Consider the following 72089-nt stretch of genomic DNA (forward strand, 5'->3'; position numbering starts at 1 on the left):
CAATCACACAGTATGTGAAGTTTTTATGTTTTGCTTGCTTAACAAAATACATTTTAAAGAAAGTATAACCAGTTAACAAGAACTTAAAGAGGTTATGATGTTCCCTCTCCTAACAGCAAATTTGGAACATGAATCATTTAGTATCTGTATTAGAGGGAGGCACAAGCTTAGTGCTAAGCCTTGCTCTTATTCATGCTCTGCAAGAGAAAACATTGCCTCTGGTATTTAGATGTGGCAATGGCAGTTATACATGCACTAATCAAAAATTTGTGATGTATGGAAAGGGGCAGAGCAGGCAATCCTATAATCTAGTCCTGGACTTGCCCCTGAGTTCAAGACAAGCCATTCAGTAATTTTATATCTTTGATGAGCCATGAAAGAACACAGCCTACACATAGTGAAGTGCAACAGGTCTGGAGGGATGTGAGAACACAGAGACACTTCTCAGATTTCAGGACACTCCATGTGACCAGGACAATACTGGCTCTTCCTCTGAGGCACAAGGAAAGGTCAGCCTTGGGGCATGGTCCTTCTTTCCTGCTCCAATCCAAGTGCTGCTGTGAAAAATGTGCCAAAAATTGAGTGGGTTGACTTTATTTCACCAGCTGATCCCTTTGCTTTGGAATAATCTCATAAGAAGGTGCTTTCATTCCAGGAGAGATGCCAGGCCTGAATTCAGTCCTTTGTATCTAATACTGTGTACATTTCAGATCGCATCAAGGTTGCCATAGGAACAAAAAGATTTGTATTGAATGGCAAAAACATTAAAAATATGATATATGAATCCTGCATAATTTGTTGACAGTAAGTATTCATTGCCTGAGGCCTATATCCCTTTAAAATTACACATTTTTGCTAAGAAAGAAATTGAAACATTGATAAAGCAATTAAATTTTACAGAATATTCACATTTTTTTCTACTAGCTGCTTTTGGAAATACCTTTTTTTAGATTGTACATGTACATATACATACACCATCTCCAGTCAGGGAATTCTCCCTGGTTCTGCTGATGGAGATTTCAAAAAGAGGAAGAAACCTGTCAATTATGCAAAAAAAAAAACCCTACCAAACCCCCAAAACACTACCTTCTACATTCCCACTGTCCCTTTATATTTGCCTTTCCAACCCAGTCCAGTCTCTCATTTTAAGAACTTCTGCAATATTATCTCCAAATACATTTGAACATTTTTTACATTAAGTAGCTAAACTTGCATTGTATTTCCTTTTGTTGCAGGTACTTTCATCTCTGCAACCCCAATGTTCCAACCTCAAAGCCTTTTCTTGCAAACCAAACCCGTATCAATAATTCTCTCCCCCAGACTTTATTTGATATAGTAACAGATGGATCCCAAACTGCAGAAAGACACCCACTGACTTCAAACCTGGAAAGATTTAAAGTGCATCTGTAATGTGCCAATTCCTACTGATTCCCACATTCCTATGGAAAACTGCAGAGGAGATGATAAAAGCATCCTGAGAAAGCCCACAGCTCCACACATGGAAATTTCTGTGATTGCACCTGCCTGGTTTGGGGGAAATAAATCCTTCTCTGGTTTCTTTCACTAAGAAATAACAAAACCCAAACAAATTTTTTCATAGGGAAGAGGCAGCATTTTTTTTTTTTCACCATTAGCCTTGAAGGTCACAAAATTGCAGAGATTCACAAGCAATACCATAAAGAGATTTTGGACATTGAACTCCTGTTCTGGCTGCAAAGGAGAGAAGGAATTACCCCTCAAAAATTTATTATCAGATGTCTCCCTGAGAACTGCATCACTTTATAAAATCATTCCTCTTATCCTTGCACTGGATAATTAAATGGAGAGAAAAAACAATATTACAAAACCAATCCTTACCAAGCAGCATCTGCAGCACTGACTTTACAGCAAACCCTTTCCACAACCCATGGAATTAGAGGAAAATACACTGCAAAGTTTGTGGAGTAAATTATAATACTCAATTAAATAATTTTGATCTTTTTGTGGACATTCTAGAAATGGAGAATAATTTATTCCCTAAAGTCCTTGAAAGATGAATATTTGGATTTATTTCAAAAGGAATCAAAAGAGTCAGAGTGTGTGAATGTAATGAATTTTGCTGCTAATACTGGGCAGAAGTGCAAATGGATCTATCTTCTTTCTGCCCATTAATGCTAATGCATGTGCATTGAAAAGAGCATATAATCCATAATATATGCAAAAAATCTGCATTATTGTTGGTAGAAGAGTTACACTTGTCCTTGGGCTTTAGTAATATTCTCTGCTGGTGTTCTTTTGTTTAATAAAAGCATCATTATTTTTCCTTTTAATTGAATAGTTACACTTCAGAGCAGCATTAGTAAGACCATTTTCAACTGAATTTTTGCTATAACTCCACCATCCTCCTCTTTATATCTCTCTAGGGACAAGTGAATCTGACTCCAAAACTTGATAGGAGCCAAATATGATTGTCTTTGAAGGTAAAAAAAGTGTTTAAAAACTTTCCTTGTGAAATAATTTTCTAGTTTCTTCCCTTTTTAAGCCTTGTGTAAAAGATACAAATATGTCTTAAAAAAACCAAAATCAACCCAAATCACCAAAGCAAAAATCCCCCAAATGCTATCATTACACCAACAAACACAATAAACAAAAATCCCAAGTAGAATTAAAACTTAAAAGCTGAGAATATCAGGTGGAATAAAAAGGGAGATGGAACAAAAGAAATATGAAGTGTTACTATACACTTCAAGATTGTCACAAACATAATATGATTTATTAATTAGAGTTTAATTTCCTTTGCAATTCCATGACTCCAAGAAATGGAGCATTAAAAACTGCTGGTCCTGTGAATACCATGGACCTTTTCCCCTCATGTGCACTGACTGCACTTGGCCTTGGCTGCTCTTATTCTGCAGAGGGAAAAGCTATTTCTAGGGCAGGAATGCAGGATTGGAAATGCCACAAAAGTGAGGAGTTAGTTTCAATAAATAAAGATTTTAAACAAAACCAAACCAACAACGAAAAACCCCCCACCAAACACCAAAACTATTGGCAGCATCCAGAAATGAAAAATGTACCTGTGTCTCCTTTTCCACACAAAATTTTCTATCACTCTCTGAGCTCAGCTGAAAATTCATCTTGGGTCTCATTTTCCCTTTCTTTTTCTTTTGTGAGGTAAAAGTATTGTTTTCTGCAACAACAAAAATAATTAAAATGTTCCTGATTGTACAGAAGAGAAAAAAAGTCCCTGATAGAGCTGAACAATCCATGGCAGAATCTGTAGTCTGGAAAAAGTGTTTTTAAAAGCAGCAGTGGTTTATGTGTTCAGGTAAATTACTGTACAACATTCCCTAACAATTTTATGTTTTTTCTTGATGAGGTAACAAGTATAGCAAGAATTGCTTTCACCATTTTCTCGATGCAGATTTACTTACAAATATTCTCTAGCAGCCATTATTTAACAATTCAGTCAATGACAGGTGATCATCTGAGCCAGATACCTCCCATCTGCTCAGCTCCTCCAACTTCCAGCTTGTGAGTCTGAGATGGAAACACTTAATTTGAATGTTTTTCTAACACACCTGCACTATTTAATTCCCTTTGTTCCTTTCCTTGGATAGATTTGGAAACAAAGAACAAACAACCCCCCTCTGCACACCCCAGACTTCTGAGTGTAGAGAGAGGCTAAGACTAAATTTGCAATGATGGGAAGGCAAACTGCTCAAAAAACAAAACAAAAACCTACAAAACAAAATAAAACAAAACCTTAAAAATTAAATTATTTTCAAGCCACTCAAATGTTTTTTCCACTCAATCACAGTGCTGAGCCCAGAGAGGAAGCTGAACATGATTGTGTCTCGTGGTATGAATTAAATTTTCATTTCAGGTCCCATAATGGAAATGACCCTAATTCAAATTCTTTAGAGAAGATGTTTGCCCCTTGTCATCTGCTTAGAGTTAATTTAAGAGAACATGAAAAAAAATTTAAAAATTAAAAGGTATAAATCACATCACTGTGTTTGTTGTACTCGCATGATTTTTGTGGAGGAATGCTGGAGAAATAGAGAGCAAAGAGGCAAAGAGAGCACTCGAAATGTTTTGACTGCAAAGGCTTGCAAAAATGTCTTCTTCCTTTCAAAATAAGACATAGGTAATAGACAGCTTCCCTAAAATGAGGCTTAAGGCCGTGATGGTCAGGATAGAAGAGAATGGGAAAGTTGAATCTGTGAAGTTTAAAGGGCAAGTACTCCCAAGATTTGATTGTATTAAAAACAATAATGAATGAGAGTTTTCCTTAATTAAAAAAAATAATAAAACCCCTCCAAGGAAATATAATCAAAAGCCAGATGATTATATCAGTAGAAAAATCCCATGTAGCAGTTTTGTGCTGCATCATAAACATTCTACTCCCATGACAAGCCTCCAGCTTCTCCTTCCTTCAGGCCAGGAAGGGGCTGCAAAAGTTTGCACGAGGAGAAATTTTACAAGCAGAGAGTGGTGGCACTTTGCACCAGGCTGGTGCCACAACAAGCAGCTCAGAAGCCCCAGTAAATTGGTCCTGAGGCTTGAAGTGTCTCAGCATATGAAAATGAGGCACATTTTTTGCACAGTTATGAATTGCAAACTGTAGGAAAGCCTGTGACATTCTCCTGGTGCTCCATATGCATGTGGTCAAGGGGGCACTAAAATGTAGAAGCACACAGTCAAATATGCTCCTGTCCATCAGGTTTGATAATTCAGATGCTCAGGGTCTACCCACTCCTTGAAGATATTTTTTAGCAATTAAAATGCCTTAGGTTACCTCCAGACCTGCTGGTCATTTGGAAATCAGAGTAAAATTGGTTTGTTCCCTTCTCTCCACCCCAGTGCTTGTGTGTTCAGGAGTGGGCACCTGCAGAAGCTACAGGAGCTGTTGAGTTAGAGAGTGAAAACAATAAAATCTACCTGAGCACATAGGAATGAATCCCACAAAGGGTAGAACCAACATTGTGTTTTCATAGACATCCTAGAACCTGATTGTCAACAGATCCTGCATTGGGTCAGAAACCAAGACATTATTCAAAACAGGGTGACATTCTTAAAATCTACATTTAGATTAATAAATACAGGTTGAGTGGTTGCTGTTGAGGCAATCATTTAGGGAGAATTCTGTCATGGTTTTCTTTAGCAAGTTCCAGTTCTTCACTCTCAAGTTTAGCAAAAGTGCACTGAAAGGATGCCAACAAACACACAATTAGAAATGCACGGAGTAATCAAGTAAGAAAAATTTTGATTCCTTATTGTGCTGGCTTAAAGAAATACAAATGAATCATTCTGATATCCTACTTCCAAGATATATTAAAAAGGGTAAAATCTCCTTCCACAGGCTTCCTGTTGGTAATAAGCATTCTGTGCCCAGATACACAGCAAAGTAACACAATTTGTTCTATTTAAATGTAAAAGGAAAAATAGGTACAAAATGCAGCTATTTCCCAGTTGCTGAAAGGTATTTTCTCCCAATTCAAAAACCCTTAAAGATGTTTAAGGGCAATTAGTTAACAAGCAAGTCCTGATTTTTAGATTTCAATGAATGCAGGAAGCATTTTAGACACAAAATAGGAGCATTAAGCCCCCCAGCATAGGTGTGATGTCAGGGAAGGTGCCTGGCTTTTCTCCACATTCCTGCTGGAGCCTCTCCAGAAGGGGAGGAATAGAAGCACCAGGATAAAGCAGTTTTTTCCCCTAGCAGCATGGGGTCTGCCCAAATTGTTTAAACCTCCTCTTGCTGCTGAATTTACAGCTGCTCTGGGAGGTTCAAGCCATGGGGAGGTCTCCTGTCAGTCAGCTGCATTCCCATTGTGCCAGGCAGCAGCCAAACCTCCAGGGTGGCTCTGCAGCAGCTCTACAAGCTGCATCTAAATTATTTCTAAAAGGTGCCCCCCCCCCAGAGATTACAGCCCCTGCAGATGGGGAAACGTATTGACTGGTCAATACTGAAACACAGAATATTGCAATTAGTCCCATATCCAGCAAAAAGACAATGTAGTTAACTCTAGCCCAATAGGGGTGGGTGAGAAACAGGGTGATTTTAGGCATCTTCAGTGAATACATCCTTTTAAAGTTCCAAAGGTTATTTTAACCTCTCTTTTCCAACTCCTCTTGGCTTGAGTCAGCCCTTTGCCTTTTTGGTGGTGGCAGAAGCACAGACAGTGTCTGCTCTGAAAACAAGTAACAGCAGTTCTGCTCAGCAGAGATCTGTGCAGACATCACTTACTGGGAGAATTGATAAAACATTTCAGAATTTGTGTCTAAAGTATGAATTGACATCAAGTCTTTTAACACATGCTTTCCTATTGATACTTGCCATAAAAAAATGAGGATTCAAAGATGCCACTCCATTGTCAGTGCTGTTTCACTGCACAAGGAAAACAAAATACAAATGAGAAACCATATTTGTATCTGAATAGTGCAGAATAAAATCATAAATTGCATCAGACAGTGTACAAGTCACTGTCCCTTTCTATTAGCAGTGGTTGCAGGCAGACCCAGTGTTACAGGATGTTTCATTCTGCCGTTTTCCTTTAGGTGTCACATAAATTAGCCAGAAAAAATATTTAACCTTCCTCAGGAACAAGCTGTCTGTGTCACTTTGTCTTGACTTCATCTGTGTGCATTAGAAACTGCCTGAAGAGTTCTTGAAGGCTCCTTAACATCAGAAACAGAAACTTCTTCTTTTTAAATCACAGTAATGGCAGTGCCCAGCTTAGCTAGCAAAACAGAAGGAAAACTCTCCCAACTTGCAACATTCCCAAGGACTACACAGTGAAATCCTGGATGCATGAAAAGGTGGGATCATTTTTCCACTCACTCATTTCAGCTGAAGGCTAGAGAGAAGCATCTAAAGAACAGAAATGTGTCACTGGCTCTTTTCTTTTTTTTATGTTTTAAATTACTTGCCAAGATTAAAATATTTACAGAAACACAATGGTGGCTGTGAAATGTTTTTCAGAAGGTAATTTGTAATAAGTCCAGAAGTTTTTATTGTATGCCAAGACTTTCTAGTATTGTGAGTATGAAAAAAAATTGAGCCAGACCTTTATATAGTCCATTGAACATAAAAAGCACTGACTTAATGCTATCTTATTGTGATTCAGATAAATTCAAGTCATGGAATATTTCATCACAGAAGTGAATGATAAAAGGGATCCAGATCTCACTGATGAAAGACATTTCTCATTGAATTGTTTCAAGTACCCTTTATAAAGTAATTGGTTTAAAAAAATAAAATTAACACACTCAAAAGATTATAGAAACAGATAGTTCTGATTTACCAAAACATCTTTGAGTACATTGGCTTTCCAAGTCTCACCATCCATCAGAAGAAGAGAGCTTTTGGGACTTTTCTGGACTTGCAGAGCAGGGTGCGTGGGGGAATGCTCGTGTTGATGTTACACCACCACAATGTGTTATTTATCATGCAATGTGTTACCATCACAATGTGTTATTTTAGTTCTAGTATAATGCTTCCTCTTACAAAATGTCAAATACAAGCGGTTTCTTGCAATTATAGACTGTTTCGATAGATAAAAGGGATTTGTCTTAACACGAAAGGAATTTGTCTCTAAAGTTTAAAATATATACTTGCATATGTCTATAGAGAAATACAAGGAGAAGAAAAAAAATCTGTCTGAATGCAGTCTCCTTAGTGCTGGATCAACCCAAGATATTTCAAACCCTATGTACCTCTACAAACTAAGAAATAAATGCAAAATGCCTTATTGAAGATGAGTAAATTCAAAAAAGGATGGGTGACCATGCTCCAGAACAGACAGCCCAGCCAGGGCTTGGATTGTCCCTCACTGGAGAAGTTCCTGAGCTGTCTGGACACAATCCTGTGCTCTGGGATGGCCCTGCTCGAGCAGGGAGGTGGCACCAGAGGACCTGGTGTGGTTCCCTCCAATCTTGCCCACTCTGTGATTCTCTAACTTTGAGTGAGACACAAAAAAAAAATCAAAACATTTGCTGGTCTTCACTCCATTTACTCAAGCTGCCATTGAGACTGACTCCCCAGGGTTAACACACATCACACATGGGAGACCTGAGTGAAAACCTGTGTCCATGTCCATGCTGGAATTCACTGTCCCAGCAGCCACCCCATCCCAGGTCAGTGCTCTGCCACTGGGGCTTTTCCTCCCTGTCTCACCCCCATCTTCCCACCCCAGAGCAGAACAGAGCTTAGACCCAGCACAAAAGCTTTGGTTTCCCTGCACAAACACTTCTGCCATCCCATCTGCTCTGACAGATGCACTGCCACCCTGGTACAATATACAGAAATCACAAGTGAGGCCAGAAAGGCACACCATGGACTCTGTCCTTCCACTGCTCCCTGGGCCAGAACTCTGGATGTGGTGTCCTCCAAGTCACAAACTGCACCACAGATTCAAACTGTGGCCCCTCAGGCCCTTTAGGTGCTAAAACAGAATGTATTTACTGAAGAATGTGTGCTGCTAACAGCTTATCAGACCAAGATAGGCATCAAGTCTTTACAGCTGCCCACAGACTGTTTTAATGCCACCTGTTAACATGTCAGCATTTTACTGGGTGCAAGAAAGGCAAGAAACAGTGACCAAAACCCAGTGTTGGGGATAAATGACTTCAGGAAAGTTCCATTTCATTGGTCTGGATTGCATTACACCATGCAGGTAAGGGAGTTCAAAGTGAATTTTGCATGCATGGGAGCAGCAGGGATGGGAAGAATTCCAGCTGCTTATCCCACACCACCAGAAATGGGAGTAGCTCTCTTGGTGCTACTGCTCCAGTCACACTCATTAGCAGCCAAAAAATTGTCTCTCCCCTTAACTGCTCATATAAAGTGTTAGTCCCCTGAGAGGCTGGATTTTGGAGACACAGAATCCTGCCTTTAACTACAGAAGGATCTACTGCATTTGATAAAGGACCTCTTGTGCACAACACTCTGAGTTCAATGCAACGTTCAAAAAATTGCCCATGATAATTGAGGCAGACAGGAGGCTTATTTCAGCCAAAGCTGTTTTACAAGAAATATCTTTCTTCTGATTGTGCTCCGCTTCAACAGTCCATACATAATTTAAAACCAATATATTTTCAATTATTTTGAGCTCCCTAAACAAGAGAATTTTTATGGATGTTAAATATAACCAGGTAATCATTAAAATGTTGCTTGTGTTGCAATTCTTTTGCAGTTCAAAAGCAATGTTAAAATTTCTTAGTAGCAAATGAGACCTCTAGGGAGGAATGGTTAGAAAGAGGTTTAATCAGATTTTCCACAAGAAAGCGAAGAAAAAAAATCCAGCAAAATCATCTTCAATTTTCTTGCTCTTTTGGAATCAAAGTCAAGCCAAATAACTCATCCATAGCAGTTATTCCAACAGAAATATGTTCCTAATTTCATGCAAAAATACTGCTCAGGTGATTTTAACTGCATGACCAGAAGTGTTTTGGCTGCATCATCCAAAATTTTCAGGTTTGTAGATGACATGACTTTATATTATTAAATTAAAATCAAAGCCTTGTAGGTAGTTTTGAAATGCCTGACAGCTACTAAAGCCCATCTCAGTGACACATTAGTAAGAAACAAAAAGAAATCAGCTCCATCTTCCTTGAGCAGCAGCTCAGTGTTCAAACTACGAGTAGGCTACAAGTGTTGTACATAAAAAAATAGAAAAATAGTAAAGTACTATAAATATATAAAATACCTAAAAAGAGAAAATCTATCCAAGATGAACAGAGGTGTTGAATCTTACAGTATTCTTCTGGGAATAACTGATTTTCTCATTAAAATCCTGCATTCACATTAACATTTCCTGGAAGTCGATTTGGTTTTACCTCAGGGGAAGAAGTTGCCTGTCATGCATCCATCACCTGCTGCTGCACTTCTTAACTACCAAGTCCTCTCTTCACAGTTTGCTTTTACATTTCCTGAGGTACTATTTTCAAAAGCACCCAAGCAGTGACAATTCCATGGTTGTTTAAGTTCTTTTAGAAATGGGTCTTGCTGCATCCCAATGGGATTGATGCACGACAAAAGCTCTCAGTTCCCACTGCACACTTTGAGGCTGGTAGATCTCCAACCTTACAGAAAGTGCCTTATTCACTCCTAGCAACCCCCTGAGACCACAGAGCTTTATAGAAAGAGCTGTAAAGCATCCTATATTTCTGTCAGTTTTGAAGTCAATGCAAGATTTCTTATCCCCACTTCATGCATGGGTATATCAAAAGCCAGATATGTTAAATGTTTTCAAAAGTCTGACTCAGAGAATCCCTTACCTCTGGCATTATTAGGCACACAAAAAAATGTGCAGCTGTTTTCTTATCCATAGGATAAGCATTGAACTTCAGGCTTTTGTTGTCAAATGACTTTACACAGTCAACCAATACTTGAAAGCAAAATACACTCTTAAAGAAATAAAAGAGTAAAAATTATAAGAATACATGCTAAGACTCCTCCTTCTTGTCTCAGCATATTTAAGGTGCCAGCTTTTACTGATTCTTAAGAAATCCTTAGGGAGGAATTAAGAAAACTTTTTAAAGCACAGTTAAGTGGTGCATAAATTACATTTTATGCATTCAGGGTTAAACTAAACACAGAGATAACATGAAGTGGCTCCAAACTGCCAGAAGTGTTCCCAAAAATCCTACAGATTTTATACAAGGATTGTGCTTCCACAGGGAAGGGGTTTTGTTTTGTTTTCCTCCTCTGAACTTCAGAAGAAAACAACCCAACAGCATCTTGACTTTAAAAAGTTATGCAAACATCAATTGGATGGAGCCAACATTACCAGGAAAACCGGGGGCTTTGCATCAATTCTGTGCTTTCTTGACATTTAAAAACAATTCTGCACAGGAGTATTTGGCCGAATTTTAAAGACTGTATTACAACAAACCATTAAAGACCAGATCAGCAATATTGAATGAATGGAGAGAAATCAGGAATGCTCTTCTAACACTCCTCATTTCTGTCACCAGGAAGAGGAAGAAAACCTGAGACAGCTGACTGTCAGGTTACTGAGAAAATTAGAATAGATGTCAAAAGAAATCAAACTGTCTAAAGTCCCTATTAATTTGTTTCTTGTACATTGAAGGAATTACAGCTGAGAGGCATTCAAAAGAAGAAGCCTGATGAACAATATTTTTGGTGTGTAAGTAGCATGAGGATAAACAGTGATTATCAAAGAAAACAATATCTATTTGTGTAAAGCCCATGTACAGCTCCTAAAGCTCCTGAGTCAGTGCTCAGAGCTGTTGAGTCACACCCTTTGTAACCACAGCACAACCTCTCACTCTTGGGGGAGCAAATCAGAAGTGGCAGAATTTAAATGAGCTGAAAAACTGAGATCCTTTTTGTAGTGTCTGCTATTTTCCAGGTGTATTTCCAATAAATCAGTGTGCCATCTTCTCTTTGATGAAATAATTTCTAACTCCAGTTCGAGGAAAATTTGAGGAAAGAAGTAAACTTTTATTTGAAGCAATTCAAAAATTGCACATGTAAGTATTTTCACAACTCCACTGCTTAAGCACTAATTATCATTGCAGAAGCTGACAGAAATTCTCTGTTGCCATAAACAGTGGCATTGGCTTCTGGACTAATATTCCTTCTGCTGCTGTCCAAGGAGGGGTGTTAAAGCAAAAAATGAGAATCCATCTTCTAGTGGGATGGGCAAACTTCTCCATATGCCATAACAAAACTGATTGGTAAAATTGGACCCATTTCTTTTAGATTCCTCTTCAGTGCTATTCCCTATTGAGCAGGGGATCACAGTAAGTACTTGATGCATTACATGAGTTATTCCCCTTTTCTTTTACTGCACCAGTAAACTTCATCAGCCTGAGATGTTCTGGTAAAGGCTCCCAGCAGTGACACTTGGCTCTGGGATGTGCTGATGTGAAATCAGCTTTACTACACACACTCAGATTTAAGACTAGGTCTTATGAAATTAGCTGGAGATGTGCTCTGCAGTTTCACGCTGGCTGATTTATTTATTCTTAAAAAACCTTAACACATCATTCAGACAAGTCATGTCTTACTCAACAGATCTCTGCCCTGTGCACATTCAGTCAGTTCTGCTGACCAAGTTTTGCTGGCTCCAAGAGCCAAGATCCTGCCTGCACCAACCCAAGGGCCAATGCCAGACCCATTTCAAATCTCAGTTCAGTGAAGGATTCAAGAAAAAGGCTACGAGGTCAGGATACAAAAGATATTCAGGGACCAACTGTGAGAAGTAGGCAGAAAAAGAATGGTGAATCAGGACCTGGTGTAACCCAAAGTGAAGACATTAGAAAGAGAATAAGCAAATGGAAAGATGTACAATTCAAAGAGAAAACAGAGGAGGGAAACAAGGGAATGCTTTATTACATTGCTCAGTTACAGTGATAAACCAAAGTGATATACACCTAGCTAGCACAGAAGAAACAGAAGAATTCAAAAGAGAAGAAAAACAAAGAGTCAATAAATTATTTTGCAAGGTATAGTAGTATCTGGTAGAAAATTTAGTGCTAGGATGTTACAATAAATAATCCAATAAATATTAGAAATGCAATATAGAACAGAACAATCTGGAGTGGGAACATCTACTGAAGTTTATGGAGGGCAGGGAAACGTCTAAGCAGGGCAGGTGGTACTCACCACTTTGGGGAGAGATGAAGAGCATCTCCAGTATTGGAAGTGACATGAGTTCCTAAAATATGCATCAAATGAAACAGCAGAGAGATGAAAAGGGCCCCTCTTCAGCAGAAACCTCCAGCCTTGCTGCTGAGACAGGATGCCAGGGAAACAGCCAGGTCTGGCTGGCTGGAGCAGAGCTGGACCCTGTGCCTGCAGGGATGCTGCCCCATCCATCAGCTGCATTTATTTTTCATCTAACCTCAGCCTGCAGAAAGTGCTACCCGAAACTGGCAGGATAATTTGTTCCACTAAGACACAGAAGATTTGCTCTATGAGAGCTAAGGATTAGACTCCTAAATTACCTGATTTAATTTTCATTTTACAAAAAATAAAAAATCAGGCACTTCAGTTTAAATAAGGCAGTCAGTTTCAGTCTCCTGAATGTTTTGGGGGAAGTTTTTTTAGACTGAGAGCATGACTTGGAAGAACCTAAAGAGCTATAACTGGGTATAACTGAGTATAACACCTCAGGTTTTGGGTTTGCTTCTATTATCATGAAACTCCTGTCTTTATTTAAAAATTTCTGAATATCAGAGGAACTGTTAGATATGTCTTATAATAATAGAAAATAAATGTTTTCCATGCTTGTAAAACATAATAACCTCAAACATTTTTCTAGGCATTGCTGTTGGGAGACATTCTGTCCTGTATGTTATGTTGGAGTTTATGGTGTTATGTGAAAATGACACTTAAAGCTACAGAAAAACAAACACACAAAGCAAGGAATGGTCTTATGAAAAATAACAATTAAAGCACTGAGGAATATTGTGTCAGTATTTTCAACCAAACACAGATATCAGGTGCCATTTTAATATATATATGTAATATTGTAATATATATGTAATATGTATATATGTATATATGTAATACATATATGTATATGTGCATTTATATGTAAAAAAACAACTTGGGCTTTGTGGAACAAGGCCCAAGATGCAAATCATGAGTCTTTTTGAAACTTTATCATTTGCTTTGTAAATTTTCTAATCCATTTTCTCAGAGTTGAGGCAGGAAAAAAAAATAGCTAGGATAAAGAACAATGAACCTAAACCAATGCATATTTAATCTCAGCTTAAAGAAAACAATTTAAAACTCATTTTGAGAAACATGGAGGTGTTGCCCAAGTTTTACCTTGTATGTCAAGCTGATTTGATATTTAACATTCAAAGTAAACCAAACAGTGCAAACAAGCTTCCTCTAGAACTAGAGATGAAAATGGATAGAAGCTTGTTGATTCAACAAAACTACCATTTTAGCACAAAGTTCAGCTTTAAACTTCCACCAGAATAACTGCAATGGAAATAAAGGTTACTTATTTAAAACTTTCACAAGTATATTTTAAGGGTGATGGGGGATGATGATGAGTTGGGGTTACAGACAAATGGTGAACTCTTGTTTTATGAAACAGGAGGAAAGGGAGTGAGGAAAATCCAAACCATCAAACATGAGAAAATGCCTTTTTTAAGATTATTTTCTCCTTACTTGACATATCTAGACCAAAATTTACTCTGTATAAATGTTTACTAGTTCACCTTAAACTAAATCCCTCAAACTGCTTGAACAGTTTTGCTGCTTTAAATCAGGGAAGCAAATGCTGTGAGCTTGGTAAAGGTTCCCAAGAGAAGGAGGCTCAGTCTGATTCCAGCAAGTTTTGAATTTCACTGCTACCAGCTTTACATCCAGTAGCCAGAAATGAAACAACCCAAAGACCAAAGCACAGCTCCTGCAGAAGATCTCAGGGCCCAGAGTTACAGCAGTGCCCTGTAAATTGCTCTGGCCACTGCAAGAATGAAAACTCATTTCATTTATGAATCACTAGGTACTTTCACATAGAAATTATTACTCATAATGAAATTTCCCAAGCTGGTTGTTTAACTGTGAGACTACCTAAACAAGGCAGAGACATAAGCAGACAAATTGATTCTCATGCAGCACTTTCAAAATCTCTTTTTTGGGTACTGATTACACAGAAACACTTCCTCTCAGACAAGTGGTTTCAGATGGAAATATTGCAGAATGCTGTACAAAAACCCATCACCCACAGATAATTTCAGATTCAAACTGCATGTTCTACACATTGATTCACTCTGTTTTTCAATTTTCAAGCAAAGTATTGTTTATATAAAAGGAGAATAGTCAATGTATGCATATAAATGCACACATATATGCACACCCTGTTTTAAAAGTCTTGCTCAGAGAAATGAAACAAATTGAAACAATACAGCAAATGCAACATAACTTGGGCATTACTAAATTTCTTGTTTTTTCTACATAAAAGTGACATAAGTGGGAGACACTGGATACATGTGCACTCCAGTAACTTGGCAGATCCTCGCTGTAGGCTTTGTGTCTGACACAAAAATCTCACAGCCTTCCCTCTCAGATGTTCTCCAAGTGGAGACAAATGTCCATGATGATAGAGCTCACCCAAACGCAGCTCACAGGGACTGCAGCTCTGCCTTCCTGACACAGGTCACTGTTCCACTGAGTTCATGCCCCTCACTTTCCAATAGCAAATTTTGCATTTCAAGAGTTTGATTTCTCTGGGATTTCCTACATGAAACAAAACCAGCAAAAAACAACCCCCAAAAAACAGGCAGGCATTCCAATGGAGTTCCATATAAACCTGAGGTATGGGCCATAAATATTATTTCAGAGATTTCAAATCTATATATCAAAGTTATACATTCAGCTCTTGGTTTAAGAAGCTAGGAAACTTTTCTTCACTTCTCTTAATGTTTGTGAGTTTAAAAACAGGGAATTTTTTTTCTTGAACTACATTGGGGGGGGTGGGAAGGGGAAATCTTTTATAGGAATTGCAGTATAGAAAAGGCATTCCTGGTCATGTGGGAGATTCCTACTAAAAATTGAAGTGATCACAAAACTCAGGGATGCTGGTAATTAGAATCCATCACTCAGGTTATTTCAGATCATGTCAGATGATCTCATGAAACCACCAGACCTCAGGAAACTGAGAGAAACAAGAACCCATTTTCTTTTAGTGAGAAAGAACCAACTCTTTGATGAAAAGCTCTTGGCCAACCTAAAATCTGTCAAACCAGCTCTGGGGGAGAACTGCCTGTGTAACTTCAGAGCATGTCCTTAACCTTTAATCATTTGCTCACAGTCTTCATTTTCCCAGGCTTACACCTCATTCTTCCCTTCCTGGAGGTGACATGTTTATTCCTGAAATAATGAGAAATGCACTTTTTTGCTATTGCATAGAAAGGACTGAAATAGCAACTTATGCCTTTGCTTGATCTGCATTCTTCTCTTTCTTTATGGTTTGTTGCTTCATTTTAAAATGAAAAGTGCTGAAACTAAGGTTGCAAAAAAACTTTATAAAGTGAAGTTTTACTCAAAACTAAATCCTAGAATAATTACAGCAATATTACACTCTAATTACAGACATTATAGTAGAAAACTTTGCTTTTTCCAGGGATCAACTGCTCCAGCAAAGAGGGCAAATAGGGGCAGCCAGAGTAAAGGGACACTCCAGGTGGATAAAATATGTGAAAATGGATTGTAACTAGGTTATATGAAAATCTTGAACCACATCTCATTAGGCATTTTTGCTTCTGAATTAAAGGAATAAAAGCCCATCTGCTAAGTAATACCCTGTTGTTCATGAAATACATTATTTTGTCTGATTAAAGTGGACTAATTTTCTGAGATGAAAGGAGAGAAACTTGTGAATGAGCCACAGAAGGCATTTTGGAACCACAAAAAATAAATCAGATGTAGCCAGTAATGAGATTGTGCTGTACTGATTTCTATAACATCACTGCTGAACTTCCCTAAGAGACCACAGTGTTTATTTACACTGCTTTACCATTAATAGCACAAGAGAATCCTATGTTAAAATCAGACAGTTCAAAAGCACAAAACACATCCCTTTCCATTTTAGAGGCTCAGCTGCCAATCAAGAAACATCTTTTCAATGCACACTCCTGAATTTTCTCTGCATATTTCTGTATAGTTAGAACACCTCCCTGGCCATAAACTTAATTTTGCAGCACCCACAGAGTGCCAGGCAGTGCCTGAGGACACAGACAGGTAATTATTTTATGTTGGCACTTCAAGAAAGAATCTCTATGTCCTGGTAAGCACAGCATCTTTTTCCAGCACAGTTCCTTCAAACTCAAGCATATTTCAGGTTTTGGAAACACTTCAGTCCCTCAGAAAATTCAGATTTTATTGCTTAAGTTTGTTGTGTTTGGGAAACATAAAGAGCAAATACAAGAAATTGGAGGAATCTTAATTCTTCTAGTCAGCCAGGCAGGGAAGTTCACTGTTCCTCACCCAGAGCAGCCACCATCCCTTGCTCACATTGTCTGAGTGCCAGCAGCACCACCAGAGCTCTCAAAGCAAATCTCAAACACAAGCTCAGGATCATGAATCATTCTCATATCTAGATAAATACTTGCCTGTGTCTCTGCCTGCAGAGAATACATATTCATATCAGTGTATGCAGTAGATGTCCTTTAACCTGAAATATTTCTGGCTTTATAATTTTAAAATCTTTGACATTTAAATACTTTAGAAAACAAACAAAATAATGATGAAATGCCATAAAATTTTCTATTACTTGTAGCTAAGGAAAATTTACTATCAGAAAAAAACAAGTTATTTCAATTCCACATTTTCCAGAATGGTTAAAATATCAAAGACATGTAACAGTTTCTTCAAAACCATGACCTCTTTAAAAAGGCAAAGGACCATGTTTTTGTCTCTGCCAAAAAAGTTGATTGGTGTTATGGTTATATTTCCACCTCATGGGATTTTTTTCCTAATCTCCAAGGGCTTTGGTGTTGTATTGAATTTACCTCCCCCCATATTTTAAAGCCTGTGAATATTTGGCTGTGCCTTGACTGAACACAGAGGGGGGGAAAAAGCAACTTAATTTGCAAATGTCACGGGGTTCACATTGTCACTTTGCTTCACTTTCTTAATATTCTTAGTCTTGTTCATTCTACTGCACTAATTCTATCAAGAACACTCAAAAATAGCTGTGCAAATGAAGCTGCCTGTGGGAGCAGAGGAAAGGAAAGCAGGCAGAATATCAGCAAAAACATATGAAATAAATAATACAGTGCAGCCTTGTGTTCTCTCACAGCAACTGGACACCAGGACTTTAATCTGTTCTCATAAAATCTCCACAAAGTCTGGTTTTTTCAGCTCTGTAAAGTCACTCTCATTTCCAGAAATCCTCTTGTGTCCCCACTTCCCCAGAAGAGCAATGGCCAATGAGCTGGATTACCATAAATTCAGCAATCAAATTTACACAGCTCTGGAGATGCAAGTAAAATGAGTATTGTATCTTCATTTCCTTTGTGGCACTTTATCAACCTCTTCCTCTGCTGATGGTAGAAGTCAATAAAATCCTATTAACACTAAGATGCTGTATTAAGTTTGACAGTTTACAAATTGCAGGGGTTTTCATTTCAAATATGAGCAGCTTGAGATACTCTGGAGTTCCACTGGATAAAATTGTTAAAGTTGGAATAAAGTAGATAAAATAATTTGGGGGTATTTTTTTCCTCTCCTTTTAAAGAAGGCAGCAGAAGGAAAATCAAACATGAAAAATAACCTTATAAGCCTTCCTGTGAGATTAACATTAGTCTAACCAGGAAGACCAGAAGAATCATAACAGATCTATATTTTGAGCAAAGCATTTGCCTTCCTATGGACTCCATGGGCTCTGTATCAGGCTCTGCTGCTCTCTGTAATCACAAGCAAACCTTTGCAAAATGAGAACCATATCCTAAGAGAAAAAAAGCTTAAACCAACTAAACACTTCAATAGGTAAATAAATAGAGATACCAGCAGCAGGGATGGAGCTGGCACCTGCAGAAACAGCAATCAAGGATATGGCTGACCAGCTGGCAAATGAATTAGGAATTATGCCAGAACAAACTTAGGGACAAATCTAAAGCTATTCCTGCAATTGGGCAAATTGCCATAATTTCTGCACTTATCCACCTGGTGATTTAAATTCCCATTAAATAATATTTGAAGAAAACAAACATCAGTCCCAGTTGGTGCAGTTCTTCCAGTTTTTTCAAAGATGAAAGTTGTTCTTTCAGAGAGGAACACATCAGCAGAAGGCATTTAAGCAAAATCTAGAAATCTCTCCTAAATAAGAGATGTAAATGCAAAGCAAGTGACTGGAAATGTGAAAGAAGGAAGAAAAAATTTTATTTTGTTTTATTTAAAAAAAAAATGGATGTCTTTTTAAAGTAAATTTCAAAGCCTGTCAAAAATGTCATAGTTACTGGACACCTCAAGGATATAGATTCTCCCAATTACGAAAATTCATTAAGTCAGGAAAGCATCACTCAGACTCTCCAGTTAGAAAATAGGGTTTATAAATAATATTAAAAAATAATAAATAGGATTTGTAACTACAGCCTTTTTAATACCAACAATTCCAAACACTACTGAGCTTGTGGCTATACATAGATTCCTCAGATCACCACTCTCACTGCAGAAGACATTCTTGGACTGCTCACAAGACAGAGTGGGAGTCTTTATTTTGAAGCAAACATTGCCTCCAGTAAAGGATGTTTGCACACAGCAATAACTTGCCAGTGTTTAAGGCCAGGAGCATTCATAACACCCACTTATAAACATTCAAATACATCTCTTTTTTTTGCCTATAAACTATACATCATGGCAGGAAAAAAACAAAACCTTCTTCTGCTTCAAGTAATTTTGTCCGGCTATGGTAGCAGGTGGATCAAATTCAGCCATCTATCCATCACCCTGCAGAGCATTGCCACACTCACAGCACCCCATATATCCATGGACACTCCAAAGGTGCTTCCCTGACATCTGATGCTGCCTGGTCTCCCTCTGCTGTCCTTGAGCTCGGGAGAAAAGGACAAAGTGGCAGAATTCTGTGAATTCAGCACCACACTTAATTTATTGGCACTGTGATTTTGCTGGTTTAAGTGGTTGGGAGTTCAATCTTGCAGGCTTAAATTTCACCTTAAGCAGCAGAACGAAAAGATGTCTCTCTACAGTGCTTAGAGAAAATAATCTGCTGGTAAAGGTAAAATTTCAGGGGTGAAAACTGAACAATACATGTAAGTACTTATAGTGTTTACTTATTTGTAATGCATGACCTGTCTAACTGCCAATTAAAGCTTAGAGCAGGCCAAGTGACACCTTTACACTGCCAAGCTACTCCCTAAAACCAGCCAAAGTGGAAGTCAGGATTTGGAAATAAAACTCATAAGCCCAGGAAAACAACATCTGAAAGCTTTTCTTCCCAAAACATTGGTTGTGATTTGTACTGTGTCACCTCATCAGACCTTTGCTTCCAAAGCTACACATTCAATGTGTCAGATGTGGTGAGCCACAGCACTTTAGGCACAGGGTATATTTTAGCACCTGGTACATTCTGAGAAGAGATTGTTTTAAGTGCCCAAACCTCTGAAGAAAGGAAGGGATTTTAATATTTCTCCCCAGCCAAACTGAAATAATTTTGTGCTGTCAAGTCAGCAGTGAAATATGAACAAGAGCACGAGACAAACCTCTCTGCCTTGTGATATTGTTATGAGTGATGCATTTTTAGCTTTATATCAGGAGACAACATCTCAACACCCTTTGGTATTTTACTGCTGTACTGACTAACAAAATAAAGCATGTGAACCCTTTTTATTTTCTAGTTCATCAGTTTTATGCTCCTATTTACTTGCCATACATTTAAAAATCTGATGATACCCAACACAGGCAGCCCCAAATATGCTGTTTTTAAGATGTATCAGCTGACTGTCTTTAATTTCATAAAAGCCTATTTTCAAAATACTAGCTGTCTGCTCGTGTATTTTTCAATGGACAATGTAACAGTCAAAGGAGTGGCAAAGCAGATGGAAAACAATTACAGATTCTTCTCTAAACAGGGGAAACACTCCATGGTGGCCTTACAAAAGTAAATTTTGTACACTGTGCTGAACAAGGCATAGCCTCAGATTCCTTGCTGCTTATATACAACACATTTTATTAGAATTTAAGAGAAATGTATGTATTCAAGCAATCTCCAGCCTGGTTTGATTAGATGATTAACTGAAAGGTTTTGTTCTACATGAACCTATTGTGTTAAAATCCTTACTTTCAGCTGCTCTATATAATAACAAATAAGAATGTTAGAAATGTAGGCCTTTAAAAGGCAAGTTCTCTGCAACATAACAGAAAAGCATTTATGTTTACATCTGCCTGCCTTAATTTCTTGGTTGTTTTTTGCACCAACAAATCTCTCCCAAAGCAGCAGAACTCATTTGTTAAGTCTTTGACTTCCTTAGCCCATCCTGCATTCCCTGATTCAGCAGGAACACTGTCAAACACCTGGTGCTTTGCTGCTCCTGAGTAGCCCAATTATCACTTGGATTGCATCAAAATTAGGTTCTTTTTCAAATGGCTCAGCTGCCCTCTCTTGAGATTATTTTCATGCTCAGACTGTGGCTCTCAAACAAGGAGTGTTGTACGATCTAAAGCAAATTTCCTCCACCTCTCTCTCTTTTCATCTCCCAGGCTCACAACAGGGTAAGAGACAAAAATAGAAGGGAGGATGTGGGGAGCCAAAACACAAGAGACAGAAATCCACTGTTACCAAAAAGAAGAGACAACAGGGCAGCTCTAAAATAAGTGAGAATGGCTGCAGGAGAGCTGCAGCCCAGGCAACCCCCCAGAGATGCCCAGCACCACCTGTAGCACTTATTTTGAATAACTTTCATCAGATGAGTAAGAATACTTTACTGTGGGAATTGGGTGAAATGCCAAAGCATCCAGTTTAACAAGGTATATGTGTTCTTGATCAAAATATTATATTAAAGGGACAGTCAGATTAAATAGAATTCTTTAAGAGAATAATGAAAGATTAGGTCACAGTACTGAGGAAAATGATTTCATAATAAATCAAAGTACAGAGAATATATTTGAGGCATTGTTAGAAACCAAGAAATGTGTGTGCTGCTCCCTCTGAGAACTGCAATTTGCTGACACTAATCTGATGCTTTCCTTATGAATTAAATTGTCCTGTGTTTAGGAGCTCAAGCTTGATAAAACCCTTCTCTAAGCATTAAGGAACCATAACATTTCCTCACTGAAAAAAACAAACAACCAACAGAAAACCAGGAAAAAATCCAAAACAAACCACAAAAAAACCCCCAAAATATTGTCTCTCCAATCTGAGAAGAGTTTATCCTAACTTGAGTATAACAAAGTTAGGCACAGGGAGAATTGCCCTGATTTTCTCCAGAAGAATCAAGGTAACCAAAGGTTAATCAATTATGTAGAAAAAACTCAGTCTTGAGTTTTACAAACTGCAGATTGAATTTTTCACATAGAAACACTTCTCCAAGTCACATTAACAAGAACTACCTGCAAAATAAACCTACAACAGAATAAAATTAATATTCATAATAAAACCCAAGGCTTAAGAAAAGTAAGTTTATAATTCAACACAATGTTACAAACAGTAAGAACTTCATTCTCCTACTAAACTTTGGAAGTTTGGCTGATTCCAAACTCCTTCCCAACAGAAAAAACAAATATACAAAAACAACCCATGAATGGAAGAATGCTTTACATCAGTCAAATTGGCTATAGAAGCAAAGTTAAAAAAAAAATCAGGACTTGTCCAGTGCCCATTTAGGAGACCATTTTGGAGTGTACTTCAACACCATTTACCATAACAATATAAAGTAAAATGGCCATCAAATCTGCTGCTTAATAAAGTCACCAGCTACAGCAAGTTTCTGCTTATTGACAGCATTTTTACAACACTGACCAGGATTAAAAAGGCATCTCCTGTTATAAAAGAACATCTCTGCTTTCAACCTCAATTCCCAGATGTTTACACTATCTGTTCAAAGACCTATTAGATCTAAACTCTTTGATATACGACCAGTTACTTCTGCACAGCTTTTTGTTAACTGAAATCTAAACCCAGCAGGGAAAAGGACAAATCAGTTCTTTTATCAAGTGTTTTCACTATCAATTCACTATGAACAGAAATGTTCTTTGTTTGGTTTTTCAGTGCTCCAGCACATCATGAGTTTAGAAGGATGAGTAAAGAAGGACAAAATTTACCTCTTTAATATATTTTTAAATGTATTATTTCCAAGAAACAAATATGAGCAGTTTTAGTTTTGAATAAAAATTCCAGTGGAATGTTCTGAATGCACACCCTGAATACAATTAGTTATTTCTCCCCTCAAACTCCACTGCAGTGAATGCCAGTCTGTTCACACTGGTGTAAATGCTGACACTGCTCATGCCAAATATTTTATTCTAAAAAGAGAGAAAAGACCTTCAGATTTAGTTCACTTATATTAGCAATGAGAAGCACGTTAAGTCTGGAATTAGTGAATAAAATACACCCAAAAAATCTTAATTCATCTCTTGAATGAGAGAGTTTCCCTTGCAAAACCCAGGAACTCAATCCAAATCACAAACAAAACAAGCAAAGAAACCAAGCACTTTAATCTTTAAAATCAAAGGAAATTATTTTCAGGAGCTATGCAAAGCTGAAAAGAGGGTTCTAACTATACCTACAGAGTAATAAATACCTGTCACTGACAGTGTGAAAACAAACACTGACCAAAATAATTTTTCTGTACATTAAGCTTAAAAGTTTTCCAGTATTAAATTTGGATTTTTTTAAAATGAAGCAGAGTTCTGAAAACAAACAGAGCACTTAATATTAATTGCTCATCCTGCCAATAATGCGAAACCACATCCGCAGATCAGCATTTAAAGCTGTATTATTTCTTCAAGAAAGTTCTCACACAGTTCTCTCTCCATCTCTGCTCTGCATTGTAATTGAGCAGAGGTCTACAAACTAAATGATGCATGAATGTGTATAGATTCAAAGTTCAATTTCTTCAATCAAAAATCTAAAAAGCACTGCCAAAGAAGGAGGGAAAAACACCACCAAAAAGGAAAAACAGCATCTGCTGATATTAAACTCTGACTTTGCCACTCTGAACAGAATTACAAAACCTCATGTAATGACAGAATAATTAGGCATCCATAAAGCAATCATTGGAACATTGTCAAAAGTCGAGTCTTTGGGAAAAATAAAAAAGATACAAATATCAGCACTTTCCCCAGCATTCCCTAAGTCTGTGCATTTTGCTTCCCCTGACTGACTGCAATCAATGAGTCAGCTGCAGTGGGTCGAACACAACTGGGATAAAATGGCACCTTATGAAGTAACTGCCTTCATAGATCTCCCCAAATGAGTCATAAAGCCATTCATCAATATCCCGGCTCGTGCAGCACGGCACGGGCAGGAGGGGAGCTCCGAGCAGGAAAGCTCACTCTGTGATTCCATTTACAGCTCATAAATCAGGATTTCTTACATTCCCTGCCACCATTAAGTGAGGAATGAGAACCTCCACTATCATTAGTCGACAGCTAACAAGGCATTAACATTTTCATTAACAGTGTTGACAAATCCAAATCGATTTTAAAAGCTCATTTGCATCATATCCTAAAATTGTGAAGTAGAAGGGAACAGTCTGACAACTTGATTATATGCTATCGCTTAAATTTTTGTTTTTCTGCTTATGTATGGCTGTGAAGTGCACATCACATCTGGTTATGTTCTGGTGCCCTCAGATATTTAGTTTGCAGCTGCTGTATTAATGGTCTTGTGCACACAGAGACCTGAACCACACAGAGGTGATGGTCTGAGTGTGTTCAGCTTGTGAGACTCCACAGTCTGAGTTCTCATTTCACCAGCACTGCACCAGAGACAGGCACTAGATCCTCTCCTGCTTTGTCTTCTGACTGTTCTTGATAGGTAGACATTTTTTGCTGAGATAAAGAAGGGTCAGTTCCAAAAGAGGCTCAGCGGCCATCCAAAATTAAAGCCTCTAGTGTACACTAGACACTGGTGACTTTCTTTGAATTCTAATACATTATCTGCTATTGCTTTCCAATTTCATTCAAAACCCTTCAGCCAAATTAAGCACTGCTGCAAACAATTAAAAAAAAAATCTGTAATTGACAGCATCTAAAATGGACTAATTAAGTCATGCTTCAATAGTCCAGATTTGGTACATAAATACAGCTAATCTTTCTTCTTTTTTGCAAAAAATTTTGGTGTGATAGAGAGTGAGCAATTCTGAGAAACAGATTGACACGAGTGTGTATTCAGAAGAGGAAGAATATTAGACAGCTTCAAATGCACATCTACCTTGGCAGAAAAATGTAATACATTTACTGTAATCATTAAGGAGAATGGATTTTTCAGTTATACATTTCTCAGTTATACATTTTTCAGTTATGTATTTTTCAGTTATTTTTTATTTTAGTGAGAGTTATATGCATTTGGCAAGATGACCTTTTAATTTTAAGTAACAGGAACCTATTGCAGCCACAAAGAAAAATAGAAGGCAAAAAAACCCAAAGCATCATTCTGGAGTTGGGTGTGCTGTCACAGCCTCCAGCAGCTGCTTTCATTCCTCTCTCCAGAGGAGCACACAAGCAGGGATCAGTGTTGCATTTACCTTCTCCCATTTCCACCTGTAGTCACAGGGCTTAAAAATGAAAGCAAAACTGCTACTAATTAAGTGGGTTTGAATTAGACACTGCTTGCCCAGAACTGCTTCAAAATTGATCTCCCATAAATTCATCTTTGCAGTCTAAGCTAACATGCTTTGCCATTTGGCAGCAGGAAGATGAAGAGTAACCAGTGCATGATGTGAAAGTTGGTATTTTCCTCTCAGTGAGTAACAAAAACCTCTCAGACTGATTTGTCTGGCCCCACTGACAGTGACAAGCAAGGGCTTATCTCTGCTGCCTTGCAGAGCACACACAGCTCTGAGGCTGTTCCATAACCTCTGGCCCTTGATGGACAAGTTCTTCTCTAGAGTGCAAGGGGAAAAAAAAAAAAAGCCACAAAAAACCCAGCAAAATAGAAACACAACCAAAAAAAACCCGTCCACCACCAGCCATGAAAAGTGTATTTAAAATATACCAGCAGCACAACATAGTGTTTGAAGATATTTTAGAGGATTGATGTCAAAAGCAATGTCCTTGATAAATATTAAGTATTCATTTAAAGTTTCTGATGTTTTAGTATTCCTAAAAGTCACACTAGGAATTCTCTTTCAAGATCCAGACAGTTCAGCCAGAACTGCCCAGTTTTGAAGAGTTTGCTTTTTAATACTGGCCTCCTATTCCATCAGTTTACAAGCTCTCTTCTCAAAAACTGTTTTAAACAAAACTTCAGAAACTTGAATTTTCTATTTGCCAATTCTTCCACACCAGGAAACCTTATATATGGTGGTATTTTAATAACTTACATGCCTTCCCTTACATCTCCTTAATTACATCTATCAGGATCCTGGCTAAAACTGAGACAAATAAGATCATTTGTTACCAAAGCTTTGCAGGCTGGATGTTTTTATCCCTGAACATGGCAGGAAAGCTGCTGCTAATGCCTGTTCCATGGGCAGTAAATTGCCCGAGGTAGGCACAGGCCCCATGGCTGGGTTTACTCAGCCTCTGATCAATATGTTCTCTGCATCTTGTCTATATTGGAGCTCTCCTTATTACAGGCTCAATTGATTCTCCAAGCAGCAGCAGAGATTGTACTCCATGGGTAGAGCAGATGTTGTTCTGACCTCCACCCACTGCCTCAGAGAGTTTTCTGTCTGCCTTCAGTGAAGAAAAATATCCCAATAAAGAAAAATATCCAGGCACGCATCGTGCCCTTGAACAATGGATGCTGAATTTGTTATACAAAAGTTTCTGCTAACGCTCTCCTTATTTTATTTTAAAAATCTTAACACCCACGACAACACCCACCATGAAAATCACAGTAAACTACTCATTCCTAAGAATTTTAGAGAAATATCACTGACTTTTAAAAACTTGAAATTTGTGAAAAAGTGCAGCAGCAAATTCTAGAAGGCAACACAACAAAACAAAGAATCCATTTTCTGAGATTGCTGTAAACTACAGATTAACACAAAAACCAGCATTTACCAATACCACAGATTGATATTGGCCTAAGAAATCTTCTGTTATTTGAATTAATTGTTATCTTTAACATTAAAGCAGCACAAAACCCAGAAATAAACACACCAAATAATAAATGAAAACCACCAAACCCTGCTTAGGAGAACAAGGGAATCTGATAAATACAGAAAAAAAAATCCCTCAAGTAGGAGATAGAAAAGATCCTTAAGATAGCAGTGATAAAGGAAATGGAGGTACAAAGGGAGAATTGTGATCTGAAAGAATGGGATATTGCTTTTGAGAATATCTGATATAAGGAAAACCAAGGAGAGATATTGATATATCAAATATTTGTTATATTTAGAAGACTATTTAATAGGTTAACCTGAATGCTGGGAAAGCTGAAGGGCAGATATAAGACACCAATATTTACATAAAAAGCAGGAGAGCTTTTGAATTCTTTACCAGATCAGAGTTTAATTCCTGGCAATTTTCTTTCACCTCTCAGGAATTTGAAGTATCAGGTGATTATTGTGCTAGAGCCAATCCAAAGCCTTTAACCTTTCCAGCCTGATTAACATGACCAAATTATTTTAACTCAGGACAGAGCCTTGCATATCATAAAAAAAAAAAAAAAAAAAAAAAAAAAAAAAAAAAAAAAAGAAAAATGAAAGCTTCATAGAGATAAAATTAAGGGGAAAACCATCTAGCTTCTTCATTCTAATGGGTATTGACCTTATATTCCCTTCTCATGCATTTTGTTTTGATGGTTATTGATCCCTAGGTCTCACTCTTCCAAGTTCTGGAGTGAAGAACCAGAGCATTTTCCTTGGTGTCTCTGTCAGGGTCAAGTTCTCCTGGGAAGGGTCTGATCCCTATTACCAGAACCCTGGACCAAAAGTGAAACAGGAGCAGCTACAAACTTGGTTCTTGGAGAATTTTTTTAGGAAATAAAACAAGGAAAATATCATGGAATATCAGATTGGCAGAAAACAAAATTCTGGGCTTTGAGCAGTAACCTGCCTAAGGTACCATCCACATACATAGCTGTGCTTGGAGGCTGGTGAGAGGAGAAAAATGTTTCTCTTCTCCCTCCCCTGTAGGTTTTAAACCACAGAATGAACCTCATCAGATCATAGACATGCAGCTAGAGATTACTTAAGAGCAATTTGAAGAATCAATCTGGAATTAATTTCCTATCAGGATTTTAGTACATACTGTGCTATTAAAATGCTACAGTAATTTTAGACCAAATCTTTAAATTTTGTTTGTGATCAAGGAAAGTGTTGGTTTGGAATCAAGGCAGTTCCCAAGAACTGTGCAGCAGCAGTTTCATTTGTAATCTTGCCGTGGCCAAGTATTAAAAATGTCTGGATATTGGAGCCTTCCTTTATGTTTGGTACTTTGAATTTCACCTTTTTCCCCTCCACTTGTCCAACAGTAAAGCAGTATAAAGCCAATGAAAGAGGAAAGATTATTTTAGGATCAAGATGATTCACCAGAAATGGAAGAAAAGTAAATAGGACAATGTAACTGCCTAAGTCTTCCTCCACTTACCCCGTGCTACATTTTATTTTTCTTTCCTGGACAGCTGCAGTAGTTTCATGGAGCCCTCAGCTACTGCATTATCAGCAAGGGAAAATGAAATAAACTGCTACAATTACTTGTCACTCCTGTCATTTCTCGATCCTATTAAGTAGTTCTGTGATTCATCCAAGTGGGCTGTAGCTGGGATCAGGATGTGAAAAATAGTCTTGTCTTCAGCTTAAGATATTTCTCGTGTTTATAGGTAACAAGATCCAGGTTCCATCTCTGGAACACACATGTTACTCCTCATTAAATTTGAAAGAGAATGTCTATAATTTCATTCTGTTCCCTCTTCAGGTGTAGGTGTAGATGATCTTATTCACTCCAGTGGAGGATTGGAGAAAAGTACAGAAGATAAATACACAGCTGAAGACATTGCAGGAGTGATAGGCAATAATTATACAGCCTGATGGGATGTTTGTCACTTCTCTTCCCTTGTTTAATGTTGCTACAAAGACATAAATGCATTTTTCCTCTCCACAAAACATCTGGAGAATTGATGCTTGCTAAAGACCAATTGCATTTTGATTTAATGAAACCAAAAGAGTGGGAAAATGAGTGAAAAATCTTCATTCTTAATCTCTTGCACTAAGAATTATTAAAAAGACCCCAATGCAATAACACCATCACCCCAAAACCAAACAGCACAAACAAATGGGTTCAAGAGAATTTTAAACCTTCTATTTCTATTCTTTGTGTAGCGTAAAATTCACCCATTTCGTGTTCCCAAGGCTTTGCCAGAGCAGGCTCCAGGAAGAGCATGGGAACTGTTTGTAGTTTGGAAGTGAACCCCAAGAGGCAGCCAGAGCCTGGACTAGAAGGGGAGGTGGATAAGAAGAGAAATTCCTAAACACACAAGGATCTGCTTTGCATTTTGACACCCCCTCTGTGGCCAGTTTAAAAGGTTTTGATTCACACTTCAGCCTAGAGAAGGAAGTTTTTCCCTTTCTAAGACATTACAAATACACATGCTGCAGACAATTCACCACCAAGCTGCTGCAATTACCTTGATCCTTTAATCTCCTGTGCTTCCCCCAGAATCTTTGTGTCCCTTGGGCCCCTTGCCCTGCTCATTCCATTAAAATCTCCTTGTGACAGCCCTGCTCCTTAAAGCCAAGTCAGAGTTCAGGGAAAGGAAGGGCTGACACCTGGCTGGAGACTCCCCATGTACCCCATTTTAAATAACTTTGATAATAAGCAAGATGAGATATTCCTGGAAGAGCCTTGATAACGTTATAATAATTCATATACGTCTTACTTCTACTCACCTACTGTTTTAAATTACATTTATAGTATTTAATATATTTGATGTCTATTATTTGGATTTCAGAAGGCATTAACTTGATATTTTTATTCTTTTATTCAAAGGACAGATGGTGTTTTCCAGCTCAGGGTCAAGAAGGGGAAAAATTTCCTTGTAGAGCAAAGGAAGGAAGAACTCCCAGAGAAATACTTTTTTTGTCTTGTCAAGTGTTATCATTGTCCTGCCTACAAAGTGAGTAGTGAAGCAGCACTCAAGTAGCATTTTATGATAAAATAATAACTAAAATAATGACTGATACAGGATGGGATGTATTCTCATGCTTTGTTACAAGATCTGATGATTCAGGGATTCTACTGCAAACCTTTAATGGTTTTTGAAACAAACTCAGTATATACTTAATTGTCAGGGAATTAGTCACGGAAAACGAAGTTTTTTTCTATTTAATCTTTCAAATCTGAAGGATGCACTAAGCAAAAGAGATCATACATAATTTAATGTAATTTAGGAAGCAAATTAAAATACAATTTCACTCTTCCATCTAATAACACTGCTCTTTCAAGCTCTGGGGATATTGTTTAAGCCAAAGGTGGTGGTTTCCTTGACAATTCTAGGTAGGAATAGCTACCCTTAAAAGAAATGAACAGAATAAAAGGGAATGAATAAGCAGGATTTACTAAATTGAGGGTTCAGGAAATGATAAGAGATCCCTGAAGAAGACTTAACATTGAAGATATATATTAGAATGAAGATAAAAATGAAGGTTAATCTTGATAATGAAGCAGTTGAACCCAGAGCAAATGTCATTATCAACATGTTAACACGTGCAGAGTTGGGGTGAGAATTGGATGCCTTGAGACAGTCAATGGGATTTGTAGGTTTTCATCTGCTGCTCATTAGGGCTGATGTAAAACTGCTCCTGGCCAGTGGCTGCTGGGGAGGGCAGCTTTGTGGGGTGGCAGGGTATTCCCAGCAAAATGGGATGGGAGAGTCCAACAGACCAACCAATGGCTCCCTCAGAACTCTCTGGGGAATTGGTTTGCCTTTGGGTGAAAGCTAAAATTTATTTTCAAGGTATTAAAAGCCACAACAACCCTGATGTAACAAACTTCATCCCATTACCCTGCCATGTAGCTGAGCTTGAGGAGATCAATATTGACAATTTTAACAGTGAAACATCTTCACACTAAATTGGAATTCTTTTTAGTCAGAGCAAAATCTGAGAAGCAAAAAATCACTTCTAAAAGTTGAGAGTTTGGTACATTTTGCTATAACAATGCTTAATTCCATACCTCTGCCTGCCCTAAGTATAAAGATGGGAAATTGTGAAAGCAAAAGACCCTGTACTAAAACTGACTGAACTAAATTTTCCAAGCTGAATGTTTTAGAATCAGGATAGAAGGAGCAAACCTGATGCACAGAAAACACCTCACACAGAAATATGAAGTCCATAATCTGATAGTGTTCGGTCCAACTCCATTGTGAAAGATTCTCCTTGGCATATTGCAGGAGATTTTCATGTTCCCCTTCTGTGCTCTTAGCAACTCTTTAGAAATGTTTCAGATAAGCCTTCAGCTGCTCAAAGCTTTTGTACATTGAACCTTTCTCCTAGAGGGTATTTAAAACATACAATGAAATTATCCAGTGAAAGACTTGAGGTTTCTTATCCTATTTTTATTGGATAGAGGACTGCATCTCTAAAGCTTGGCTCATATTCATCCTGAAAAGCTGTTTATATGTGAAGGCAGAAAACTGATAATAATTCTTAGGATGTGTGGTTTGTGCATGCAACAGTGTTACAAACAGGCAAAAATAAAGGTAGATTTTTTGGTTTCTGTTTTGAATTGCTTCTCTAAGTCTCTCTGCAGTTTTTCCTTACTGTTTCAGCTGAAGAAATATCTCTATTGTATTTTTTTCAGTCTCCCTAAAATGTAAGACATTTCAAAAGCCATTGACAACTTTGTAGTTACATCCCCAATTATCAAACCTTTAAGATGTACACACACACGTGTATGTAGGTTATTATAAATGGGATTTGACTGTTACCAGTCAAATGAAGAACATATTCCTGCTGCAGGATGACATAATGTCTGCTTGCTTTGCAGACACTGTAACCTTAAAGGTAATAAGAAAAAGCCTGTCAAATATTCCAACCATCTTTTGGCCTTCAACACTCCTGTTATCTTTCACAGCAATTTAGCTCTTGTATGTTCTAAATAATGCAAAACACTAACAGAACTCTATCAGCAGGGAAATTGCTTTGGTGGCATTTATTTATTTTTTACAGCATCTCTGTACCTCAGAAGTGTCTTTTTCTTTCCACTGCTGAAAGCCATTCACCATGGTTTCAGTGAAAAACCTTAATTAATTAATCTCCCTGATGCAACAACCCTTTGCAGAAGCAGGGAAGAACACACCCATGTCCTAAAAGCCTCTCCACAATTGTCATTCCCAAGGATTGTGATCCTGAGGGACTGGCATCTTTTCCTTAGCATGATGTTTCAACAGATATGTCCAGTGTCAGTTTTCATTTAAAACATTCCAATTTTCAGGGTCTGAAGGCATTCCCACAATTTTTTACAAGTCACACTTCAGACTAGTAGTTTGAAAATTACATAGAGGACTTTTGCAATATTGCAAACACCGTTCCCTCCAGATTTCATCAGCCTTTTATTGTTTAGTAACACAAAAGTAAAAGAAACAAGAAGCTCTTGGGAAGCTGCTGCAGGAGAATTAACAAGGAGGTAGAAAAGGCTGCTCACTGATCTGTCTAATGAAACTACAAATTAAATGTAGAACGTGGGCTAAAACACAACTTCTGGCTCTTCTTGCTAACAGTAAGAAAAACAAGCATGGGGGTTTCTTTCCACAAAGTGAGGAGAAATGAGCAAAGCCACATCTTTTTACCCCTTCTCCTGAATTTGGTCCTTGAATAAAAAAGTTTCCTGAGTCTGATAGAAGAAATATTGAGCAGAGGTGGGGTATTTAATGACTTCATCAGCTTTGCTGCTCTTTCACAAATTCCATAGATTCTTTTAACCATAATTTGCAAATTCCATAAGGTGTACAGTAACATTTCTCAACCAAAATACTTCAAACCTCAGCATTCAAATTATTAACAAGTAAATAATTAGGTATTTTGGCCATTTAATGAGACCCAACAAAATGCAGGTCACACTAGCAGGTGATGTTCTTCAAGCCAGCATCACAACATCACACTCAACTTCTTATTTTCCTTTATAAGTGACAGAAAAAAGCTTTTTATTGAGTTGTTTTTAAAGAGGCTTTGCTGTAGGGATACTGCTGTTCCAGCTACAATCTCATCAGCTTGAGAACTGCTCTTCAGACACTTGAAATGTCCCCAGTGTAAACCAGCTCTTCCCACATCTACCTGCAGCTGACAAAGCCTGAACACGTGCTTAGAAATCTGGCTAAGAGAATTACAAGGAAATTTTTTTTTCATGGCTGAATGTTTATGTGAGAAGAAAAAAGTTCAGAATTCTCTGTATATTTTGTCATACATTGTTGCCTCACTACCTAAAATGATGTCTATCAGATAATATTTGATATTTTATATAGCTATAATTCTGCAATAAGTTATTGCTTAATTGTGGAGGTGATAATATATAAACATATCGTAAAATTATTTATAAATACGTTATAAATTTCACAGTCTATTTTAACTAACAAATTTATCCACCTATTGAAATTACTGGTTTAAAAAAGAATGCAAACAAATACTAAAATCTGCAATTCAATTCCCATTACTAAAATTACATTTGTTATCTACATTTTGGGAATTTCCTAATTATTAAACTATTACCACTTCATTTACAGGTACTGCTGATGCTAGTGGAAACTGTGATGTGATTCTTTTCCCCCCAAGAACATAAACAGTTTTTGGGTTTTTTTTAATGTACAAAAAATTTTGGTTTTTTCACCTAGAGTTTATTTATGCTCCATGGGGATAAATGGTTATGTTCTGATTTGGGTTTCTGCTTTTATTTACTTCTGGAAAAAAATGAACCTTAATTTCACCTGAACTGCTGAGCACTGGTTTTGTAGCACAATGTGCAATTCAAATTTAGCTCTTGGCAATGCTCTGGTCACTACTGTATGAACAGAGCTGCCTAAAGGGTTATTATTTAGGGTCACATTAATTTCACAACTGTTCTGACATTAATGCACTCCTTGCTCCCTTACTTAATGTTTCCCCACATTTTATTGCTCTGAACAGAAGTCTGAAGATAACTGACTTTAATGAAGTGAATCACAGGGTGTCAAACCCTCATTTCTGTATGTACAGATGTGAAACCCAATTTTTTTCCCTCTATACTGTGCTGATCCAGCTATCCAGAACTCTTAAAATAGCATTAGTTTGCATGCAAAGCAGCTCTAAAGACTTCTCTTACTTTCACAAAAGGATAAAGGAACTTAATATAAATCTAGATTGATCTTTGAATTTAAATACATTATAAAATACATATTGTAGCTATTTATCCAGCACATAGTGCTTCTGGGACTTCTCTGTGCCCGAATTTTTATTTTTTTTTTGGTTGTTAGTGTGTAGCTAAGGAATGTGCTTTATGCTCTCAGCAAACACTTCCATGCTCTGGTTTCTCTAGGGAGAGGCTGTTCAGCTGAACTTTGGTAATGTCCACATTGGCCAGAGTTGGCACATTCTGGGCAGCCTGGCCTCATCCATATCACACAAGGCTTGGCCAAATTCTCAGACACAGATTCTGCTCTGGAGTCTCAAGACACAGTATTTTTGGAGTGGTTCTCAGGTGAGAATTCTTTCTTGCAGGTTACCACTTTGAGAAGTTTCACATTGGCTCTGCCATGCCCAGGTTCATCTCAGCTGATTAGAAAAAACTGGAAGTAAATCAGCAGCAGTGTAGAGCCTGAGAGTCAAATTCACAGCCTGGACACAGTTACATGGTCTGGGTTTGGAAAACACAGGGAGCAGAAAGTCAAAAATAACGCAGCAGCTCGGAATCCTGATTTTGGAAAATCCAGGGAGGAACAGGCAATCAAAGACAGCCCTAGCAGCTTGGAATCCTGATGTCAAGGAAAAGTCTTTGAAGAGCTGTGCCACACTTCCCCCACAGGTCTCCCAAGTCAGATACAGATTATTGACAAAGCAGGCCTTAAAAACACAGAAATCCTCTAAGATGACCTGAACAAGGGTTTCTGCTCCCACAAGCACACCTGATTTTTCCAACTACATCAGATATTCTGATAGAGAGCATTTCCTCTTGTCCAGCCCATGACCTTTAAATGCCAACCAAGTCCCACTGGGATGATTCATAGGACACCAGTCCTCAGCCTCCAATCTTTCTGTTTAGGTGACAAGAGGGGCATTGGGCAGAGCTGTTTATTTTGGCCTTTGCTTTAACCTTTTTTCCTGCTCAGTGTTATGTGAAAACATTGGTTTTTTGTGTTTACCCCACTGTTTTGTGCTGTGTTAGTCCAGGAATGTATTTCACAGCATCCTTCAGGGTTATGTGTGCTCCCAGGCTGTACCTTTGTCCAGGCAAGCACTTTGGGCAAGTGATGATGCAAATGTGAAGGGAAGAACAGAAGACTCAAAGGTACAAAAATATCACAGTCCTTGAGGAACAGGTAAGTCACAGGCATTTTAAACACAGCAAGGCAGAAATACAGAATTAAAAGGATTGAGGTTTAAGGATATTTTTCAAGTATGTAAGGAACAAGATGCTGACAAAGGAGAAAACAATTTCTCTGAAGGACAACAAGAGATGTTTACTGCTGAACAAAATACATCTTAAAATAAACTTTAAACAAGGAAGATGTGCAACAGAACAACTGCAGTTAGTCAAGTTTAGTTTATGTGAGCAGCGAGAGTTCCAAGCCCTTTAATCCTTTTCAATGTCCAACCTATAACACCTCCAGAACAAGAGCCCTTGCTAACAGTGGGGTTCATAGCATCCCATAGGAATTCAGAGGACTCATTTCCAAAGAGTTAAAAACTTCTATGGTCATCAGCACACAAATAAAAACAGCATTAATAAACCCAGTGCTCAGAAAACAAGTAGAACCTGAAAAAAGCCATCTTTTTAAAACTACAGAAATTCACTTTCTTTTGATCTTTTATCTTTCTACTTCACCTGTTTTTAAGGGTTTGTTTAGCAGTGTTTTTAACTTCAGGGTGTGCTTGGGTTTGTGCTTTTTCTGCAGCCTTGACAGCCAGATATTTACCTGGAAAGGAAGCTCTGATTTATAGGCATTAAATGACTCCTGAAGGTAACCCCTTAGGAACATCACCAATTATTGCAAGACAAGAGCTGGGAGCCTCTAGTAGTAAACATGTATTTCTACCCAAACTCATATAACAGACCTACACCACATCCCTTCATTTTCTTTTCCTCTGAGAAATGCTGTTTGCTTTGTGTTACAGCAGTTGCTATGGAGGTAGATCAGAAGAGATAATGTAAAATACTCGTAAAATTTTAAGCATTCACTTCATTTGTGTTCCTGGCTCCAGTATTCATTTGTTAGAAAAACTTTAGTGCACAGATAAGGAAGGAATATTTTTGGATGTGCTAGAAAATAGTCTAACTGGAAGTATGGAGTTGCTTTTTTGAGAAGAATTCATGCTATTATCCTACTTCTAATTGGAATAAAAATAAAACATGCAACATAGACAACCAATCTATTCAAATATTCCCAACTCAGTTTCAAAAATGCAGTTTTAACCAATAATTATTGACTCTAAAATGTATGGAAAATATTGCAAGCCACTTTTGTGAACAGAAATGGAATACATAAAGACAGTTACTTGTCAGGAATTATTTTTCCACACATACTGGCATGTATTTAAAAATCTCTTACCTGCTGTGCAGCACCCAGAGAGTGAAAGGACAAAGAGGTTAAAGATGGCCTTGGAGCATCTTTTACAAAAGACATGCCATTGATGGATAAAAAAGCCTAAAGCAAAATGCAGAGACATTTTCCTCAGGGTGCAAGAATTTAGCTGGAAAGGGTTTTCTAAGATTGGAGCTGGGTCACTGTAATCTTCACCAGAAACTGAGGACAAATTTGAAGTGAATTGTGGTAGAAGAGGGAAATATTGTCATAAAATCAACTTAGGGAAGAAAGGATTCCACATACAGGAAGGTTTCATCTTTGTGAAGAGCAGCACATGAAATTATTAGAGATGAGTTTTAAACATTCTGCAAGTGGGAGGCAGGTTAAAGTGCATTGCTCAAATTCAGGCACAAAGAACCATAAACCTTGGAGCCAGATCTGGTCACATAAATAACTTTCCTTGAACTAGGACTTTGTTAAATTTGCTATAAATTGCTGTATAGACAAAGAATTACTAAAGAAAACAACAAGAGTAAGAACTTGTAATTGAAACTGAGAAAAAATACAAGCCAGGTATTGGTGAACAGCAGTTATCCTTAAATAATAACAGATTGTATGTTCATTAAGAAAATGTATTATTTGATTGAATCCTTAACAGCACTCACAGTTACCTAATTAAAGCTAACAAATGAGATTTATACACCTCTCACAACCTCTTTTTTCCTTTTTAATGAGGAAGAGGCAGAATCTCAAAATGACTCATTCATCTCCCACCAAACTTAGGAATGGAATCAAAAATTACAAGTTATTCCTCTTCTCCCACATGGCACAGTTCAAATTTGAGGGAGAGCCTCTGATCCTTTCGTGTTGGAGGATTAAACTAATTTAAAATCTTCAAGAGAAGTGTCTGGTGAAGAAGCTCTGAAATCTCAGAACTGCACATTCAGTCCATGACAGCACTAAAAGATTAAAATTTAAAAATGAGAAGACCTACAGTACAAAGTGTGCACATTTATCTGTGGGCATTATTTAAAAGCCTGTTTGAAGTCAACTGATGACTTTCCAGTTAATTTGATGAGTTTTAGAGCAGGACACATGAACATGATACAATAAACAATTTATACAGTTACTGTCACACCTGTCAGTAAAATGAGACTTTAACAGTTCATTCCTGTGGCTCAAACCAAATCAGTCCTGTTAGAAGAAATCTTAAAACAATCCAAATAGAGACAATCTTGTACAGATGAAGACTTGTACCCTCTGATGTACATTAGAAATGTATTAATATTGAGCTTTTAATGTAGGTGCTGTCCTGATTTTATGCTAATTAACAGAACGATTTTTGGTGATAAAATTAGGTCAATTATATTTAATTGAATCCATTAAACCAACTATAATCTTATTAATAATTTCTAGACCTCACTTGTCAGATTTTTCTTCATCTTAAAGTTCCTTGGTTTTGTCTCATTGCTTCAGTTCCCATCCTGCAATCATAGTCAAAAAAATAAACTCCTCTGTCAATATCTTTTTCAAAGTTTCACTATTCATGTTATGAAAATTATACATATTCCCATTTTGGTTTCCATTTCATAGCAGCAGCAGAAATACCATGTAGCTGTGCTCACATACATGGAATTTAGCCAGCAGCTGTGCCCAAATTTTTCCAAAAACTCCTCACATTGGTACAAAATTGTACCTATGCAAATCTGCCAGGAATTAAAGCATTAGAGTTCATAAATAGGAAAAATTTCTTCTGAACAACTTAGTTTTTGTCAGCTTATTTAAATTCAGCAGAAGGATAGGGCCATACACTATATGACCCTGAGGTACCCAAAAAGGAGCTGCCTGTTAACAGAAGAGACATTTTTGATTTTTGGTGTGTTACTTTTGATGCCCAGACACTTAAATCTGCCTGAATCAAGGCTCTTCCAAAGACAACTTGCATCTTTTTGTTAAACACATATTGCAAGTGATAATAAGTTAAAGTTTTCCCCAAAGTTCTACTGTATTCCATTTCTTATTGAAAGCTCACAAATGTAACTTCCCAAAAACATGGTATATATGAGGTACATGATTTAGTTTCAGAGTATGTTTATATTACATTTCTGCTCATAATTTGATTTTTTCAACAGCTTTTCTCAAATTGATATGACCTTACAGTGTACACAGTAGAAATGTTCTAATTTAAAGTGTTCTGAGTAAGTTTCAAATGCTTTTTTTTCTAATCAATCAACCATTAAAAATTAGAAAAGTTAGAGATTTTTAAAATGCAAAGATACAAAGGTGGATCTTCATAAATTATGTGAATGATGATATTAATTCTTCCTATTGCCAACCTTGCAAGAATGAATTTTGTCCATAACTGTGTCCTAAAATGTGCAATTCTCCTATATCTCCTAATGGATAATATTTCCTCTATCTTTATAGTGGGTAATATATTTAGGGAAAGGTTTGGCCATAACCATTCAAGATTTTCAAAACAAATGCTTGGATGATTCCATCTCCATTCCCTAGATAGATAGGATATTCAGAAATGTCCATCCTTACTTTGCAAGGTTTTTTTCACTTTTTCTCTTCTTTCACAGAACCTTGTTAAGAAATAGCAGTTACTTGAGGGCTTTGAGTTCCACACTAAAATTATCTAGAGCACAGGGAGAGGAAGATTGGGGATTTTTTTAGTTACAATTATACCCTTATAAACTGATATGCAGCATTGATATTCCTTCTTAGCAGTTATCAACTTGACCTCTAATGAATAGAACAGATTTATGGGAAACTCATTTAGGAGTCAGGTTATGACTTTGGTGATTCACACTGGCTGATAATTAACAGCATGTACTGAACAATTCATGAGAGCTCTAAAAATTGAACTTCTGCACTGTAAACTGGAGGGTACTACAGGGACAAGGGGGTTGGGGTTGGATTTACTCTTTGCTGCTCACAGGAATAACAGGAGAGAGCTATGTTTATTTATTAAATATTATGTAATGAAGTTATTTACTGTGATATTATTTCAAATAGTGCAGAAAAATAGGGAGCCAGAATTCTAGATCACTACTTGTGAAAGCAAAAGTAGCGTTTACCTTTGTTTTTGTTGCAGATGGAGGTGTGCACACAATATTGCTGATTTCTGTGCTCTGTTCTAGCTCATCATTCCTGGAACAGCAAACCAGACTGTCCCTCCAGCTTTCCTCATACATACCATTATACATGTAAGTACATACAAGCACAAGAGCTGCAAATAGCTGTAAGCACAGGTTACTGCAGATGTGTGGATTTTTTTCCCTAATTCTCCACATCAGCCTTGGCTACCTACCCACCACATCCCCTAGATGTCACCCAGGATCTTATTTTTCATTGCCTACAATCAGAAGGGAGCTTTTGCCTACCTTTCTGCATAGAAACATGTAAAGAAAAATGGAACAAGATAGGGGAAGCAAAATGCTTCTGGTTGGATGCTGTTCCTCACACTAACAACACATGACCTTTTGTGACAGGCCTTCAGTGGCTGCTTCTCTGCAACAGCAATGCTTCACTGTGATTCAATATTTGAACTGAAGTAAAAATTTTCCTTATGCTGAGGATGAAGAGAGAATTGGTACTTTTATGTTTCAGTTCAGTATTCACCTCAGTTTCCCAAATGTCCCTCAGTTCAGGTTTCTCCCTCCAGTCATCCTCAGGGGGAGCTTTCATTGCTCCTCAGGTTGAAGTTTCTTTTACCAACAAGCTCCCTACAATTTGAGGTAGAAATTACACAGGGGTGATACCAAATCTCCTGAAACCCTGGACAACTGAGTAGAGAACAGGATTTTCAGCAAAGGCTTTGATTTTTCTCCATTGCATCCTTTCCTCAATTCTACAAGTAAAAATAAATAGATCTACTTTTAGCAATGCAAATACAGAGTCTGTGGCATCCCATGTGGCAGCAGTGAACAAGACAGCCTGAAAGGGAAAATATCAATTTCCCTGAAAATTGATCAGCTGAACACTAAAAATTGTACAAGCACTACTACGTTGTCCAGCACTCTGTGCTGCTGCTCAGTCTGGTAAAAATTAAAAATTGGTTTTATTCATGTAAACAATCTCATTGATGCCTAAGATACAAAAAGCTAAAAGCATGATTGATTTTTTTCCCAGGCAAGATTAGAACTAATGCTAATTTGCTCCTGCAGTACTATTCCAGTTCTTGTTATAAGAAAAGTACATTAAATAGTCCTTTATGTCAACACTAAGAGCAGAAGAAAATAATTTCCAGCGTTTCCTCTAAACTGCAAAGTAAAGTTATATTTGATCATCTTGCAGCACATTCTCTTCAGAAGAAAGTAGCAAAATATGCACACAAAAAAGAGTGCACCACATCAATAAAGAAAGATTATTCCGAGTACTAATCGGGGGGAAGAAAGAGTCTGTTGGCACGAATTAGATAAACCTATCTTTCAACAGTTTCACTTGTTTTTACTTCAGAGTGAGACAAAGGAAAGACATTAAAGATTACTGACAACCTGTGTATTTGTCCTCCTTTTTTCTACTTCAAACACAAACTGACTCCTGTATTTATGTTTTCCTGAGTCAAGCCACAGATCTAATGAGCTGCTCTATTTTTATTTTCTTTTTGTGAGAACATTCTTTGAACAGCTTTTTTTAAAAGATAGGAATTTTTTTTTAATTTTCATTGTTGGAATATGTGACAATTACACTATGTAGACAACTGCAGCTGGATTCAGAGTAAAGTTACTTTGAATAGTCTTTATATCCTGAATTCTTTACTTCATTACATACTGAAACTGCTGTGGGAAGATAACCATAGTTGGATGTAAATTCCAATTTGAAACCAAACGTAAAGCACGTTTCCAAGAATGCATAATTAAGCAGCATTTGTTAGAGTCAATTTGAGTGCATAAATTAATGAACATGGGTTAATTTTGGTTGGATTAAAAGCACCACCTGTTCGCTTCTATAAAAAATACAATAATTTCTGTTTCAGTGCTGTATTTGATTCTTACATATTTGGTATCATCCTTCCAGGATGCAGTTGGTTTTTGAATACCCTCCAGTACTGAGTGAGTCAACACATGCCCCACTTTATTCTTCAGAGGCTAAGCACTGCAATTCCAAAGGTGTTTTCCAGGTAGGGAAAGCACCCTGGATCAGGATACTCAGCCAAGTGTTCCAGTGTGTGTAAAGGTTTAAATGCTGCGAGGCAAAGTGCTGTTCATCAATGGAGTTCAGAGCAACAAGGGGAGTTGCTGTTCAGATGGCAGCTTTTGAGATGCAGGACTCTATGATTGCTGCAAAACAGCCACTTATTGAAGCCTTTCACAGCAGCTCTCCCATTCTGCTCCTCTCACTGGCTGCTACATTCCAGACCTCAGTGGAAAATGCTCCTTTCACCTTCTCACGTAGAGTTGTTTCCAAACGACAAGCTGAAAAATGGGTTTACAACTGTGAGCTTTAAAAAGGGGCTCGATAGACTGCAGTGAGGCACAAGCAATCGCTGTAAATGTTTCAATGCAAATCTCTTCCCACTAAATCTTTCAGCTTTGATGGTAGGATGAACCCTTGACTTGCTTAGCATCTGAGGAGGAGGCATGAAAATTCACGGCTTCGGGGGAAACCAAGGAGATTACAAGTCAACTAAAAATCCATGTGGATCCACAGGACAGGACCCCGTGGTACTTGAACCCCATTGATTTTTTTTAAGCAGAGATTCACAGCTGTACCTTGAAAAGAGACCTGTCATACTCTACTGGAGCGTTTTTATCTTTAGTTAGTGCAGAGTGTCTGTCCTCCACAGTCCTGTGAGCCTGAAAGGGGCCACTACTTCAAGGGACAGGGTTAAAAGTTTATAAGGGAACAGTTGTTGAAATATGCAGTTCAAGGAATACATTCATTAGATGCAGTTTGGAAAAAAAGGAAAAAATACACCAGTGGAAGAATTTATCCAATAAGTTCTCCTCTTAAAAGTATTCTAGGGACACTGTCAGTTCTTGGAACAAGATAAAGTGAGTTGTAGACACTACAGAAGCATTACTGTTAGCAGCATCAGATGTTCAAACGAGAGATACATTTAAAGCCTTTCAGTGTAGGGGGCACTGTGGGAATTCTGTGGAAGCAGGATCAGAGACACCCTCTCTCATCTTCCAGCTGTCAAATTCAAACCCCCAAGTGTTCAATTTCATCAGTAGATATGTTGAAAAAGGAGCCCATGAAAACAAGCCCAGTGCAATAAAAGCAAGGCTGCGATGCATGAACATGGTGACAAGGCAGCAACAAGATTAAAATGTTGCTCAGAAAAGGAAAAGGGTAATTTCCAATTCTCAGCAGAACTGAGAGAGAGCACCAGAGACCATGCACATGTAGGAACTCTCAGGGTGGCTGGCAAGGCACCCCATCTCTCTCATGCTTCTCTTTTTTCCTCCATCTTCAAAACAAAGTTTAATTCTACATCTTGAGTAGAATCTGCTTAACTGGCAGAGAAGTGGAGTGCAAGGACAATAAAAACTTCATGAGGTATGTTACAAGAAATAACAGGGACAGAAATCCAATGAGAGCTGAATTTTGAATAAAAGTGAGTCACTTTTTCTTTGCAGGAGTTTGGGCCCTCGTGCCTGAATATATTACTGCAGGTAACTTTACTGCCATAACCATAAAGTTATTATTACAGCTCTGAGACCTCAGTCCAAACTCAATAAACTGATATGTAAAGTACTGGTCCCTCAAATCCCAGAAGTGTTGCCAGAATTACGTATCCTTATTCATAAAAACTCTGTCATCCCATGGAATTCACTGCAAGTGATGAACTTCTAGCAAGTCACTCAGCAGAGCAGAGTACAGAGCTTTCTTACAGTGTGTGGTAGAGGCTGGCACCAAGCACGAAAGCTGTGTGACTCCTGGTGATCTCATCCTCTAGCTGTTCATGCAAAAAATTGTTTTTCTCTTTCACTTCCCTCAGATCCAGACCTTTTGATTTTGGTTTGATGTGCGGATTTGAAAACATAACTGTGAAATCAACTTGGTTTCACCTGACTTAAAGTCAAGACCAGTCAGTTTCATACACTTCCTGTAATACTTAGAAGCCTGTTCAGACCAGCCAATCTTTTCTTCGTGACCCTCATGCAAATTTCCATCTTTTTACTGGATGGAAAACAAACTTCCATTGTGTAGAAGGCCTACACAGCCTCCAGTTACCCTAATTTACCTAATCAGAACTACAGCTTACAGGCTCCAGCATTTGTAAACTATTTCCCACCTAGTTAAAAACAGCACAGGATGTTTGTTCAGAATATTTTCATTTCTATATGGTACCAGGAGAATATGTTAGCATTTTCCTTTTGATGTCAAGTGCTATCTACCAAACAAATCCACACTTTTTTTTAATACAAGAGAATGCAAAGTAGGTGGAGAGACTGCATTTGTAGGTTTATGATTCTTATTTAAGCAGCTGCTTACATAAATCCTCAGGTATGTGTGATTAATTATTTGCTTTCTAATCCCTGTTCAAAAGAATACATCTGCTTTTATGTTTAAATCAAGTTTTAGCAGCCTTTTTAAAGAATTTGACAAACTAAAAACACAGACACCTGTACATTCAAGAGAGTTCTTGTAATGCCATTGATACTCATCTGTTCCTTAGCACACCTTTGCAAGAGCTGTGATGAGCTGTCACACATGATCTGCTTGCTGTGATATTTGGAGTTCAGTATATTTTCCACAATTGCACATTTCACAGAGAAGAGCCTGGCATTCTAAACACTAATGTAGATAATGGATACTGGGCTAAAAACGTGGATATTAGAGGAAAACAATCTATGGGAATACAACATAAGTTTAATCATGATGTTTAGCAAGTCACTTGACAAATCAGATTTTAAAAAAATTGCATTTGGGATTAAAAAAGCTTTTCCAGGGTGAACTGATATGAACAAGTCTTGAATTAAATATTTTTCAGAAGTCTTTATGTTTAAGGTTTGGGAGTGACTGTAAAACCTGAATAAGTGCCCTAAGAGCCTGTTCCTTTGGAAGGATGGTTCACTTGTCCTGTACTTGGATGAGACAAAGTTGAATCTCACCTTTTTTCTCAGCTGAAATGAACAGTAAATGATTGAATCACATCCTGCAGAAGGTAAGAGGAGAGAGGTGCTGTGATGCAGCTCCCTATGGCAGAGCAGCACCTCACCAGCTCTTTTTCAGGTGAATGATCTTTCAGAGGACATTTATCATGCTGCTTCCTCCACTCAGATTCATGCTGGATGTTGATGTGAGTTTTGCAATTAAACAACCACAGAAATGTAAAAAAGAAATTGAAAAGGACCTAGAAACACTGTCTACCTATCTCCTACAACAAGGTAGAATCAACTGTGTCAAAATTGAAACAATACCATAAACATTTCTTATGGATATTTCCTCAATTCTCACAAAATTGGGACCTTTCACATGAGATTTGGGTCATGTGGTTTTGTTTAGTACTTAATTACTTCACATTTTATTGTGCTTCATTATCTGAAATAAATGCAATCCTTGTCAGACCATTCAGTCTATTCATGGCACATGTAATACAAAGGCTTGTTACATCAAGCTCACTGCCAGTGATAACTCAACTATTTTCCATTCAATTACAGAACACACTGATTTTCCTGCTGAGTCACCTCAAATTCAATTTCTCATTGAGAATTCAACTAAATTACTTGCCCATGAATTAACAATGCTGAATGCTAATACAGACATTGAATTATATTACATTTCAGTGACTAGATGTAATTGCAGCTGGCAAGGTCTACTTCATTTTTTTTCTCCTTTTCCAGTTTTGACTTAGTGATGCTGCCTTTTAAACCCAATGCTCTGTGGCAAAATCACCCCATAACCATTTTGTAGCATTTAGAATGCATCCCATCAGATCACATAAACAATATTTCTGTTTCATTTACTGACTATGGCTCAGACATCTTTTAGGGGATGGTTTAGTAGGCTGTAGGCAGAATGGTGTTAACTGTTCCTGGATTTGCTCACTAAGATCTGTTATCCTGAACCAAAATTTCAGTGCATGAAACATTCCTTGGTTAGCACAGTCACCTGCTGGCAGTGAAGGAAGCAAATAGATGCAATCTATGTAAGACAAGCACAATTAACATGCTTTTATTCAAAGAATAAGCATGTTATCTGTCATAGACTCTTTCATTAATCTCAAGTGCTTCAAATCAAGTAATAAAATTCTTAATCTAGACAAAATTAAAAATCCAATCCAAATTATAGAGTAACTCCCAAATCCCGCCTAGCTAATCACCCACAATCCCAGATATTCTTTATATTAGCTGTTATATTCATATTAGCTATGAAAATTAAGCTGTAATTCATTAGGATAGTATTTCTGGTACATGGGAATAACACAAGATTGTTTTCTGCTACAGGATTTGGAACACATTCATGTAAGGAAACCTCAAATCAGCAAGATGTTTAGATTTGGAGTTTGATTTGGGTTTTATCTAGCAAAAAATGCCTACTTAAAACTGATTCTGTGTTTACTTCCTCATCAAAATAAAACCAAAGATTTCCTAGGTGTATCAGTATTTCAGAACAGTTGAACCTGTGGTGGAGCTTTTCTTCCAGGAAACCAGAAGAGCAAGTGTGGAGATGTTCTGCTGTGATCCAAGGAGATGGATGAGGAACTAAGGCTATGGAGCACAGCTGAGATAGCCTGGTAGGGATTTTTTTCTTTTTTTCTCTTTTACACTAAAGTCACTGACATATAATGAAGATAACTTCAGTTATATTAGAATAACACATACATGTTCACAGCTTAAATAATAATAAAAAAATATACTGATATTGAGAGTTTAAAACATCCATTAGTATCTGCAGCAAGGATGTTGCATTCAGGTGCAAACAAACTCATATATGGACTTTTCACTTAGTTTGAAAATTCCAGCAAAGTACTTTGCAATAGTATTTGCTGTGTCACCAAAATTCCAACATTTTTGCAGAGTAGCTGAGTTTCAAGCAGAGCAAACCTTACCTGGCTTCCTGGCAGTCAGCCCAGTAACACAGTTCCAGTACAACTGCCTGGGAACTGTGGGCTCTGGAGTATTGGCAAAGAATTTAAAGTTTCAGTTGTCCCAAAAATCAAATAAAATTTCAGAATACTGGAATCCAAGACAGAGATATATAGTACATGTATTTAGACAAAGTCAGTTATTCTAGCATAAATCTTCAGGTGCAATTATTGAGTGGTTACATTCACACACACAGTTCTTCCAGCTCTAACTGCATTTCCTTGAGTTACAGGAAGAAACTCCAGGAGCCATAAAAGCTAAATTATAAACTGGATCCTTTAAGGGACTGGTGCTAATTCTAGAAACCAACCTGAACACTGAACTGGCAACCAACCATCTCTGCTCCTACCCTGCAGTAAAAGGGATGGCAAAGGTTCCCAAAGAATCCTGGAGAATCCAGAAAACAGATAAAATAATGAACAAATACACCAGCAAAACGCTCCTGTCGAAACCTGGAGGGAACCTATCAGAATGTCAGTTAAAATCACAAAAGAGTTAAGCCACGAGGCAGGAAAGTAACTTTCCTTCAAGATGTGTGTTCTTGTGGTCTTTTTGTACTGGAGCATTACAGAGTTGTGAGTTATTACAAACGCTGGCACTTGAGGACTGGCTAAGCTTGTGGGAACGATGTACTCCTCTAGATGATTACCAACCATTCATCTGGCTAATGTGAGGCCAAATCCGGCCTGACTGCCTGGCTCAGGGGAATATAATTAACTCTGCAGTCAGGTTGCATTTGCCAAGCAGGATGAGCCCCGGGTGGTGAAGGCACAGGAGCAAGAGCTGATGCTGCCACCCAGAGCACAAAAATGGACTCGCCAGCAAAGCCAGGTCAGGCTTTTCTCACATCAAACCCGCACAGACATCGAGCACTGCTTTATGGCAATCAGCATAAAAATACAATTATACATAATTAATCACATAGATTTTAAATTTCACTACATCTTTGGCCAGATTTTTTGCATTCTTCCATCGAAACATTCACAACGGTAAAGGGTGACCTTAGGAATCCATGTTTGAAAACAGCTAAGTACATTTAAGTGTTATTGATTGCACAAGTAATAGCGCCAAAAGTGATTACACAGTGTGGTACTTACAAAAATAATTACACTTCAGAAAATCAAAATTAATTTGTACACTTCTGCTACACTTTTGAAGTTGTTGACATTTCATTGTAGTGCTCCTAATGAAACGAAAATTATTAATAATTATTTCTACTTCAGTGTGACAAATGTCATTTAGGTTAGGATGTGAATTTGTCAGTACCTCATCAGATCACTGCGTTGACTTTTGGCTCATGTTAATTTGAAAGGGGGGTTATTTGTATTTATCAGATGCAACTCTACACAACCCAACCATATTATCCCTATCTTTGCTGGGTCCTAACTATGAAGCATTTTATGTGGCACCCTCTTTTCTTAGAGATCACTCTAAAGGTGTAAAAACAATGGAAAATTAAGTTCCCTGGACAAAAGATTAAAATTTTTCTTCAAAAACACTTCACCAGAAGAATGGCATAAAATAAACCAGTGAAATTAGCATAACCCCAGGGCCACTGTCTGAAGTATCATTTTCTTTTTCTTTCCCTACCAAGAAAATTTAGTCTTATTTTAATGTAGAGTGAACTACATTGTTCATTTATGGAAAATAATAAAATTAATAGCAAAAGTTAAATCACATTATGCCTCAGTGCTTGTCTCATACAGCACATCACTGCTATAAAGTTATATAATTAGCACAAACAAAGTGCTAGTTCAGCTTCCAAAATACTTTCAATAAAAATGCTAAAGGCTTTTAGGGCACTTTGAAAGTATTAAATAAGTAAAATTCACACATGCAATATCTTGATAGCCTTACTGTTGCAGTTTTATAGTCAGGTAAAGTGACAAGCAGATGATTTGTCTGGGCAATTACAGCAAACCAATAACGAACCTGCAAACAGAGTTTTGGAAGACCTGTCTGCAGGCTGCTCAGGAGTTCTCATCTACTGCCCTCAATTTTGACAGGAGTCTTTGCCTCAGGACACCCTATCAAGATTCAAGTTACTTTTCAATAGCTGATCTAAAAGTGCATAGAACAAAACATCTTGGTTTTGACAATTTTTAAAAGAGGAAAGCCATGATAAGAATACAGAAGCTTCATTTTTCACAAAACACCTGATATTTTTCACCATTACTGTTAAGCCATGGATGGAAAAAATTGGAGAGTTTCTATCCAAAGATCAATACAATTGCTCTAAGTGCCGTGTGAGCAGTACTTCTAGTCATATAGAAACAATTATATTAGGCTAAGGCAACTGGCTGGATATGTGGTGGTTTCCCAAGAAAGAACAAAAATCAAGAACCAGGTTTGTAAAACCCGAACCTCACTCTGCATTAATATTTGAAAAGTTTTATCATTTATCCAGAGCTTATTTCACCAGGTCTGGTTGATGATAGAATCCTGGTTGTAGAGGCCACACAGAATTCAGGAGCCTCCTGGCTTGTCCTGTGCTTGGGAAATGGGTGCTCCAGCTTTTCCAGTCGTTACCACAAACCCCAAATGGCACATCGACAAATTTGAAAGAACAGCTTGCATAAACCCACCCATTCAGCAAATTTATCTTTGTTTACAGAACCCCAAGAAAACAAACCCAAAGAAAGTAACAGCATATGTGTTTTCACTAGATCAGGGTAGAATTTTCATTCCTTTGTTGACTCTGAAGGCACGTGGCAAACACAATACACTTTGATCTCATTTCTATTGTACTTTGCAATTAGAGACTGCAAAGGAAGGGCTGTTTAAGGAACTGGTTTTCTCAGAAATACAAGACGATATCCAACGTGGTGACAAAGGAAGTTAAAGTGGTCAAACTATAGTAGTAAATAAGCAGCCAAACAGTCTGGCACAGCCAGAGTTATCTTTTGATTATAACCATGCCCCACTCCTCACGCACACTGATAACAAGCTGTTTCACTTGCAGCAGATAAGCACAAACCTGCCCAAATAAAACACTAGCCTCTGTTCTCCCTTTACATTCTCATCAGGAATTTTTCACTTTTTTTCCTAATCAATATGTTAAACAAAAAATTTAAATTGACTGGAAAGCTACATCTTTATTTTCATCTTGTCCTTTCCTCCTTCATTCCATTCACCTACAAATCTCTGGTTTATCTCTGTTCAGTGTTATCAGGCTCATAATATTTAGATTGGCGATGTTTATTTCTCCTACAGTCCCAGTTCTTAGACTCTTAAGATTATTTGAGAATCCCAACTTCAATTTAAAAATCCTTATATTGCTAGCTCTCAGGCTCTGGAGAACTGTATGAAAGTATGACTCAAGTGTACTCTAAAAGCTCTATGTGAAAGGCAAAGAAAAGGTTTATTCTGAAACAAAACAGAAAAGCAGAGACTGCATTTTTAATGCATTTTCAGAGTTGTTTGCTAGAGATTTTTTTTAATTGCTAGGACTTATAAAGTAATTATGCATTGTATTTCGCTGATTTGTTTATGTTTGCACTGAGAAAAAATGGTTTGTTCTGTACCCCCATGAAGTTCTGTGAAATTGGTTCAGCCCTGCCCCACCAAAAACACCCTTGAATTCTCATTTTGCACTTAGGGTCACTGGACAGGCCCCCATTGCTCAGGGCAGCAAACACCCCATAAGAAAGAGCATTTCAGATAAAATTTTCTCACGCATTTGTCATCACAGGAAACTAATCTGCTCTTCCCCTCAAAACTTAACAAGCCTGCCTTTACTACAGCAGACCCTATTGAGGAATACTCACACATACTTTCATACAGCAAAATCTAGAACATCACCTGAATTTTTTCACAACCAATAATCAGAACACTGAAATTAGAGCTGGCCAGCAGCCCCTGAGGGAGAACACTCTGATGCTTACCTCTGGCTCACCGTGCAGGAATTCACCTCCAGGATTTACAGTTGTACAGACAAGTAACAAAAAGATGTGAAATTAAATCCCAAATGGCTCTGGGGACAGAGCAGGGGGCCCTCAGTGGGGACGAGGGGCTGGCGAGCCCTGAGGGAGCAATGGCCACCTTCCCTCAAACGCAGCTCCAGGCGGGCCCAGCTGGCTCCGATGAGGGAAAGGTGTTTTGTCCAGCACAGGTGGGACAAATATAAACAATTGGTGCATATCTCATTAACTCCCGGCCTGTGAGGAGCTATAGAAGCTGAGACAGCTGCTCTGGGTGCTGCTCTAGCCTAGCAGGAATTTCTTGTGGCTGTAATTTCTTGTGGCTGTAGTTAATCTAAGCACAGCTTTGTGAGTGTTCTCCACCCCTGGCAGTGACTGTCCTGCACAGATTTGGGCCCAGCAGAGGGTGAGTCTCTGTTCCTGGCTGGAACACGGCACCTTTCTGGGGAGGGGGAGCTGTCCATCTGGGGATGGACACCAGCTATCTGTTTTTTGCTGTGGGAATTGGTTTGTGAATCCTTGCTGTAAGCTCCAGAGAAACAAAGGAGTGTGGATTTGCTAAGCTCTGGTTTCACAGGCTGCCAGGGAGGTGCAGTAAATGCTGGTTGCAGGTTCAGGCCTGGTGGTTTTCAGGTGGTTCTGACTCGTGGCTCCTTGTTGGAGTTTGCTACTGAGGGAGCTGAGGTGTGAGGAGCCCTGCTTTTGTCAGTAGTTGTGTTCAAAAGAAACATTCTGCTGACTGTGGAACAGGAGTGAAAACAAGCCTGAGAGAACTGGGCTGTGTGAGAAATCTGAAAGCCAAAAACCCTTATGTTTTATTGACTTGAAAGCTGTGGCCTGATAAGGAAGAGGGCTGGGGTAAAATTAATTAAATTTCTGCAAAGAAGAGCAGGGTAGGCAGGTGCTGGATGTGGTAGTGCTGCTTCCCTGGCTCAGAATTACTCTGCTGTCTTGGGGTTGTTGCTCCAGAGTTTGCAAAGAAGCTTTGAACTCTTCGTAAGTGTCTGTGTCTGGAGAACCTACGAGCTGGTTCACTAATTACAGAACAGGGTGGAAAGGTTACAGCTAAAAAGCTACAAAATATGCAGATCTGCAAACCTTAATTGTACTTTAGTTTTGCTCCTGTTCAGGCTTCAGCTGGAACATCATTTAGAGGTTAGTGTATTGCTTAGAGGTATGAATACAAATCCTTAATTAACACTATAGCAAAGAACTTTGGTTACTTATTTGGTCTGAGATTTTTTTTTAAAAAATGGTTAACTGAATAATAATATATTCCCCTGAAGTGAAAAATTTGCACCTTACTAATATTTCTTTCACAACCTTTTGATTTTAAATTAAGAGTAGTGGTTTTGAGTTTAAACCCCTGGGTAGAAATTCAGTAGATTTGAGTTCCATTCTCAGGTCTGAGCCAGTCTCATTATGTGATCCTGGGTTAGATGTTGGTAACCAGGTCTGGCTTTCCAGCACCCATCTGCTTTTAATTGCCAGGATAGTGCAGCTGAGAAATTGCCAATGGGACTAGCAGGACTTCTTGCATTAGCTGCACTTGACTTTGGATCAGACCCTTCTGTCTCTTTCCTAAATGTGCATACACCAGGCTCTGGTTAACTGGGATATTGGAAGCATGTGTTAATAAACATTGGGCACTGATGAGAAATTACAGATAACAGAATTTCTGAAGTAGAGAGATGCATCTAGTGCAAAAAAATATCAAAATATTAATGCTTCTGTTATATTTTTCTAATGCAGTATGTTAGGGTAACAATTCAGCAATTTTCTGAAGTATAAGACATCATCACACAGTTTTTAAAATGTTTAATTTCTATGCCATTGGAAGAAAACAAAGAAATACATCCAAATATATCCCTTTAGGAAAGGCTGGTCCTGGTGATACACCTGTAGTTGTTTAAGAAAAGTAATTTGATTTGTGTGCCAGAATCAGCTCTGCACCTTCTGGGCTGGGTTTTCTTCTGCATACTCGGATAGGGAGGAAAAAACCAACAACAAAAAAAGAAAACAAGCAAGAAATCCCAAGAGTTAAGCTGAAGTTCTAGACTGTGAATTTAATACTTGGGCTGAAGTAAAAAAATATTAGATACTAAAGAAAGTTGAAATTATTTGAGGGGTTGTTTTATTTCTTCTCTTACAATTTAATCTGCTGTTGTTTCTTCTTGTGTGCTGTGCTTTGTTTTGTTATGTGGTGAGTATTTTAATGTAACAGTATTAAATGATACTGTCACATCCATGCCAGATGAAGCAAGCAAGAATTTTGTTGTGAGATTCAAGGTGTAAATTGTAGGGTCCGTTCCAGTTCCTCCTATGTCTGAGCCCCCATCAGTCTGACAGGTTGGATGAAGAGGCATAAAGCAGATTAGGAAGTAATGACTAAAGGAAAAATTTGTATTAAGTTATTTTCACATTTAGATCAGGATCATTATAACCAGGATCTCAGGAGCCATTATTTTAAGCATTAGTGGGTAATGCAGTACACTACATTAAGTTTTATGCACAGCATTTGGAACCTTGGGATGACTGCTGTAAACTTTCCATCACTGCTAGTTTGCACAATGACCTTTTATCTTCATTAGGCAATACTCTGAAATTGCTCTAAGTATACCAGTATGGATTCTTTGGTGGTGTAAATTAGGATATGTATTGATGTTAATGGGGCTGTTTGCATTTATTAGTATAAATTAGTTTTAGTATTCTCTCACATCATCAATCACAATGGACATCAGGAAAGTCATTTGGCAGCAATGATATATAAACAGTGAAAATGAGAAAACAATTGACTCCATTATTCAATGTTTAGTGGCAGAAATGTATCTGAAGCATGTGAGTGTGTGTCTGTTTCCAAAACTTCACCCTTGATGTGAAGCAATGGATGAACAGGAACAGTGACAAGGGATAAGCTCTAATAAAGGAAGTTGTTGGACAGGAAAGAATATCCCAGATCTAAACCTTGAGTCCCTATTGTTACTGACAACCACATTAAAAAATTTGAATTTCTGAGATGTTGCCATAAAGCAAATGCATAATGCAAATAATAATTTACAGGTGGGTAAATGACAGCTAGTCAGGCAAGCCTGAACATCTGCTTTGTACTGAATGAACACTGAACACTTCTGGCATCTAGTGCTCTATTTTTACCCCCAAAATCCATACAATATTTAAACCCTTTTCATGCAGCATTTTGACTCATTATTCCATATTGATATCATACAAAGCTGTGATTTCCTTGTGTAGGAAAAAGACTTGCTGGGTTTATTTGTTGAGGGAATTTGTAAGGAAAACTTGTATAGAATATAGAAATTTTGAGATAGCAGAAAGTATTTAATCATGGCAATGGCTTTTTCAAGTGATTTTTCTTTATGACAAACCAAATATGTATTATATTATTTGTGGATCAGTATATCTAACGTCAGCACACATTGCTGTTTATTGGCTCATTTTATCATGCTGAACTGTCACAAGCTTCTTATTAATCTGTCTCTGAAGGATCAAAATGCTTTAATAAATATGTTAGTTCCTTTAGATCTTGGGCTGAAATGAAACTGTTAGTTAAATGTACTGTGACTTTGAGTGAAGATACCTTTAGAGAGATTTAAAATGGGAGCATGTTACATAAATCTAAGTTTGACAAAGCAGAATGTATCTTTCTCTTAATGGCCAATTAGGACTCAAATAAAAAAGTAAAAAGCCCTTTTCCTGACAAAATGTGAGACTTTTTTATGTGATATGATTGATTTATCAAAGGGATGATTAATTTTACAGTTTTATAGGGAAAGTACTTTGCTTGTGGGGGGTGGTTATTTATCTGTACAGATTAATGTGCTTTAAAGTCTGTACACATAATAAATGCATGTAGGACAAAAGGGTTCAGAAAGGTGCTCATCTTTTATTGCTACAAAGAGGTAGATAAGAAGTTGAGTTTTTACTTTATTCAGGACATGAATTTATTTAGCTGCTGGTGACAAACAAGAGAGGAAAAGCAGCCCCTAAAAAGACTTCAAGACCATTCTGCAGAAGGGATGTTTTACTGGCAGAGAACTCAATTTTTGCAGAGTCAGAATAGATGTGGCCTCTGAGCACACAGCAGTAAATGTTTGGTTTCTATGAAGGGATCAAAATGTTGTGCAAGCAGGAGTGGGTGATGTACCAATGCCATTTCAATGGAGGAATGCATTTTCATAACAGCATCAGGTTTAAGAAAAAGGAATTAAGATCATCCATGTGATCTTGTCATTGGTCATTGCAATACAACCTCAGACTGCTTGGCTGCTCTCCCCAGGTGAACAACCCACAAACTTTTGAGTAAGAACCCTCTGCAGTGTGAGCAAGGATTTGACTGGAGCTGTGTACTGAGTGAGCCTACATTGCACCATTTCAGAGAAAGATCTTTCCTTTTATTAAGTTTTTAAACTGAGATCTTACCATCAACAGCATGGGTTTTGATTTTGTACATAGACTTGAAAAGCAAATGCTGAACCTGAAGTGGCCAAATCTTGCCAATGTATCCTTATTTGAAGAGTTTACATGTCCTGAGTGAAACAGTAACAGAAGTTGAATGCAATGTTACTTATTTCTGCTTTCACCTGGAAATGCTCCACAAGTATCACAATCTTGTATTTTTATAGTAAACTGGTCTTTGGTGTTATTCTCACATTGAAATGTTCATGGCAATTAGCAGCTTTAGATGAACACCCAAATGTGGAAACAAAATTTTATTGGTGTGTACAGTAGTGAACATATCAGAGACGGACATGCAGGATTAGCCAGGTCTGTAAAAATTCTCAGAAAACCAAGTCCATGGGCCTGAAATGAATTGGTTTTCAGATGGAAGTGTGTGTGTCTGTGCAGCCACAGAAGAATGGATGTCCTTTCCACTTGGGGTTAGTTTGCACAGCCCATCCATCCATCAATCTGCTTCCTTAGGAGTGTTAACAGTTTGGCACTACTTTATTTCCCTTAAATCTTAGCAACAATCCATGATATTGTTACAGCACATTACATGGCTTTTCCTCTGTGTCACTGTATATTGCCATTGGGAAATGAAGCATAAAAAGGCTGCCATTAGAGCACATCATTAAATAAGGTTGCATGAATTCCAGCTGTTGAACAATTGATCACTTCCATTTTGAGCCAGAGAAATGTTTTATCCCAGTTGAGTTTTTTAATATAAAGAAAAAAAAAAAAAAATCCATGTTTTAGTGGTGCCTTTAATTTCCTTTAATTTTTCTTTTAGAAATTGTGCAGTAATATCAGCCTCTATCTTGTAAAGGGAAAGATCAAAGCATACCAGAACTTATGTTCATGTACTAAATATGAGAAAGTTAGAAATTAACTCCCAAGTGCTGTAAGTTTGCTGAACTATTTGAAAGTAATTCATGCTGAGGGGTTGTTTTAAGACCCTGTTTTAGCTGGGTGTAAAGCACAGTCACAGCTGTTCAATTAACTGCAGCCAGAAAGATTGGATTTAGGTTCCTTTTTTTTTTTTTTTTTTTTTTTTTTTTATTGTCCTGAAGTTGTTCAGTTCTATCCAGTCTGCTGCTTCACTCATTTTGAAGCTTTGGGTGTTTTGCTGTGGTGTGTTTTTGAAGCTCTTTGAGTATTTCTCTGGTTTCTTATTCCACAGAGCCTGCAATGTGCATTTTTAAGAGCAGATCCATAGGGACAGGAATGCAGACAGGGATGCACACAGCTACACTTAAGCACTGAATTCTCTGTTTTCTCTTTCTCCCCATGTTCAAACATGACCTGAGCCATCCATATCCCCTGAATTTCCCTTCAGTGCCCTCACTCCACTTCTTAGTCAATGGCAACTAAATCAGTGGTACAGCACTGTGAAATCCAGCAGCTTCATTGGAATTGTATGGGAGCAGAGCTGCACCAGCAGCCCAGAGCAGTCTGCAATTCTGTAGTTTGTCTGGATGCTGTGGGGGCTCTTCCCATTAAAAGAAATTCTTGGTAACATTTCTTCACTAGAAAAAGCTGATTTCTGAGCTGGACCTCACTGAAACAATTTTCTTTTCACAGAGTATTAGCTAAAAGGCAGATCCATAAGGCTATAATACCTGTAAAATGTTTACAAGCTGTGATGTCAGAACCTATATATGATTTATTTATTTATTTTGGACCTGTCCTTGCATATTTCTGGGATACAGACATCTGCCAACTAAATTCTCTCAGAAACCCATTAAATACAGGTCTTGTGTTTCAAGTAGTTTTTCTTCAGGTATGCTTTATATAGACAATCTTTATTCAAATCTATGGCATTTTCAGTACTTCAAAATTATTCAATGCTGGATTGAAGAATTCATGTTCTTATTTTAGTATTAGACACCTGTATGAATAAAATTAGGCTCAGTGGAGGAGGGTATAGCTTGCCCACAATGCTACTGTGAAAAAGCAGAAAAGAAAAACTGGGAATGAGAGCAGTCAAATGAGCACCTTCTATATGTGGACAAGTAATTAATGTCTTACATCACTAATGCATCATTAATGCTTTGGCTAGCATAGATATCATGTACCCATAAATGGCTGTTTTAACACAGCTCATAGACCACAGATTTCCATCTCTGCTTTGGAGCAAGTGAACATTGACCAAACTTAACTCATTCAGCAAAGAATTGAGTTTCCAACATGTAATTTAAGCTAGACAAAAGGGGATTCAATTGTTTAAATAGTAATTAGTTATTCCTAAAGGTGACAAATTACTCATATTCCACACCACTAATGATGTTTAGATCATTGGGTACCAGTAGTTGTTTTCTTATGAGGAGTATTGTGACATCTTTGACCATGAAAACTGAATTAGGATTCTTGCCAGCAGGATTAGTGTCCTTTAGAACCCTAAATCTGACTTTTTTCATGCTGGGTGGCAGTTGCCTTGTATTGTTGATAAGACTCAGTGCCTCAAGAAATAAAAGGAAGTAGGGAGCAATAGAATGTCCTCTTTATTCTCAAAAACTCCAGCAAGTACTTAAGAAAGTATCTATCTGTCCCTTGGTGCTTGGAGTGACCTTGTCACAGTAATGCATCAAAGAGTGCCCACTGGTTCATTTACTGAAGTGATAATGTCACACAGCTGCTGCTGCTCTCACATGCCCTGTATCTTCAAAATGCCCCTACATTTTCTTTCTTATAGGCATCATCAAAAAGAACAATTTTAAGTAGTAAAATAATGAATATTGAGGAGCATTCGGATGAAATACTGTAAGTCAAACTGGGAGAGGTTTGAAATAAATTATTACCAGATGCATAATCCACTCTTCATTACTAGTTTCTGGCTAAGTGATCACCAGTAAAAATGACTATAGAATCTGATGCCCCTTGCTTTGTCCCTTATGGCTGGAAGGTCCAAATATTTTTGTGCTTTCTCAATGTTATTGTGTTTTAGGAGTAGAAATACAAGCCCTTTGTCACTGTAGGAGAATGTAAAAGCTGAATACAGTCTTCTAAAACCAAAGGTTTGAGTTCAGGTAAAACCACTTGGCTCTTTTGCTTTAAACTTGTCACCATTCAATTAGGGTAAAATTTGGACAGTCTTCTTTAGAAAGCTTCAATATCTGTCCCTACTCTTGTACCATTCACAGAAAAAGAAATCTAAAACTCTACCTCTGGGGTCTTTATCTGTTCTTGTCAAAGCAGGATTTGCAGTTCCAGAAACCAGCATTCATGGGACCTGAAGGGTGGAACATCTGCATCTTGAACTTTGCAGCTCAAACACCAGCAACACTTGAAAAATAGCTGCAAGTTAAAAAGTGCTTTAAAAAATAGTTTTAAAAATCTCCGCTTGGTGCAATGCAAGAACCTGGCAAGTTGAGCTGGTGTGTACAATGAGCAAGCAAACAAATCAAGCAGTGCTTATGACACAGTTTATTCCTAGAGGGGGCAGGGGGATCTGCTTTTGTCAGACTGCAGCAGTGCTGAGCATGTGAGGATTTGGGGTTTATCCTCTTTTCTGTGAACACTCTGGAGCTGGGGTAAATTATCATTCTTCCTGTGGAACGTTGCATTTACTGATGCTTGTCCCACAAACAGCAAAAGTTATTGAGCAAAACTCATTTATGTGAAAATGAGGCAAAAGGAATATAGCCCAGATTCACAGTGATAAAACACTTATGGCTATTGCCTTTGTTAGAACAAATATTAGCAGAGGTTAAAGGCAAAAGAGTGTAATTCAACATCTATGATGTGTGCAAGCCATTTAAATTCAATCCTTATTTTCTCTGAACGTTTTGAACTTTGTATTTTTAACTGCATGGAAAGTGCCCCTTTAGGATTGAGAATGAAGCTGCAGGAGAAAAAAAAAGATGGTCATTGTTAAATCTTCAAAGAAAAAGATTCAGGGATAAAAGTAAAATTGAAATTCAAAAGATTTTTTTCAAGTTATTTAATGTTTCAAAACGTGGCTCTGGCCTCTGCCTACTGGCCAGTTTCAAGTTTACTGTGTAAGAACTGAAATTTCAAAGGTGGTTTGGAAATGCCTTTTTTCCTGCATTAAGTAATGTGAGGGCATATGGCCCTTTAGTCTGAACACGTGGCACTAAAAATATACATGTGGGGAGTGCTTTGTTTCAGAGTCACTTTTTTCCTTTCATTTGTTTCTGAAATCAAAGTTTTTGTGTTCTTAAAAAGAATGAGCCCGTGTAATGTCATGCTTTGAAATGCTGTTCTCTTGACATTATAAGACCATGAAAGGGAGAACTTTGACTAACTCTATTATTCCTTCACCTTAAAGACATTGTCAAGTTTGCTAAGCTCTAAATATGACCCACCTAGTTTTTTCCCTTTTACATCTCATTCTGTTACAAAGCTTATTTAATTCTTTTCTATGTGCAGTGCTTCAAAGCTTGCTTTTCTTCGTAAAATTAAACAAATAAAAATCCAGAAACTTCGATTTCAAGTGGCTTTTTGCATATTTCAGATCAATATAGGCAGGTGATAGAAGCATGCAAACTTGATTTGAACTGGCTAGTGCTTATCAAACAATGAACAAAACTGGTTTGGAATTAGTTATGTCTTTTGATGTGTGGGTACAGTGCTGATCAAAGTTGCTGATAGCCATTCATGTGAATCCCTGGGCAGGCTTTGTCCCCATTAAAAATATATCCCATTGCAATAATCCTCAGACAACCCCCGCTCCTTTTCAAGTGAAAATAATTTTAACTCGACCCCTTTAACTCCCAGACTAAACCCCAAATTGAGTTATGTACTTTTGTTTTATATCTGAGTGTCTCCATCTAACAAAATGAAATCCCTAATGCTTTAATTACCTATAATGATCTCCTTCACAAATATTCTGCTTATTATGGCCCAGAAAATGGTCTTATTGAAAACCAGGCACCACCTTTGTGCATAATAAAGTCATTGTGATATACATACATATGTATGTATACAAGCATTGCTCCTCAATTGGGTCTGCAACTGTGGAAGATACTCATTTTTGATTCATTCCATTTTTACCTGGAAAGTGCATTTAGATCCTGAAACTTAGCTCAGTTCACTTAAATAGCTGTATACAGCTGAAAATTGGCTTTTCTGATCAGAAAGTTTTAAAAGCTCCATTTTGCTCATAATTGCTATATATTGAAAATTAACTTTGGGAACTTAATGTGATAAGAAAACTCCTGACCTCAGTAAAATCTATTTTGTGCCTAATAGAAATAGGAAACACCCAAGGCTTTGCTTTGAAGTCCCTGAAACCCAAAGATCAGAATGAGTCTAAAATACCCAGAGCCCTGCATAACTGCAATTATTACCTCAGTGTCTGTGGTAACTGGAGTTACTGGTTGAATAAGTATTAGATCAATGGTGAGCAAACACTGCATTTCTGAAAAAAAGGGCATATAGACCAATCCATGGAATATTCCTTCCCCATTGCCCTCTTGAATTGATAACCAAGAGAGAATTTGAGTGTAATTTGCCTCGATTTTTGGTGGGAGGGCTCATGAATATTGTGTTTGATGTAGGAGCTCCAAGACTTGCTGGGTCTTTAAAAAAAAAAAAAAAAGAAAAATAAAAAAAAATCTGCCAGAGGGATGTGGATTAGAGAGTTGTAACAGATAGGCAGACAATTGAGAAATTAATCTCATTTCATAAGTTACAGATTTAGTCCCAGATTGGAGGGAGCCTTACCACAAAGTTTAGTGATGAATGTGGAAAAAGTAGAAACAATCTTCTTTGGTTCTACTATCTAAAATAAAATTGAAGTGACATTTTTCAAATGAGAATACATTGTCTGCTGCTTTGTCTGGTTCTTTCATTTCAGCTTTGTTAGATCTTTTGTTTCTTTGATGCTCAGAATATTGCACCATTTGGCTCTAAAACCTACATTAGAAGAGCATTAATTAAAGGCAGACAGTGCAACGGAGACACTGTTAAAATTATGCTTGAAGGTACAATGTAATTAATTTTGTACAAGTGAAACATAAAAGAGAGAATGAAACCGGAGGAAATAGCAGCATATCCTCACAAAATGATAATGAGAAATACAATTGCAAATCAGACAAAATGTGAAAGGACATATGGAATAATTAGATTTCAAGAAAGAAATCAAAACAAAGGATAACCTGCTAATTGTTCTTGAAAATTAAGCAAAGAATATATAACTAATGTTCAAGGTTCTTGGCATTTGTTTTGGGGTGCTTTTCTGTGAAGTGTAAGATTGGCATTAAGTACTTGCCAGTAAAATGAGGTTGTACATTTTATAGCATAATTTCCTGACAGGTATGTAAAGAACTGAGTACACTGCTTCACTTTGGAGCAACAACTCTCTCAGAAATTATCTAAGAAAATAGCAGGTTGGGACCTGGGTTATGATCCCCAGGTTGAAAATGAGGACACATGACATAATTAACTCTAATTCTGTCTGTACAGGAGAAAAAAAAATGGCTTTAGGGAACTGCTGTATTTTAATTGGTCATTTTAAGTAACAATTAAACTTCTGCAGTTCTTGTCAGAGCCCCTGTGATTCACCCTCAGTTCTGAGTGTTCTTGAGTAAAGCACTTTAAAAGATCAAAAATATGGCTTAAACATTTCTTCTGTTCTCCAGAGTTTAAGTGAAGCCCAAGGTTTCCACAGGTCTGTGGTGGCAGGCTTTGAAGATGCAGCATAAAACAGAATGAGAGTTTATCATGTGTTTCAAGATCTCTGTTGCACGTGGTGAGCTCCTGCTGGTGGCTGGGATTGTAAAATTATTGGATTCTTTTGGAGCTGTAATTTCAGTTTGTAATTTCCAATGTGGAAACTGTCTCTGTGTTAGGATAATCATTGTTACCAGCTATGGGAGAATGGCATCACTTGAGTTTTAGTGGGATCTGATTTCCAGCTATCAAATCCTTTGTTTTCTTTTGGTTTAGGGTTAAAGAAAATCAGCAGAAATGTCAACATACTGTTTCACACCCCCACAGCCATTTGTGTGGTGGCACAGAATGGTGTCAGAGTCACTCAACATCCAGGCTTCTGCCATCTGGGAGAAATCAAACAGAAATTCTCCTGGCAAGAGCTTCAGTGTTTTCATTGCTGACAAACAAACATATTTGATGAGGGAAAAATCCTGAAGCTTCTTTTAAAACATGATGTAATTTTATATATAATATCTGTCTTAACACTATAGCTTATGACTTCTTGCCAATTATAAAACTTTCTGAACTAGATTCTAGTAGTTGAGTTTTTCAATTTTAAGTTTTTTCACTGCCTGGATAAGTCAGTTTATTCCAGTCTTCCAATTCATCAGAACCAAAATGAAAAATGGCCTGGGGGAAGGAATTTTAGGTGAGGATCAGCCAAAGTCCAGTGCAGTTCTCCAGCTGTGGGTTAGAAGGTTCAGGCTCTTTTCTCCAAAACAGGAGTTGAATATCAGGATTCCCAGGTGACTCTGAAGGCTTCTTGCAAGAACAAGACCATTAATTGCCAACAGCCTGAAAATATGCACAGAAAACCTTGATCCCTTAACAAAAATATTGATTCCTTAACATCCTGTGCAGTGTTATTGGCCTTCCTACACTTCTAAAGCTTTCTTAATTAGTCACAAACTCCTGAGCTGGAAAGCTGTGTAATTCATAGCATAACACCACCTCCTCTTTTGTGTGCACTTTGTCATCCACTGGGATTTTGAGGAGTTTTAAATAAATCCCTTTTTTAGTATTATATAGCACAGTGCAATAAAGTCCTCTAAAATATTTTACTTAAAGGTGATGTGTTTTGCAGTAATTTGAAGGACAAGATAGGTTTCAAACCAAGCTTTAAGGTAAAACATTGAACTGTTTCTAGTGTATATAATTATATTGATCATACTTTTTTTCACTGAAATGTCAAACCACACAATTTCAAAATCAAACTATGGGGGGAAAACTGCCATGGTGAAACTTTTAAATGTTACAATGTAAAAATATCTGATGGAGAAGCCTGATGAAGTAGGGTATACAGTAAAAATGTGAAGATCCTTGATCTCACTAGTTGTTTCTTCTGTCACAATTTGCGCAAAATAGAAAAAATGCAGGAACTTCAAAATGGCTGTTCAGTCATTAATTTTTACAGCAATTTTTGGGACAACTCATTTAACTGAAGTTTAACCTTTATTTCCATGTCACAACTTTGTAAATTGACTTACAGTAAATAGCAATGTGTTGCTGGGCAGGTTTTTTTTATTAAAAAGCACCTTTTACAATTGATGATTACACCCAGAAAAAATTCCCAGCTAAGAATCCTAACCTTCCAAGATAATGTATTCTTTACGGTTTATTTCTACAAATATGCTCCTGTTGTTTTGATAAAACATATGTAAGAAATTGATTTCCTGATTCACTTCAGCTTACAAGGTTTTTAAGACCAGTTTTTGTCTCCACCAATTAATCTTTGCAATTTTTTTCTCTGCTACGTGAATGCTCAGAGAATTTTGATAACAAGTAGCTCTAATTCATTGCTTCATGAAAGGGCCTTTTAATCTGCTCTGTTTTACACTATTTCCCTGAAGAAACCTGCTGAATTTCAAAGCAGGTGTCTTTTAAAGACTTACAGATAATATTTTGAAAGGTAAGTATATTTTTCTACTATTAGTGAAGGGGGAATATTTTTCCTAATAAAAAAGCTGCTCTGAGTTCTGCACTGAGTCATGAAAGACCTCTGGTGACTTCAGAGCCTCCTTTGCATAGCACAGTGTTAAATTCTGCCCCTCTGAATATTTGAGTGATGCCTTTACTACCTAATGCTTCTTTGTTGTGATTAAGCTCAGAAACAATTTACACTTCCTGCATGCAAAAAAACCCCAGGTATTTCCTCATATAACAAACCCATAATATTTTGAAAGCCTCATCTACTGTGAAACTTTGACGTAGATGAGTGATTTTTGTTGTACCTTGTAGTTTCAGCTTCTAGCTTGTGCAATTAATCTTCAGTTTTGGCAATCTTACAGTTAAGGTAACGGGTTTTGCTAGAGAAAAATTTCCAAAGCAGACTTACTTTGGAAGTAAGACTAAAAAGTAACTGCAGAAAATGCATTTCCATGAATTCTCAGGAAAACGGGTGCTTGGGATTTTTCCTGACCGAAGTCCAGGGATGAGGGCATGGCAGTGAAAGCCACATGCAGGTGATGGTGCTGTTTATACTAACTCAGCTTCTCAAGGACTGTGCCTGTTGCTAAAGAGGTTGTGAGATGTTTTGTAGATTATCTGCAATGAGAATTTTGGTTCATTCTCTTAAATTTAAAAAGAGTACTAAAAAGAGTCCTAAGCAAGGGGCAGCATTACTGCTGTTGAATAATACACTCACTGCAGCAGCTTCCTGAGGCAGCAACAATGAGGAAGGTATAGCAAGCACAGCACTCAAAATTTACTGTGCTCTGATCTCAGCTGAATTTCTCACTTTATTCAAAGAAATATGCTTCACAGAATTCAGAACTGCATCTTCAACCACCCTTGCAGCTTGTTTCAAATTAGGTTGTGGTTCTGGCCACCTGTCATTACACTGCCAGTTACTATTAAACCATCAAAGCAGTATTTTAGTTGCTTTGATGTAGTCTGGAATTGTATCTACTGCTGAATGATGATTAGATTAAATGTTACAAATGTATCCAAAGGGAATAGAAGCACTGGTCTAATCTTGATCCGCTACAACTTAATTTTGAGTATTTCGTATATATTTCTATTATTTCTGAAGCATTCCTTTGTATTTACATATGTTAGTACAACAGAAACAGCCTCTTGGAATAGCATTAAAAAGCTGCCATTAAAAGAGTCTGTATTATTAATGTTGTGTTTTAAACATCACAACTTCAGAAAGGTCTAGAAGATGGATAGTGGAAATGTCATTTTCCCTTTTTAAATGGCATTCAATTTAATGGATATGGGAAAAGTACTGAAGGAAAATGAAGTTCGTTTGTTCTGGTTTGGTGGAGAAGTTTGGCTTCTGCTTGAGATTTGTTGGCTTCATTCTTGCCAGGCCTGATGAGTCAGTTAATTCTTGTGTGGTGTTTGGGCTTGGCCTCAAGCCTTTATTTCATCTCTTGACAAAGTCCAGGTGCCCTTTTGCCCACAAACCTGTTTGTGTCAGATTCCCTGGAGGATGCACCTGCAGGGGCTGCTCCCACTGATCCTTCCCAGAAAGGATGGAATGTCTGACAGCTCAGACCCTCCACAGAATAGGTAAGATAAGCATGTTTGAGAAAAAGCACCAAATGTCAGCTGTAGCTCAGGTTTCTGCTACAGGATGTCAACAGCAGAGCCCTGGGACCCCCTCCCAGTGCTCCCACAGCCAGAGGACAGGCAAGTGGAATTCTCTTTCACACAGCCCTCTGTGAACAATGTACAATGGCTGATCTAATCTCAGTGCTCTGGGTCCTCCCCTCCTCACCACTGGTTTAATGAAAAACAGGATTTACAAATTAGCTTTCATAGCAATAATTAAATTAATTAATAGAAGCAGCCTTTTAGCTGTTCCAGAATTGGTTTGCAAGAAAACAAAACTAACTCAAATCTTCTCTGATTGTGTAATTAATGTTTGAGAATGTGTCCAAACCCTGACTATGGTCTTACAGTTCCAAGAAAATAGAATTCAAAGCTGGATGCTGACAGCTCCTTTTGGGAGTACTACCTGTATCCAGGTTAATGGAAGGAAGACACTCATTAGCAGCTAATGCTGGACTTGATGCCTTTAGCAGCAGTTCATTCTGAGCTCAGAGCCTGCAAACATCTGCCTTTTTGTTTGAGGGGCAATTAATGTTGTATTATTACAGAGGGCAAAGATCCAAAGAGAAAAAGAGAGAAAATATTGCTATTATGAAATGTCTGATACTGCATGATGCATTTCCTTTTACATAAGAAAGAACATTTTTAAGCTCAGTTTCATGTTTCAGTTTTTCTGTTTTTCAGCAAATTGCAATAATACAAAAAGGTTAATTGCAGGCCTCAAATGAAGGTTGTTTCTATGATTAGAAGTGGAGAAAAGACAAATACATTTTTCTCTAATTGTCTTCTGGATGATTGCAATAAAATGTAGACATAGGGTTATTTTATGTGGACTTTTAAATTTTATTTTATACAGCAAGAGTCAAGTGTGCTTCAAATCAACCTTCCAAACAGAGCATCTACATGATGTTTGGCAAGTGGAAACTTTTTTATTGTGGTAGGTCAAGGAAATCTTTCAGAATGGTGCATGAATAGAGCTATGCAATTCTGGTGATTGTCCAAATTACTTCCTGTCTATTGAACATGGTTCAAGTTGTAAAAATATGAAGAATTTTCACTGATGTCAATACAGCTTCAAATTAACTGTTCCTGATCCAGCACAGTCCAAAGGACTGTGGATCTGATATTTAGGCCCAGGTCTGAAACCTACTGAAATAAAAGTCTGATTTTATCCAGACTTTCCTATAAGCAATCTGGGTGTGCCTTTCATGAAATCAGTGCCTGATTCATATGTGAGAAGAACTTTAGAAAAGCCACTACTGGCAATTGTTGCATGTACACATAAAATATTACCCAATACTGCTAAAGTATTAAGAAAATAAAAAGGACTTACTAGTGACTGATTCTTCTCATAGAGAATTGTGGAAGGCAGGGATGGTGTGTCTGAAGAGTTTCTCACATTTTGTAGTAGAGCTCCTGCTTCTGTCTGGAGAAAGAAACTGGTTCAGTTAGTTGTGGCAGGAGACAAGGTTATTATATATTTTACCAGCCACAGTGGGGCCAGTGTTGGTGCCCAAACTGATTCTTAAACATCCCTGAGCTCATCCAGCCTCTGCCATGGCTCTGTTCTGCTGGGTGCTGCCTCATAGCCAGGTGGATGTTTCACCTGTGTCTGCAGAATAAGTAAATGCATAAGAAAATGAACAGTCTCAGTAGCAGTAATCCAGTGGGATTTTAGTATTTATGCAATTTGCAGGAGGGAAAATAAAAATAATACTTCATTATTTGGAACTGGGATAAAAGGGTCTCCTTAATAAGAGCTTAGAGGGGTGTTGGTTTTCTTCATTACATTTACTTTTCCTGCATAAATCTTCTACGGCTCAGCCACTGCTGAAAATGAGGGTATCTGCTACTTGTATTTTAAGTACAAAATATAAAAATTCATTGCTTTCTTCTCCTCATTTTCACTTCACAAGGGAAAGGAGTTTTTTGTGATATTTTTCCACCAGTTTAATGCCATCACAATGTCTCTGTAGATAGTTCATGTCCTTCACTTTCACAGCAGAACACAGCCTTGAACAGAGTGTTACCCCTCAGCAAAGCCTAGCAAGAGTTGGTCTGAAGTGGACGTTTTCTCTCACTGCAGAAATCTTTTGTTGTGCCCATCTCTATTTTAAAAATGTAAACACTCCTTGGAGGGCCATGACCTTGCCTGGATGATTCTTCTCTACAGCAAGCAGTGAATGTGTGGCATAGTAGAAATAATGGTATTTAAAGGCTCCAATATTAGCTGCTGTGGAGGCAGGCAGTGGAAGGAGAAAGCCCTGGCTTGGCCCATGGAAATAAGAGGAGATTCACAAAATCCTACTCAGTGATGTAAGGCTTCCTCCTTGCACATCAGCACATCTAATTCCAGCTGTCAAGGGAAATGTGTTCTGTGGTAGCACTGGAGTAGTTTGTGAGTGATGCATGGGCTCAGTGTTGAGCTTTCTTACCCTTTTCTGAGATAATGTGGGTTTCTTAATTTAATGTGCTCTCTGCTATAAAATATTTAATTTTTTTCCCTTTGGATGGGAAAGACATTTGAAAAGAAAAGGCCAAGTAGCTGGACTTCAGTGGGTCTGTCACTGAGTTTATCAGACTGAAATTGAGTTCATCAAACTTTAGGAAAGCTAAAAATACTATAAATAGTCTCCTAAAACCAGCAAATCTGAAGTTATTAATCAATAATGAGAGGAAGAAAAGGCTTATTATCCAAAAACTGTGAAAATAGGCAGAGAATTGGATTTTAATAAGGATTTTTTTTAGCTGAAAATAAGAAAAATAGCCAATGGGTAGTTTCTTTTAAGCATAGTAATGAACAGACATGTAACTATAAAAATGACAGCCTTGTGTATTGTATTCATCCCTTCTCCATGACCTTCATACCAGATCTGTAGGATTTACAAATCAAGAATTTTTGACAATTGTACAAACTGAAATATTAATCCAAAAGTCAAGGTATTTCATATTTGGATTGATGGGACTAAGTGAAAAGTGATTTGTGTCAGTTTTTCAGGTTGCTGTGGCAGAAAAGGCTGTTGGTTTGTGGTTTTTTTTCTTTGTTATAGCCACAAGGTTAGAAAATACTATAAAGGCTAGGATTTTATAGTCACTAAAACTGAAAGTCATAACTTTAGAGTGCAACAACCAGGTAGATGAGATCAGTTTTAATTGCCTCATGAAACAAAATACAAACCAAATGTGCAGTTGAACCAACCAGCTCAATTTCATTTGTGAATCAATCTGCTAAGGTATTGTTTGGGTTTTTGATTTTTTTTCTTTATGGGTATAGGAGACCATAAATAAAATCCTTAAAATAAAAAAGTCAGATATATTCAGGTGTTAGGAGATTTGGAGACCCAATTCTTTAAGATTTTGATCCCTGCTTCTGCAGGAGGTCTAAAGCCTGCAAGTCTCCAACTGCACTGCAATCACTGTCAAATCAGTAAAACTTTTTATATCTCTCTCTTTCTAGACATTTTTACCATCTTGCATATTATAAACAGTGCATTTTTTGTTCACTGAAACCTTAGATTATAAATAGCAATGCTCAGCACTTTTAGTTCAGAGTAAATGGTTGGGGGAGAAAGATTCAGAACAATTTTAATCATATTGTCAAACCCAGAATAAGCTAATGTATCAAGTTGAGAGTTTTTTCCAGTTTTATGACATAATTACTTGTGTATTAGGCCCACAATGAAAAAATTTGCTCTGCAAAAGCAATGTTTTTAAAACTTTTATTAGTGGTGGTTGCCTTAAGATAAAATGAATAATTACCAGCCCGTTAAATAGTGACAGGTAACCAGTTAAAAGAAAGACTTTGTCAAGTTGTTTCAGCTAGGTCAAAGCAATCTTTCACTGTTATGCTTAATTAAGGTAATTCCAGTTTGGCTCTGATGTACAACTCAGTTGGAATTCAGGAAGAATAAGCCTTGAAAAGATGGAATACAGCTGCATTGTGCAGCATTCTGCAACTAAAGAGTTAATAGTTCATGGTCACTGATAATGAGATGGAAGGCATCAGATACCAAACATTGCTGAAATTCTCTCTTTATTTAGGTATGAGCTGTATTTTTAGACTTGCTTTCAGGAGTAGATTGATGTCTGAGGGCTGCCAAATTCTAAACTTGTCAAAATCTGCTTGGAATCAGCCAAGATTTGATGGTGGGTAGGTTTCTTTGATTCTGAAGGAGCTGGGGACTGAGTGAGCTGCCACTAACAGGTGACACAACATCAGTGGCTTCAGTCCAGCCTTGCTGAAGTGGTCACTGAGAGCACTTCCAGCTTCCAAACTGCTGGAAATGTCACTCTGTGATGTAAATAACAGGACTCCAGAATTCCCTGTGAGTGCCTTAGTCTAATTTTCAGCACCTGACACAACTGTAAACTATTTAAAAATGAGGCTAAATTAAGTCATAGCTAGGTTACTGTAATTATGAAGATACAGCCTGTGTCTCTTCCAGTGGAAGTTTATGCTTTATTTCTTGTCCAGAGTTTGTTCCATCTTTGAGGTGTCTTACAGTGTCTAAAATAATAAACAAATAAACACCATCTCATTTCTTATATCATGGTAAAATTAATATTATTATTATAAAATTACTTTAAAACCTAGTGCAGTAATTTTTATGGGAATCAACTGTTACCTGCACTTGTGGCGGTAACAGGGAATTAATTGGATTAATTGGATGGAGGAATGATTTTATGCAATGCAAAAGGATTTTCAACTTATTTTGTTTTGCTTCTCCCCCACCCCTGGTGATTGTGATGTGCTTTTGTTGCAGCACATTTTTAAGTACACACCTTTATTCTGTTACTTACACAGCACCACCTTCAGCAGATGCAGCAGGTCTTCTGTGATGTAAAATACATCACTGCTCAGAAGCTTTCTCTTTGAAATAATTACATTCCTGGATAATTGTTTATTTTCAGAGACAGTTCCATATTGTCTGCTCGCCCCCAATCTAATTTTATTTTGATGGACTGGAATATCAGCCATGCTGTTCTCAAGCCTGAAGTTAATGTATTCATTAGTTATAATTGCTTCCAATGTGTCCTCACCAATCTTAGTCTTCTGCTTACTTAATGATTCTGATTGGATGTTCAACACTTTTATCTGGGTTAATTTACTATTCATAGTACAATGATGGATTATTCATTTTGTTACCCAGATTACAACTGTAAATGGAGTTATACATCATCAATGAGAGCACCACAGAATCATTTAGCTAAAAAATGCTTTTAGTTATCTTGAAGCAGCAAAGAGTCACATAAAAACTTTGTGGCTGGCAGTGCTTCCTGCCCAAAGATGGCTGAATTCATTAGCCTGCTATGAATTGCTATAAAAGTCTGTAAATGCTACTTTTTAAACACTGTTTTATGTGCCTACGTGTGCATGTGTGTGTGTAATTATCTCGAGGGAACCTTAATAAAATAGAAACCCAAATCAATGGTGGAAGAGTAAAGGGCTGGATTGGAGCTTAGAACTCTGGAGCTCTGTTCAGTACTTTGGTGGATTTAAGGAGATGAAAAACTTTATAAAACCTTTAGATTGGAGCCAGAGAAGAAAAATTATCCCCAGTCTAATCTCTGCCACTGATGTAACAACAGAGCTGGAAACTGATCTAGTGAAGAACCATATTGGACTTATTCTGGACTAGTCTGGGGCTCCCAGACTATTTTGGAGGGATAAATTTTCACTGAGTCCAAATGAAGTGAATGGTGTGTGATTGCATATTTAGAAATACCAAAAGACAAACTTTAAATACACAGCATGCATGGACTTCCAATAGGACTTCAGTAGACACATCTTTGATCCCTGGTCTGATGTTCTAAAAATCTGGGAAAACCAGACCTCATGTCCACAGATAAAGATTTATGTTTTTCTGTGTTTTGCATCTTGATTTTGAACATAAACAGTGTTTAAGGGAGGTAATAGCTCTACTATGTATGTGTGGTTCCCAGCTTGTTGGGGTGTTGCTTGAGATATATATTAATGCAAATGTATGAAATAATAATGACTAATCATGGCAGTTTGGAAAATATCTCACAGGAAAAGAATATTCTATCATTAAAAAGTTCTTGCTTCTGCTCATGTAATATTTCAGTCATTTTGTCCAAAAGAATATGGGGAAATTTGAGATGAAGTTGCAGAAGCAGAAACTTTTCAAAATCAGTAAATCAGCACTAATGCAGAGAAGATCTCTGTGCCAGTCAATAGTTCTTGGGTTCAAACTCTTGGACATGAAATATTGATTATAAGCATTTCCCCTAAAAGCAAGGGCTAGAAAATGGAAGAATTCAGCTTTTATATACCAGTATCCAAATTCAAAAACTATGAGACAATGAAGCTCTAAGAGAAGTTATCTTTTAATTAATAATTCTGAATAAAAGCTTATATTTTACATCTTTGTGACTCATTGCAGCACCATTCTATTCCAAAAGAACCCGACTTTATTAAATCTCCCAAATAATTATTGTTAGCAAGAAAATACTACTCTGAAAATGAATATTTTCATTTAATGAGTATCAAACTCTTTCTCAGCTATTGTGTACACAGGCAGATGATTTCTTGGATTCCTTCCTTCTGTAAATATCTGAGCCTAGGCACAGCCCTTGTGGAACAGAGGCATTTCCTCCTACTGGTTGAGAAGATCAAATCAAATGATCCTGTGGTTTCTCTGCTCCTCAGCCCTGTGACAGGATGAACTAAAAATATGTAAATACATTATGGAGGAATTGAGAATTTTTAAAGCCTTCCCAAAGATTCATAAATTTAACATTGAACAGATGTTCCAAAAGCACAGAAATATCCTCATTAACCCCCACATTTTAATGTCCCTTTTGATTCTTGCAGGAGTTTCTGCATTTAATAAATTTTCTTCAAAGGTGTAGTTCTTGAATTGAAATAATTATTGTAGCTGCCATTGATGCAACATCATCCTCTTGGGTAGCATCTACAGCTGAGCCTTCCTCAGAACCATGGCTGTTTTCTGTTTGTTTGAGATTTTGTAGCATTCTGGGACCATTTTTGTGCTTTTGCAAGAGAGTCAAGAGGGGAAAAATGCATGAATGAAACCTTTGATTGCTACACTTCCTATTAATGCTGCATTTTATTTGACAGGGTGAGTGGAAACAAC

Source organism: Erithacus rubecula (assembly GCF_903797595.1).
Source record: "Erithacus rubecula genome assembly, chromosome: 18".
NCBI classification, from domain to species: Eukaryota; Metazoa; Chordata; class Aves; order Passeriformes; family Muscicapidae; genus Erithacus; species Erithacus rubecula.